The 72,089-nt window shown below is 43.4% G+C and overlaps 1 protein-coding gene and 1 long non-coding RNA gene across 2 annotated transcripts; both read right to left on the bottom strand.

The window, feature by feature from the left end:
* Positions 1-24,000: 24,000 nt before the first annotated feature.
* Positions 24,001-26,729, bottom strand: LOC123743548 (uncharacterized). Its single transcript, XR_006770404.2, has 2 exons — positions 26,399-26,729; positions 24,001-26,308 (listed from the first exon to the last, which is right to left on the bottom strand). It is a non-coding gene; the product is annotated as an uncharacterized LOC123743548 (long non-coding RNA).
* Positions 26,730-31,393: 4,664 nt separating this feature from the next.
* Positions 31,394-61,550, bottom strand: LOC106607018 (acyl-coenzyme A thioesterase 1). The gene is made up of 4 exons (XM_014203546.3): positions 60,984-61,550; positions 56,726-56,931; positions 43,635-44,027; positions 31,394-38,472 (listed from the first exon to the last, which is right to left on the bottom strand). Exons 1-4 carry the CDS (start codon positions 61,516-61,518, stop codon positions 38,248-38,250), a joined length of 1,359 nt encoding a protein of 452 aa, XP_014059021.3. The 5' UTR covers positions 61,519-61,550; the 3' UTR covers positions 31,394-38,247.
* Positions 61,551-72,089: the final 10,539 nt, after the last annotated feature.

The raw sequence follows: 72,089 nt of genomic DNA, 5'->3' as shown, positions 1-72,089 counted from the left end.
TAATATGAACAAATGAGCACAAATGGCTACATGCAGCTCTCACTTTGATCTCAAAACAAGCACATCTACTTGCGACCACTCATTCTGTAAAAACAGTCCCGTTCAAAATGAATGGCACAGATCCATATATGGCAATGGTCGCACTGGTCTGTAGAGTTGTGCCTGTCAATGTAATAGAATCCTAGTCGGGTGTGTTCTGCCTACAAGAAAATCTCTTGCATAGTTTGTTTTGCATACTAAGTCTTGCATAGTTCGTTTTGTTTCGGTATGTATTGGTATGCATTGAAAGTGGCTAATACTGGCAATTCCCACAATAGAGGGAAAAGTTGATAGTGTTAACTAAAGGGGAAAACCAGAAAGTTGAGAGAAGAATCTCGTGCTTCTCTGCATGGGCTGATATTTATTCTGCCCGGCAGTCCCAGGGGAGCTGCGCGCCCACGCACAGCTTAGAGGGAACATTGGTGTGAACCATGTTCATTCTTTAGTGAAGTGGACACAGAGGAACTTGAAGCTCTTAACCCGCTCCACTACAAACCGGTCGATGTGGATGGGGGCATGCTCGGCCATCCATTTTCTGTTGTCCACGATCAGCTCCTTTGTCTTGCTGACTTTGAGGGAAAGGTTGTTGTCCTGGCGCCACACTGCCAGGTCACTGACATCCTGAGATAATGGCGTTGATGAGTCATGACCAGCCTTTCAAAGAATTTCATGGCTACAGATGTGAGTGCTACGGGGCGATAGTCATTTAGACAGGTTACCTTGGCGTTCAGGGACTATGGTGGTCTGGCTGAAACATATAGGTATTAAAGACATGGTCAGGGAGAGGTTGAAAATGTCAGTGAAGACATTTGACAGCTGCTCTGAGTATGCGTTCCTGGTAATCCATCTGGCACTGCTGCCTTGTGAATGTTAACCTGTTTAAAGGTCTTACTCACATCGGCTACGGAGAGCGAAATCACACAGTCGTCCGGAACAGCTGGTACACTCATGCATGGTTCAGTGTTGCTTCCCTTACAGTAGTATCTAACAATTTACACAAATCTAAAAGTAAAAGAATGGAATTAAGAAATATATAAATATTAGGACCAGAACACTCCATACACTGGAGTTTGTGACTGCAGTGACTACATTCGTGAACAGAACAGAGGCTAATGGCAATCAATTTGTTTGGCGACGTAATCTCGTTAGGAGGCTGCCTCACCTGCCTCTTTTTCTCCGCCACTTCCTCCTTTGAGTCCCGGGGATTAGTACCTGGTAAGCAGAATGTTTAGAGCTGCCGACTCATTGAAGTAGAAATCTTCATCCAAATCGAGGTTAGTGACCGCTGTGCTGATGTCCAGAAGCCGTTTTCGGTCATAGGAAAGGATGGCAGAGAAAGTTAAGATCAGCATAAAAAAAAACACAAAAAACAGAATTGGTCTGGCATGTAAAACGGCTGCTATCCACTGTAACGCCATCACAAATACATTACTGTTTTAATTTTACGCAAATGTTTTATAGATATCAACTCGCAGACATAAAATAAGACTGGCTAGTCTTGTCTCCTTGATGAACTTCTGCACACCAGGACACGTACACATACAGTAACATGGTTAAGATGCTGCGACACACAGTGCCCTGGCCTCCAATTCTACAATATAGTAATACGAGTCTATTCACCAGTCAATAGTTTAGAAATAATACACATACACAACCTTTCCGGTTTCTATTTTCCAGGCCCTCTTCCATCCCTCAATCGTTCACACCCTTCATTCAGAGTGAGGCTTAAGCATGGGAGAATGGGACTCCGTGAAACAGAGAACGAAGCACCTTAATGGAGTCTAAATCGAGGGAGGCCTCAAAGAAGCACTTGATGTCATCCCTCACACACACAAACACACACACGCACACACACATAGCCTCTTGGATTCCAAACGTGTTACACCCTCAGCATTTCACACTAACACCCTCAGACCCCCCTTCACTCACTTAATCACTCTCTCCCCATCTCCCTCTCTATTTCTCTCTTTCTTTCAACGCCTATGGTTCAAAAGCTGTATTTCTGGCTTACTAGATTGGAGCACAAAGGCTTTTCTTATGCATCTTGGAGAAGCCCCACTAGAGGCCTACATTCCTGCCTGGGTACCCAAGAGCACATAGAGAGGGTTGGTTTTCTTTCTTCTCATGACCATTTCCATACAGGATTAAGCCACTTGGCTTTTGGATGGTGTATACAATATTTTTCAGCCACCCCCTCACGATTCTCAGAGGCCTGAGGTGAATTATGGGTAAGACAATCAGCTCATAAACTAGCTCTTTTAATGTCTATTCACACACACTGTCAGGGCCAAAGTAGGTATGAGTGGAATAACATCTCAATGGTGGTGAAAGGATCTGCTCAACTAGGAAAGCCTTTCAGCTGCCTCACAGTAAACCGCTGTTCTCATCTTCCACCGTTTAAATAGACTATCCAAGAGGAGACCAAACAAAGCTAGGAAGAAACAATCAACAATTTTTTGCCCCTATTTCAAGATACCTGATTGACGTGAAAATTACATTCAGACTTTTCTAAACTTTTCGGTTGTGAGCATTCCGAAATAAAACAGGGAAGAGGGTCAGAAAATATTGGGTGAAATTGGAATGTTCCTGGCCCAGAATTCCCCTCTTTCCCCCTCTCTTCATCAGAATACATTAATATCCGCAAGTGTTGGCTCAGGCGAAAAATACTCATGGACTAAACAAAGTGCACTGTGACTTTGGGGTCTGGGATCTTCAAATAAACCCTCACTTGGTGTCATGGGGACCAGGAAGTGGAATTAACTGCTATATTAGCTGACCTTCATCTTGTTGTTTCTCCAGACCTGCCTGGCTGGGTCCCAGGGTGGCCTGTAACCACGGTCTCCAGGCCCAACAATGTGGGCATTTCCCTCAGCAAAACACAGGGCTGTGGTTTACTGAGCAAACAAGCCGAGCCCTGCCAAATACACTCGCTCCCACATTTCACAATCACTTTTTCCCTTGCCTTTTTTCCCTTTTGCTGTTGCACCACCGAGGAGCCAAAAGAAACCACTGTACAACTCTGGGTACATAGGGTGTGAAAGGCCTGAAGATGATATTGAGGTTGATTCATGGCGTACATTTAATGAGAGCAAGGTAGACAACCTTATATTCTCATGATGACTTGGTATGTTCAGCGCTTCTAGCATGCTTGTAAGCCTCCAAAAGTGCTGCCCTACGATTTCCATAAAGTAAATGTGTCACAATACATATTGTTGAGACACTGCTGAAGATATCAGTCTCAGCATCTGGAAAGATGGTCTGTCTGGAGAATTACCTTGTACACATTGAATCAATATGCAATGAAAATGTTAGAAACTGTACCAAGAAAACTCTTACCATGCTGCAGTATGTTTTAGGGGCAAGGGTCTGGTGTTGCCATTACTGTCTGCCTGTAGTTCCTTCCTACTAAAAGCACAGTCAAAGCAAAGTGCTCATAGGATGCTAATAAATCAGGCCTTTTGGTTGTCGGATTAATACAGGAAGACATCAAACAGTCACAAAGGAACATAACTGTAACTGCAGAACCGGTGGAGAACTAGGAAATCAGTCTCCTTTACTACTTGACTACCTCATGGTCCCTGTAACGAATAGAGCATCAGGTACTTCATTAATTGTTCATGTAAGGGAGAGATTTATCTTAGAAATAGAGTAAAGAGTGCAGAGCTCTGTGGTGACGGTAGGCCTTAAACGTTTTAGCTGAAGAGTCAGCTTGGTGACACATCAGCAGTCAGGATCAAAGAGGAACAGACACCTCCACTTTGGACATCAGCTCTAATGCAGCTACTCCAAAAATATGGGGTGATGTTCGAATACAAGTTCAGCATCGGCATCAAAGCAGCATTGACATCAAAAGCCAAGCATCAATACAACATCAAACACCTCTGATGGCAATCTTCCACGGGGTCAGAGAAGGAAGGCTTGGGTCAGATAGGAGGCTTAGCCACGGGGAAGGCCAATTCCAGCCCCCTGCCTTTACTGAGAGCACAACAAACACGTCTCTGGAAAATGACCTTAGACTACCAGGGCATCAGAAACTTTGATCTGCCTGGTTGCCAGATTTGTGAATTCATTTTTAAAAAGTTGATACTGTATGTGTGCACTTTAAGAGATCTATTTTTGCTGCCGTTAAGGCAGCGCTTGTGTCAAATGCACATTAGTTTGTAATTTTGTCATGTAAAAACTGGCGCACTGGCATTTTCCAGCCCGAACACCAGGTTCGGCAATTTACTTGTCTTATATCAGCTCTCTTGTGCTCAGTTAGGTGGGGTGGAAATATGGTCCCTGAAACATGATCCACAGTAAAATATCAGGTAGCGCTGATGTGAATATTTAAGACCAACCAAAAGCTGTTTTAAAAAAATAAATAATAATAATAATATAATAATAATAATGTCATTTAACCTTTATTTAACTTACTAGTTTTAGCGGTAACGCAGTTGATTATGGCATGAATTTTGACAGCGAAAACGCAGCCTATCCAGCCGTGATGCACACTGCCCATATGCACATGGAACAACAACAGTTCAATGTGCTTTTGGTGCCTGTATATTCCCCATTTTGTTTTATTTGATTAAAACCAAGCATAGCCTCCCCTCCTTTCAATTAATGCTTGTTTTGTGCAATTAATGCAATAGCAAAATAGTCAAGACTGTCAATAAATGGTTTGGCTCCTGAGACAGCTTGGAAATACGTATTTATCACCAAAGCTTTATTAAAATATCAAGTTTGAGAGGAGTAAAAGAGTGAGCTGACATTCCCTTTATATCTATGCACAGTAGGCAGGCCCACATTATTTTAGCCATGCAGGTCCTGTTTTGGACGTGCGTAAAACCCCCTCCATGATGTAGGCTACGTGTCCATGCCCATCATAAAATGAGAGATGAGAACCTGGTGCGACAAGTAGCTTAGTGGTTAGAGCATTGGCCCAGTAACTGAAAAGTTGCTGGATCGAATCCCCGAGCTGACAAGATATAATTCTGTGTTCTGAACAAGGCCGTTAACCCACTGTTTCCCCGGTAGGCCGTCATTGTAAATAAGAATCTGTTCTTAACTGATTTGCCTAGTTTAATGAAGGTTACGTTCACCGGTGAACCTGGTATTAAGAATTTATCTGTAACCTGTTACAATTGTCTTGTTTTCCGTTTCATATGTTCAAAACCCAAGACGTCCCTTAGACCTACTATAGGCTGGTTCAACAGCAATGCGTGTCTTTTCTAAACTGGCGATTTTATGATATCATTACATTTTATTCACCTTACTGGTATTATGGTGACAATATCCGTGGCTCGCTTGCAATGCAACTTCTGGAGATGTGTGAATGCGATCTGATCTGCAAAATGGTTCTGATTATGTTCATAAAACATAGGCCTATTTGGGAGCAGTATAACGGTGAGTGGACATTCTCCCTTTCTATTTATATTGGATCTGTGTCCAGCTACTGTGAAAAGTTTGGATGTGCGTAAACCATCCATAGTTTGCAATGTTTTAACATTATATGCCCATGGGGAGAGATTATGGTGCCTGTAAGTGTGACATAGCCTATTTAAAACAAGTTGTTGATGTCACGGATCCCCCGTCCTGCTGCTCATTCCGTTCACCAGCTTCGGAGGTCTAAGTCACTGGTCTTCTAGGAGTCACTGAACTGGATTCATTACCACCAACCCCGGACTGTCTTGTCTCATTAAGCACACCTGGTTCCCATTCCCCCTGATTAGTATGTGTATATATGTCCCCTCTGTTCCCCATTGTCTTTGACGATAATTGTCCCATGTCCGTTGGTCTTGTGAGTACCTATGCTCTGTTGTGTCGGCTTTCGTGCGACTTGTTATTACGGGTCTCGTCACGTGTATTATTTGGAGGTTTACACCTCGCTCTTTTGTTTGGGTTACATCCCTGTTTTATATATATATATATACACTGCTCAAAAAAATAAAGGGAACACTTAAACAACACAATGTAACTCCAAGTCAATCACACTTCTGTGAAATCAAACTGTCCACTTAGGAAGCAACACTGATTGACAATAAATTTCACATGCTGTTGTGCAAATGGAATAGACAACAGGTGGAAATTCTAGGCAATTAGCAAGACACCCCCAATAAAGGAGTGGTTCTGCAGGTGGTAACCACAGACCACTTCTCAGTTCCTATGCTTCCTGGCTGATGTTTTGGTCACTTTTGAATGCTGGCGGTGCTTTCACTCTAGTGGTAGCATGAGACGGAGTCTACAACCCACACAAGTGGCTCAGGTAGTGCAGCTCATCCAGGATGGCACATCAATGCGAGCTGTGGCAAGAAGGTTTGCTGTGTCTATTAGGGTAGTGTCCAGAGCATGGAGGCGCTACCAGGAGACAGGTCAGTACATCAGGAGACATGAAGGAGGCCGTAGGAGGGCAACAACCTAGCAGCAGGACTGTTACCTCCGCCTTTGTGCAAGGAGGAGCAGGAGGAGCACTGCCAGAGCCCTGCAAAATGACCTCCAGCAGGCCACAAATGTGCATGTGTCTGCTCAAACGGTCAGAAACAGACTCCATGAGGTTGGTATGAGGGCCCGACGTCCACAGGTGGGGGTTGTGCTTACAGCCCAACACCGTGCAGGACGTTTGGCATTTGCCAGAGAACACCAAGATTGGCAAATTCGCCACTGGTGCCCTGTGCTCTTCACAGATGAAAGCAGGTTCACACTGAGCACATGTGACAGTCTGGAGACGCCGTGGAGAACGTTCTGCTGCCTGCAACATCCTCCAGCATGACTGGTTTGGCGGTGGGTCTGTCATGGTGTGGGGTGGCATTTCTTTGGGGGGCCACACAGCCCTCCATGTGCTCGCCAGAGGTAGCCTGACTGCCATTAGGTACCGAGATGAGATCCTCAGACCCCTTGTGAGACCATATGCTGGTGTGGTTGGCCCTGGGTTCCTCCTAATGCAAGACAATGCTAGACCTCATGTGGCTGGAGTGTGTCAGCAGTTCCTGCAAGAGGAAGGCATTGATGCTATGGACTGGCCCGCCCGTTCCCCAGACCTGAATCCAATTGAGCACATCTGGGACATCATGTCTCGCTCCATCCACCAACGCCACGTTGCACCACAGACTGTCCAGGAGTTGGCGGATGCTTTAGTCCAGGTCTGGGAGGAGATCCCTCAGGAGACCATCCGCCACCTCATCAGGAGCATGCCCAGGCGTTGTAGGGAGGTCATACAGGCACGTGGAGGCCACACACACTACTGAGCCTCATTTTGACTTGTTTTAAGGACATTACATCAAAGTTGGATCAGACTATAGTGTGGTTTTCCACTTTAATTTTGAGTGGGACTCCAAATCCAGACCTCCATGGGTGGATAAATTGGATTTCCATTGATTATTTTAGTGTGATTTTGTTGTCAGCACATTCAACTATGTAAAGAAAAAAGTATTTCATAAGATTATTACATTCATTCAGATCTAGGATGTGTTATTTTAGTGTTCCCTTTATTTTTTTGAGCAGTATATATATATATATATACACCCACACACAAAGTTGAAGTTTACATACACTTAGTTTGGAGTCATTAACTCGTTTTTCAACCACTCCACAGATTTCTTGTTAACAAACTATAGTTTAGCATGTCGGTTAGGACATCTACTTTGTTCATGACACACAACTGATGGCGGGATTGTGCGTTCCTGGTGTAACTCGGGCAGTTGTTGTTGCCATCCTGTACCTGTCCCGCAGGTGTGATGTTCGGATGTACCGATCCTGTGCAGGTGTTGCTACATGTGGTCTGCACTGAGAGGACGATCAGCTGTCCGCCCTGTCTTAGGCGTCTCACAGTACGGACATTGCAATTTATTGCCCTGGCCACATCTGCTGTCCTCATGCCTCCTTGCAGCATGCCCAAGGCACGTTCACGCAGATAAGCAGGGACCCTGAGCATCTTTCTTTTGTTGTTTTTCAGAGTCAGTAGAAAGGCTTCTTTCGTGTCCTAAGTTTTCATAACTGTGAACTTAATTGTCTACCGTCTATAAGCTGTTAGTGTCTTAATGACCGTTCCACAGGTGCATGTTAATTAATTGTTTATGGTTCATTGAACAAGCATGAACAATGAAGATCTGAAGTTTTTTATTATTTTTATGAATTATCTTTGAAAGACAGGGTCCTGAAATAGGGATGTTTCTTTTTTTGCTGAGTTTACAATAGTTAAAGGTTATGGAATCTTTACAAATGGCTCAAATGCCTATTGCCTTGCTCCAATGATCGCAAGCATCCCTTCTCATGCAGGGAAATGCCTGTGGTGCCAGCTGTGGTCAGAGCAATCCCTGTCATTACAATGCCATGGGAGGGTCAGGAAACCAACACAATGATTCCTGGTCCCACCCAGTGCTGGACATGTCATGTTTGAGATGCCTGACAGAGAGCGGGATGTAGACTGATGGCTCCCATCTGAACACAGCTCCTTCTTTCCATTGTGATGGAGGACAGAGTGTGATAAACATGCCTGGGAAATGGCCGCCTTTGTCGCCTCAAAGATCCCAGCCCGTCCATTCTCGTGAAAGACCACAGCTCTGAAACCCTTTCAGTTCAATGGTTCTGCATGGGGTGACACTGTGCGACACCTGCCACATGCGCATGCCAGCCCGCACACAAACACAAACGATGGAGAAAGCCATGCAGTATATTTTCTGTTTACTGTACACTGCACGTAAATCAACAGGTATTCTATTTGTTTTGTTGAGAAAATAACAAGCACTCAACATCCAGAACATTTGAATTTAGAGGCAAGCTGATGAACTGAATCTCTCTGATGGCACGGCTCCACTAACGGAGTGTGGCAGTGCATCTCAGCCCAATATACTGCTAATCACACAGAGGGTGGCGTGAATCTTTCAGCATCTTAATAAGCTGTGTCTAGTTGTCTCCACCTGAGTCACTGCATCATATTATTACCTTGTCTGGTAAAACAACTCCCGCTAAATGGGAAAACTACTTTTGATCATAACATTGAGATTGAAATGCAGAAACTCAGTCTAAAGGGAAAGTTCACCCATTTTTACATGTGGCCTTATTTATGTTAAATAGACAATTGTCACATTTTGCTGACTTGCCATTCATTACAATGGAATATGTAAATATGTCTGACACATTAGAAAACACTCCACACCAACTCATATTACACTCTTAAAGGTTTCCAAAAGGGTTCTTCAGCTGTCCCCATAGGAGAACCCTTTTTGGTTCCAGTTAAAACCCTTCTGGGTTCCATGTAGAACCCTCTGTAGAAAGGGTTCTACATGGAACCAAAAGGGTTATTCAATGGGTTCTCCTCGTAGGACAGCTGAAGAACCCGTTAAGGTTTTACAATGCACCTTTTTTCTAAGAGTGTACATCAGAATCCCATTCTGAATAAAGACTCTGCACAAACTTTTTGAAAACATTTTCCACTGTGCCTTAAATCCATGTTTGAATGATACTGTTAACAACAACAAAAAGATGCAAATAAGGACATTTTAAAAAAAAAATACTTTAGTGCAGAGACATGATTCAGAATGGGATTGTGATGTCATAGGAGTTGGTGTGGAGTGTTTGAGTGTTTTCTAACATGCTTTAGACACATTTTCATACTGCATTATAGTGAGGGCAAGTGATGACTCAGCCAAGTGTGTTTTGCTGGGTTGCATGCAGAGGCTGTGTTTCAGGGTCAGTCTCCTGGGCTGTTCCTGACTCATTCTCACCTCATTGTTAGTAACTAAGTGATAACCATTAAAGCCTAGTTTTGCTCTTTTGATCACTTACATTCTTTTTCCCTTTAAGTCTGTGATTACATCCAGCAGCCAGCTATCCTTTATGACTCAGAGAATTCATTAGTGCTCACCAGTGGAGGCTCCTCAGAGGAGGAAGGGGAGGACCATCTTCCTCAGTGAAATTTCATAAAAATAGAAATTGTGAAACATTAAAAAAGTTAACATTTTTAGATAAAACTATACTCAATATATTCATGTCACCAAATACTTGATTAAAACAAACTGCTTTGCAATGAAGGTCTATTGTAACTTCAACAGCACTCTCTGGGGTAGCATCATGGTGTAGCCGGAGGACAGCTAGCTTCTGTCCTCCTCTGGGTACATTGACTTCAATACAAAATCTAGGAGGCTCGTAGGCCTCACGCCCTTCCACAGACCTACATGGTAATTATGACGACCTCCAACCAATCAAAGCTTTTGCAATATGAACTCACATGTCAATCCAATCATAGGATTAGGATCAGAGAATTAACCTAGTATGTTGTATTGGGGTTGTGTTGCAGAGCATTATGGGGTGGGGTTCTATGTGTGAGAAGCTTGGAGAGTTGGGGAAATTATTGGATAGAGATTGAAAAGTGATAGTTGAGCATTTTTGGGATATTATTCAATTCAAATTAGTTTCTTGAAATTACAGGAGATGGAGGAGGTAGGTCATAAATTGTTTTCTTGATTTTAGAACTTTATTTTTGTGCCCAGTTAGTGAAATTTATTTCAATTTGCCTTGCTAACTTCAGTAGCAAGTATCAGAAGCTACCAGCTCGAGTGTGCAGTTTTAGCCGCCAACACTACCGACAATTTTGTTGACATACCCCTTTCATTCTCTGGGGTACACGGAAAAGGTGCGAATTAAAACCAAGGGTCGACCTCTGCCTGCGATCAGTTTCATGAAGAACGATGAAAAGGTGAGGGCGTTCAATACCAATTGGTAACAAAAGTATAGCTGGTTAACAGGGAGACTTTCATAAAGCAGCCTGTATTGCTGGCCTTGCCTGTTTATGGAAAGTCTGATCCTTGTGCGAAAGGGCGGTACAGTCGTCTCCAGAACATCTATCGTTCAGCTAAACGGCTAAACAAAAGCAGGGAGCACACAAAAGCCCACATCAGATTTTAGCTTCTGGGAAAAAGCCGCATTGATCTTGACGAAGGTCTGCGTATTCAAACAGCGCAACACACCGAGAAAGTAAGAAGAAACAGGGATGTTCTCAAGCGGCTTATCAACACCGCTGCGTTTTTGGGCATGCAAGTATAGGCTTTTAGAGGATACGACGAGAAGGAAAGTTCCGCTAACAACGGCAACTACAAGGAGCTTGCAGCGGTAATTGCACGTTACGATGCTTTACTTGCTGAACATATGGAACTTTCGACTGTCTTTTCTGGGATGTCGAAATGTATTCAGAATGATTTGATAGCTTCCATTGTATCATCCATTAAAAGTTTGATTAAAGAGAGGTTGACGCAGCGCATTTTTTTCGCGCGCGCTCAAGTAGGCTTTCCACTTTCCTCCGGTATTTAGCAAAGATGATAACACATAATCACTCCAGACAGACACAAGCAAAAACGACTTCCATAAATGTTGCAGCAGCCTAGGCAACACCTAAACATGCGAGATCTGACATGCTGTATGGGATGAAAACGAGACAATTTTTCAGTCTGATCAACTTTAGGCTACTAGTAAGAACAGCTGCCTACAGTATGTGCACTGTCCATTTGGTCAGGGTAAAATAATTGGTAACATTATGTATTTATAGTCCCATTTAAGGGCTTGTAAGTAAGCATTTCACTGTAAGGTCTATACCTGTTGTATTCGGAGCATGTGACAAATAATATTTATTTGAACTCATTCTTAGCATTTTTGTCTGTGTAGTGTGTTGTGTTATTGTTTTTTGTCTTCCCAGTCAAATCCTGTCCTGCACTGAAGTCAAGCCTCTGAACACCTCAACTCATGCCTCATACTCTCATTCAATCGCTGCTGTGTACCGTTTCCAACACTGTATGTAGCCCTCTCATTCCCATTACCCCTAATATTGTACTATAAATGTCTTTATTAAATGCTTTAGGTTAAAATAATTAGTCTTTGACGATTTTTGAAACACTCTTTGTCGTCTCCGTGCGTTCCGCGCCTATACCGTGGGTCTCGGATTCTCCTCAATTTTCAAGTCACCAGCCTCCACTGGTGCTCACCCCCTTCCTACATCTTGGAGGTGGCCAGGCTCCAATGAGAATCACCCTCTTGGGCTGAGTGAGGATGTATGTGATACCTCTCCTCTTTGATCCTTTCAGAACCAGGATGTAATACAGAGAAAAGGAAAGGGTGGTGTCACTATCTGTGTTCTCTGGCCTCTGCCAGCCTTCCGGTCTGGTTTGGAGTAACATGGGGATTAGTGACAGTCACATTCCAACTCTGTGTGCTGTGGTCACTCACAGGGGCATTCTCACAACATCACCACATACTGCATCACTGCTGAATGCCTATCAGGAAGCAATTGTCTCAAAAGGAAGAGGTTGGACTCCTTCATTGGCCCTCCAGTCACGACACCTTGTTTTCCTCCATCATTTATATTTTACAGTGTCTGTAACAGTGTGACCAAACCCAGTGCTTAAAGACAGTGTTATTCACGCTTCTGTTTAGAGTTTACAAGGTTTCTATTAACACGTATTTCTCGTAAGCCGCCGCTTATTGGACCCAAGCCCCAAATAACAACATTCAACTAAAGGCTAATATGTGAAAAACTGGCCTCGTTTGAAATTAATAGGCAATGTATTTTGTGGACAAAGAACTGCATGAAAGCAGAATTAATACTTCACACCCAATAAATACATCACAGTGCTGTGAGACCCAGTATTGGCCTCCTATCTGGTTTGGGCATTCATTTAAGCTGCATGTTTCATATTATATCTAAGCCATCACAACACCTCACAAGCACACAGCCCAGGTATTATGATATTTCCAACAGCCAAAGACCAAACTGAGTAGATCATTGAGTCACTGTTTACTCCTATATCAAGGAGAAGTTATGCACTATTTTGATAATATTGACCACTTTCAATGGACTTTCCTCAAGAGAATCATAGGTCAAAGTGTCCAGACATTGACTTCCCTTGGAGCGATCCTTCCAATGGGGGATTACCGGTATGACAGCTGTAACACACTGAAAGATGGGAATCATTAACCACTTTAAATAAGATGTCAGATCCTTGAGGTCAGGACAGCATCAATAAGACTGCAGACCATGAGCACCGGAACCTGTACGTGACTTTTACTGGGACAGGCAGATCATATCGACTAGATAGATGTGGGCCAGAATCCTATTTATTAGAGTATGTTCCACATCAATGAAAAACTGTCTGGAAACAGTGGAAACATTCTCCTCATAGACGCAACAAAGGATCGGTGTCTCTGAATGTGTGCGTGAGAGTGTGTCCATGGGGGTGTGTGTGTGTATACACAGATTTGTATGTGACTACAGTATGTGCATGTCAGAGGCCTGACCACGCCCCCCTCTCCTCTCTGGGGGACGTGGTGTGAAAACTCCAGGGTGTCCCCCCCCCCAGCATCTGGCTCTCTGAAGTGTCTGTGAACACATGAAGTCATTAGTTCCACCTCCGGCTGGACCCCTGCCTGCTTGATCCACACTGATGTGATCTCACAAAGGCCAGGGCGGCAGGGCGAGCCCTCCCTGGAGACCCATAACCACATGGGCACCAGAACAAATAGCTCAGTGCTTACTCATGTCTCTGGACCTCTTTATGGCAGGTGATTTCTACCCTTTTCAGAGAACGCCGAACTTCAAAGTACCGCCAGTCACCCCATTCCTTCTCTCGCCTTTCTCTCTCTTCCCTCCTCACGGCGCCACGTAGCTGATTCCTACTCATAACCGAGTAGTGAGACAAAAACAATAACAGTAGGAATCACTGAGCTATGTGTTAGTATGGCCACTTTGAATCTGAAGGGGGTCTTCAGCATTGGACCACAAGGTGAATTGGGACACCTGGAGAATGCTGTATGGTGTTGGTCTTAGATATACTCCCAGTCTTATTCATATGAGAGACATATAGCATATTCTATTGTCAATGCAAACAAAAGTCAATCAGTTTTGATCCATTTGATCAGTTGATCAAGGCGTTTTGAGGAAAACTGTGATAATTAAGCTGTCATTCTTGTCAGCCTTGGAACATGGAGCCAGGAGTTGATCAGTGACCTGATACTATTGAAGTAGGATAAAGGCTGAGAGATTACTGTACTGATACAGATATCCCATTGAATAGTCAGCTCCCATTCAGTTGGAGTAAATCAACATCTAGCTGCCTACATGATAGGCTGTCAGAGGTGGGTGGTAAATAAACCTGCTGTACAGATGTGAGCCACTCTATCGTTAGCAGTAAAGAACACATGACCTCAACCCTCTAAGTTCAGACCTGTCTTTAACTGTTCGCCACAGGACAAATCCAACATTCTAAGCCCATACTATATACACGTTAGGTGACTGTTGGTTGATCCTGTTCAATATGCCACATACTGCATCTATTAAAGTGGATCTATTTTTAAAAAATATAATATGCATTAAAGAAATTACTGGTACCTAATTTGTCCTTAACTCCACTATTTGTTGATATGTAACAAATGCATACATATAATTGGAGGCTGCTGTTGACGGTACTATACCCTAAGCTCTGCATGTCTTAATGTAATCTAGCACTTGCTGGATCAAAGTTAAAATATCAATTTGCTTGATGTGCTTGATTAGGTAGGAATGCCTTTAATTTCATATTCATTTAATTTCCTTCAGCCTGAGATCATGGAACAGAGCGAGCCAGCGTATAGGCTAACATGTTGGCCATCTTTTCAAGTGTTGAAATGGGGGAAAGGAGGAGATGGAGAGCGGGAAATGGATGGCAGAGAAGAGATGCGTGAGGCATTGGAGGTTATCCACCAGCTGAGGAAACACTGAGGCTGGCTAGGAGAGGTTGTTTGTGGTGAACACAAGCTCTGCAGCCAATGAAAATGTTTTGGTAGAAAGGGCTTGAAACAACTTCCCATCAGCACAGGAAGAGAGATCCCTCTTCGGTGATAGGAAACACTCGTACTTACACACACAGACAGACATAACTGACATAACTCATGTCATCTTCTTGGCTTGGTGGGTATGATTCATTTGGACCAGAAATAATCTGCACCATATGAAAATAGCTCACTACTCAAGAATTGCACTATGGAGCAACGTTTTGTGCACATTCCTCCAGTAACTTCCCCACTATGTCTGAACAATCCCATAGATCACAGGTTAATAATCCCCATTGCTCCTGGGGGATAAAGGGAGGTCCTGTGGTGCCATTGGATAGTGTTTAATAGGCTCCCTGCTGTGACCTACTGCCTCAGCCTCTCCTCCCTCTTCCCAGTCAAACAGGGGAGCACGCTTCCTTCAATCTGCCGTGAAATCAGGGACACTGTCCCCTCGCTGAGCCAGCACACAGCCTGCTGCGAGCAATGCCAACAACTGCCTTACGCTGAGTTACTATTTGCCACTGGCACCCACAGGAAGACACACCAGTGGCTGCTTGGCTTATCTCTTCTCCTCTTAAAGTTTTAAGGGTGCAAATGTATTCAGATGGAAAGGTATTTCAAGGCAGGACATACATATAGTGCATATTTTACTATTCATATTTTAAACTTCTTAATCTATCTCTGAAAACTGTGAAAATGACTCAATGGCTAAACCAGTCACACAATTCATAACTTAGCAATTCTTTACTTTAAATGAATGGGCATTTAAAAAGTACTGAAAATGAATTCATTGTCGTCACTTGATTATTGAAATGCCCCTGCCTTACAATGGTCCAAACCTTGCACCCTATGACAACCAGCAGATGTTCTGGCAGTGGTAGGGAGAGGGCATTGAAACCTCCAACAGACACACTGGACATGCTCTGTCTCCCAGAATGATAGATGGACCGATGATCCCTTTTCCGTGTCCATCTCTTTTCCAACAACTCTTTTGCCGCCTAACCTCCGTAACCTCTGACCTCAGCCGCTGTGATGGAGACCCTGGTCCATTCACCATCTGGGCCACAGCCCTCCCAGAGCCCCTGGCTACTACTGAAGGCTCCTCCACTGAGCCTAACCTGCCAATAATGGATGTAACCAAGAAGAGGAGCGAGAGGAGGTGACAGCCTGGTGGTGCACACATCTGCTATACGCAGTGGCTGACATTTAACTTGGGGAAAGTTTCAAAATCTTCATCCATCAGACCTGTCTATGACTGATCAGGATAGAGGTATGATTCAATCTCCAACTAGTAAAACATCATCATCCTATCTGATCATTGCTTATAGTTTGAGGAAAAACCAAAGAGACTGTTTTCAGTGACAGAGGAACAGTTGGACAAGGAGCAAGAGAAAAAGAGCCAAAGGACTAGCCCAAATCTGTTCTGTTGAAACTCCACACAATGGAGGTGAGAAAGACAGAGACTGTGGACCTGTGGATGACATCACTGATCCAGGCTCTTTGCCAGACAATCAGTACAGGAGAGATTTCTGCCAAAGCTTGGCAAGAGGGATATGTACACACAAGCCTTTTTCATTGCTATTTACCTCTCTGCCAAACCTTGTCGAAAGCACATAGTTGGAGAAGATGGATAAATGTGAAACCGAAACGAGACTCCCAGTACAGTACTCTTGCCTCTACAATCACTCAGCCCTCTCTCTCTGTTTAATCATGAAAAATGTCTCTGTCTTGCTGACAGGGACCCAGAGTTGATCATGTAGATACTGTATTTCCCTCCTAAGAGACCACAGAGAGTTATGCTGTTACAGTACAGTAGTATCTCATCATGCTGCCAGTAGAGGTGCTGAGGGACTGCAACATCCCACCACTGAGTCTGACCCACAACCCGACACTGTTCCGCCACCCCACACTTTTCTAAATATGTACACGAGTGCCGTGGAGATGGAAGCGGGCCTGGAGGAGATTGGGCCGCCGCTCACCGCTCCACCCGCAGGTCATAAATCCATTGTCAGACAGGCAGGCTGAAGCTGGAACATGTAGGCACTGTTAGTCAGGTGATTTATGGATCGATATAACCTCTGGAGTTTAAAAATAATGAGAGCAAATCTCACAGAGAATGAAGCACTTCTGAACTGATATAAGCACTTTGGAGAGTTTATCCACTGTAGAGTTGAGTTATGTGAGACAGATAGTGATGTTTTAAAATGGCTTCAAGCTTACATTACAATGAAATGGTGGTGTGGAAGCAGAATAGCACAGTTGACTTACTCTTGGACTCAGCTAGACACAGAGGCAGTTAATAAAAGCCAGATAACAGAATAATTGGACCTTACAGTTAACAGCTCTGTTGCTCACCAGTTCAGCCAAACCAATTTCCTTAGATATCTTCAGTACCTCCAGTCCAACATCACTCATTCCTACCAAGACCACCTTCCCACTCTGAAGGCAGGACCTGCAGGACATGGGGACTGAGTGTAGCTCATGTTGTGGCAGGTCCCAGGGTCTGGCTGTGTGAAGACCTTCTCCTGCCCAGCATTTATTCTACATGACATATCCTGTTCTTCCCTGTGTCCTGCTCTTCAGGGGCCCAGCCTCCCCTCCATATTTCTCCAGGCCAAATGCAGCTAAACCTACAGCCTGAGCCCAGAGGTCTTATTTCACCAACAGAACTTCTAAATGCTTCTCTAAAAGCTACTGTAGAAAAGTTGTCTGGTATTCACAGACTAGGTAGACAATCAAATAGTGTAAATCCAAAAAATGATTTAATGATGACCAGCCTAAGTATTCCAGAGTATAATGGTCCACTTGTAGGATGACGTATGGTTTTGGAAACTCGTTTTAAATCCCTGTCCCTACTAGTGCAACACACAGATGTATTTGGATTGTGTTATGTTCACCCTGCAGCTTCTTTTTTTATAACGACATTCTCTATTCTCAGTAACAGCCTGTTCATCGTCTATGGTAAATTCCTAGTATTCCTGGAACAGCCTGTTTTCTTTCCTTATGTAAAAAAAAAAAGGAAGAAAAACATGAAGCAATGTTGAAATGATCCTCTTTCTATGAAAGGTAAGAGAAGTGCAAACAACAGTAAAGTGAACAATGCCAGATGCTGTTATCACAGCCTAGTCATACCAGGATTACACATTTTATTTTTGGTATCCTGAGGCTTTGTAAATCAGGAATGTAATATGAAAGAATAGGCCTACAAGACTAAAGAAATACAGAGCGCCGTTGTTCTACTCATCACTCAAATAGCACACTGCGGTAGGTGGTGTGTACCCATTATGTTAAAACTTACAGAAAAGCCCTGTTCCATTTTCATTGGAAAAGTCTAGATCAGCAGAAAAACACTACTCATGTCATTACCGTAACACATAGGGAAGAAAGGCCCTATTTAGTGTCATAGCAGCTAATTACTCTGTCGGCAGGGAGCTGATGAACCTGGGACTTACAACTTAAATCCTTTCAGCATGCTCTACCACACCAGGCTCCTGTCGTGTCCTGAATGATGCTCTACTACTCCAGGCTCCTGTCGTGTCCTGAATGATGCTCTACTACTCCAGGCTGCTGTCATGTCCTAATTGATGCTTTACTACTCCAGGCTCCTGTCGTGTCCTGAATGATGCTCTACTACTCCAGGCTCCTGTCGTGTCCTGAATGATGCTCTACCACACCAGGCTACTGTCGTGTCCTGAATGATGCTCTACTACTCCAGGCTGCTGTCATGTCCTAATTGATGCTTTACTACATCAGGCTCCTGTCGTGTCCTGAATGATGCTCTACTACTCCAGGCTGCTGTCATGTCCTAAATGATGCTCTACCACACCAGGCTGCTGTCGTGTCCTGAATGATGCTCTACTATTCCAGGCTCCTGTCGTGTCCTAAATGATGCTCTACTACTCCAGGCTGCTGTCATGTCCTAAATGATGCTCTACTACTCCAGGCTCCTGTCGTGTCCTAAATGATGCTCTACTACTCCAGGCTGCTGTCGTGTCCTAAATGATGCTCTACTACTCCAGGCTGCTGTCGTGTCCTAAATGATGCTCTACTACTCCAGGTTGCTGTCGTGTCCTAAATGATGCTCTACTACTCCAGGCTCCTGTTGTGTCCTAAATGATGCTCTACTACTCCAGGCTGCTGTCGTGTCCTAAATGATGCTCTACTACTCCAGGTTGCTGTCGTGTCCTAAATGATAGTCTCTGGTGATGCACACTGTTGACAAGATGATGGTCGTACAACAGAGGACCTCTAGACACACACTAACTCATTCAGACGCACACAGACACACACACATTCACAAGGACATCTCCACCATCTGGAGAAGTTGAAAATGTCGTTCAAACACCTGGCATAAACCACCACCCCAACAGGAACCCACAGATACCCCCTGTGTCCTCTTCCCTGGTATATGCCATGCCTTAGCCAACATGTTCAGCCACCACCGTGTAACATTGATATTATAACATTTATCAGTAATGCATGGTTGTATGCTGTGTGTGAATGGACTCCAGATTCATATGGAAACATCTGTACAACTTATGGCTATAGTAACTGGAGATTACCGCTTGCTCCCGGATGAGTGGAGTGATCAATTACTCTATTTTGGCCTGTCTGGGTATGTCTGCCTGTGTGGGTATACTTTATAAACACTTCTGTGCTGTGTCAGAGAAGACTGCTGGAATGACACTCTACAGGCAGTGCAGGGACATTGAGGCCAGATGAGTTTATTTGTGGTTTGGTAATAACAACTGTATGCCACAGTATGTGGACTTTATATAAATTGAGGCAATCCAAGTACCATAACAGTGCTTCCAACACTTGTCTACATTGTCCTTTCAGATTTTTTGTTGTTGTTTAAATCTCTTAATTTGATGTTATTTGAATTATGTCTGATTCCATTTCCACAGTCCCCAAATCAGATTATATCATTGTTATCATCTGAATGCATCCTGTTAGTTATCTTTAGTGAGTCATGTTTCTGTTGTCCATAAGGATATTGTGAATATTACACCCCTGAAATGTTTACTAAGTATTTTACCAAAGGACTGATCTCTGCCTCCCTGTGCCTCTGATCCAGCAGGGCGGCGATAGTGTGAAGATTAAAAGCTTATCCAATTAGCCACCTGCCGAGACCTGCTGAGACAATCAGGCCCATCTAAAGCCTGTGGTCACACTGGAGTGCTGCCGGACAGGCCCAGATCAGCAGGGTCAAACAGAGGAGAATGTCTCAGGGCTGCCCATGCAAGGGGAACTATAATGTCTTAGAATGGGGGAGCCCTGTCTCCTCTCTTTCCTGGCTAACCTTCAATGAACATGCTGTTCCTCAAATAGTTCTTGAACAACGATATCAGAGGGGGAAAAAGCTTGGATTACTCGAGCGTGAGTAACGTCACCACTGCACACAGAGACCCCACACTGTGCTTTTTAGACCACTGTTTAGGCTGACTTAAAACTGAGGGGTTCTGTGTGACGGATTTGTCTGTTCACTTTCTATTATATGTGGATCAGTTTAAGATCTGGCTATGTTTTGTTGATCTAGATATTTCAGTTCCGACATGGTGTCCTATTGTCCTACAGCTCTTCTGTCTTTTTACACATCCATCTGCAGGAATTGCTGTGTTCTGACTGTCCTCAGGTTTTATCTTCTGGACTGAAATGTCATTGTTGCTTCCAACAATGACTCAACAATTGACTGATGTCCTCTCATAAATATGAGAGGACATGAGTCAATGGGCACTAAAATTGACACTCAAAATCACAGTGAGACCATTGTGAGAAGGTCCCTGACACACTACCAATCATGTGTCTTTACCTAGTCCTTTTCGTCCTGGGTGGGACATAAAGCCGCAACAATCTTCTTCCACTGAGGTCTGTCTTTGGCCACAGTCCCATGTCAGTCATAACTAGCAGGGAGCTCATTCATCAGGATTTGTGCTGACACTGTTCATAAAATCTGCAGAATGAAAAAAAATTCTGTGAACCCATCGTTTCCTTCAAAACACTGCCCTCTGCAGTAAATGGGTGGTAAACAGAAATCATGACGGTTTGGCATTTGGAAGAAAAGGTCTTTCAGGCTATTATGCATAAAGAGGTCCGTATTAGGCTATACCAAATACTTAATCTTTGGTGTGAGACATTCTAAAGAGGGAGTGATTCTTGTAGCTTCGATGTTCTTCGTATTTCTCCTGACGATGCGAGTCTAGAGGTCAAATGCAGCTTTTCACTAAATACGCTCTTTCATTAGGGTGCCAAAGGTCATAGGATTATGACTTTTTTCCCCATTTGTCATCATGGAAAAGACAAGCCTGCGCTCCAGCTCACATGGTCATGAATGGGTGTCTTCCACAAAGCTGGGTGGTCTGAGCCGGATGTGACCCCAATAAAGACCCCTACACTGAACGGTGGCTGCCCTTGCATGACCCTCACTTTTGTTGAGGCTTCAAGGGGCACTGAGTCACAACACATTATGCAAAAAAGGACAGCTATGAAGTCAGCCAATGTACCCACCTGCGTCATTCTTGTTCTTGGAGGAGCAATGGAAGCAGAGGAGTGTGCTTGCCTGGATGGTGGAGTGTAATCTAAAGCACTATAGAAATTAAATATAATATTATTAGAGGTTCTGTCAAAACACAATTCACGTTGCACCATGAGTCATTGGACAAAATCATGAGAGAAAATTGAGTCCATTGAAAGGTTTGAAACATTGTAATCTCTCCCTCAACGGGGTCAAATATGAGTCAAACATTTTGTCTGCGCATGCACAGAGGTGCTCCTGGGCCAACCGTTGCTACCCCGATGGCAATGAAAAAAGTTTAGTTGGCAATCGGTGTCGAGGCTAAAAAGTGAGAGTGTTCGTAAATGTTTACCAGTAGGCTGGAGACACACAAGACGTTTCACTTCTTGAGCTTGATGCTGTTGATATTGGTACGTCCTTGCTAGCTAGACTTTAGTCATCTCTTCTGAACTGATTACTGTGTTCAGTCGATCAGAAAAAAATCCAGAATAATATCACATAGCTAGTGGAACCTACAAAAACTCCATTCATTTTCCCATAGGCTTTGTTCAACGAACCATGGTGGAGGTTGTGCCAACAACAAGACGCCATTATTGCCCTATATTGCTTTAAGTACAATTTTCTAAACCCAGAGGTCCAACATAACAAGACTTCCGGGAACACTTGCCAAGCAGACTCGGCAGACCAGACCGGGGTTTGAGAAGTCAATGAGAGAAGTGAAAATATATTCCTAGTTGTTAATTTTTTAAGTCTAAAGGCACAACCTAGACTTAAGGCCAATGTCTTAAAGGAAAATTCCACCCCAAACTAACTTCTTGCATTTGTTTCATTAGTCCATTGCTGATATACAGTGGCAAGAGAAAGAATGTGAACCCTTTGGAATTACCTGGACTTCTGCACAAATTGTTTATAGATGAAGATCAGAGCAAATTTTAAGTCACAACAATAGACAAACAGTCTGCTTAAACTAATAACACACAAACAATTATAAATGTTCATGTCTTTATTGAACACACTGTGTAAACATTCACAGTGCAGGGTGGGAAAAGTATGTGAACCCTTGGATTTAATAACTGGTTAACCCTCCTTTGGCAGCAATAACCTCAACCAAACGTTTTCTGTAATTGCAGATCAGACCTTCACAACGGTCAGGAGGAATTTTGGACCCATCTCTACTTAGCCGTTTCAGTTCAGCAATATTCTTGGGATGTCTGGTGTGAACCGCTCTCGAGGTCATGCCACAACATCTCAATCAGGTTGAGGTCAGGACTCTGACTGGGCCACACCAGAAGGCGTATTTTCTTCTGTTGAAGCCATTCTGTTGTTGATTTGTGTTTTGGGTCGTTGTCCTGTTGCATCACCCAACTTCTGTTGAGCTTCAATTGGCGGACAGATATGAAGACATTTTGCAGGAGAATGTAAGGCTAAACTTGGGAATTCATTTTCCCGTTGATGATAGCAAGCTGTCCAGGCCCCGAGGCAGCATAGCAGCTCCAAACCATGATGCTCCCTTCAACATACTTTTCATTTAGGATGAAGTTTTGATGTTGGTGTTCTCTGCCTTTTTTTCTCCAGTGTTGTGTGTTCCTTCTAAATAACTCAACTTTAGTTTCATCTGAATATTTTTCCAGTTGCGCTGTGGAACATCCAGATGCTCTTTTGCGAACTTCAGATGTGCAGCAATTTTTTTTTTTTGGACAGCAGAGGCTTCTTCCGTGGTGTTCTCCCATGAACACCATTCTTGTTTAGTGTTTTACGTATCTTAGACTCGTCAGCAGAGATGTTAGCATGTTCCAGAGATTTCTGTAAGTCTTTAGCTGACACTCTAGGATTCTTCTTAACCTCATTGTGCATTCTGCGCTGTGCTCTTGCAGTCATCTTTGCAGGATGGCCACTCCTAGGGAGAGTAGCAACAGTGCTGAACTTTCTCCATTTATAGACAATTTGTCTTACCATGGACTGATGAACATCAAGGCTTTTAGAGATACTTTTGTAACCCTTTTCAGCTGTATACAAGTCAACAATTCTTAATCGTAGGTCTTCTGAGATCTCTTTTGTTCGAGGCATGGTTCACATCAGGCAATGCTTCTTGTGAATAGCAAACTTAAATGTTGTGAGTGTTTTTATAGGGCAAGACAGCTCTAACCAACATCTCCAATCTCTTCTCATTGATTGGACTCCAGGTTAGCCGACTCCTGACTCCAATTAGCTTTTGGAGAAGTCATTAGCCTAGGGGTTCACATACTTTTTCCAACCTACACTGTGAATGTTTAAATGATGTATACAATATAGACAAGAAAAATATAATACTTTGGGTGTTAATAGTTTAAGCAGACTGTGTTTGTCTATTGTTGTGACTTAGATGAAGATCAGATGTAATTTTATGACCAATTTATGCAGAAATCCAGATAATTCCAAAGGGTTCACATACTTTTTCTTGCCACTGTAGTCCCAAAATTTTGGCTTGCAAAACCAGCATCATATGGGCCAGATTTCTGTATTTTGAAAGCTACATATTTTGAAACCTTGATAGCTGACAAGCAAAACATTTGGGACTAAATCAACAACAGACTAATGAAACAAATACCAAAAGACAGTTTTCGGGTGGAGTTTTTCTTTAAGTAGCTCAACATATTATTACTCCATCCTCGTGAAAGTAACAAACTGACACGTTTTCATTTTCGACAAAAACAACTTTATATCAAAGGAGTGCCTTTTATTTGACGGATGCACATTCGCAGTTCGGCGCGAGATGACTGTTAGACCCAATGATGTGTATATAACCCTGGAATGCTGATGCTATGTATTGCCCATTGAGAGGCTTTGAAGCCACCGGTCGGCCACAATGAGCTCCACAGTGGATGCGTCATAATACCCATAAAACCTAGCGGTCAAACACGAAAATGTTTCCAATCGTTTTTCCACCATTCATTATTCGCATAGGAGATTTTAGAAACACTTCAAATTAAGTATGTGTTTGGTGTAGGCTTATCTTGGCGTGACGTTTTGATAACCGGATAGGCCGTCATTGTAAATAAGAATTTGTTCTTAACTGACTTGCCTAGTTAAATAAAGGTTAAATAAATCAAAATAATAATAAAAAACATGTAATTCTGTCTCAGACAAGGTGAGTTTTATCAATATTTGCCTCAATTTACTCTCTAAAATTCAAAATGCTAATTAGCAACAAAGACCTTATGCAAGACTTCCTGCAGGAAGCTCCTGCATGTCATCTCTAGCCGACACTGTCAGCTACCATTCACCAGCCCGGTCAGAGGCCTTCTGTGCCCAATCCATGTGGAATCCATGTGCTATATTGAGATTAATTGAATAAAGTGTGGAACTTCTTGTCCCCTTTCTCTCTGTCTTAGCTAGCCACTGACTACACTTTAGCTAGCTAGCTAGTTAGCAGAGCAGTAGATAAACAATACATTTTGTTTTACTTAGCCTAGATAATTGTTTGTACAGTATGTCAACTATTTCAGACCTTATGGTATTTTTCAAGGATGAGCATGAGCATTAAAAGGGGAGAAGACCACTATAAATCTGGCCATGTGGAGGAGTGCAGTTATAATGAGGGGCAACTTACCGGTTTGGTCAGGGCCAGAATGAGGAATAAAGTGTTTCCTGTGTAGCTATTAAGTAAAGATTGCGCATCTTAGCAATACAATGTGTTCTACAGAACTGTCAACATTCTACAAGGAAAGAGCCACATAATCAACATTACATAATCATTAACCAGATTACCCTGGATACCAGACACAGATGAGTCATAACTCAGTTCTAGAATGTTGTCATTGACGAGAATTAATATATAAAAACACATTTTTATTGTAACCCTGGACAAGCACACCCGATTCAATTTGTCAACTAATCATCAAACCCTCAATGAGCTGAATGAGGTGTGTTTGCCCAGGGCTACAATAAAAATGTGTACTGTTGGGGGTACTGGAGGACCAGCGTTGGGAAACACTGACCTAGAAACACATGGAGGAGAGATGTACAGGAAAAAATGACTGAGAATAGCATCAACTGGCCTATGCTACTCATAGGAGCCATGGGCTTAAGTAAAGTCAGTCAGTCATTTGATTAGTCAGGCTCAACAGGTGCAGTCATTGGAACAAAACCGTTTTTGTTGTTCGTGTGGCAAAAATGTTAAGCAATCCCCAACAGCCTGAAGAAACACCTGGAGGGAATAATAAGGACCTTCTAGTGGAAGTGAACCACAACTAGGCTACTAACTAAACACTATGCAGCCAACCCTCACTCACTGGACAACGACTTGACTCACTCCATGTTCTTACAACACAGAGAACACCACTTGTGGAAAATGTTTCCCTAAGAATGCTGAGCTGAAAAATCATATGAGTATTTAGCACTATGTGGAAGGGACATTCCTGCTGGGATGGAGGATTTATCTGGAATGCTCAACTAGATGATCAGGACAGTCTAGGGTACTATTTGCCCGAAAGAAGTGAAATCTTGCGCCGACTGTACTTCTGATTCTGTTTCTCAAGCCGAAAGTTAAAACCCTCTGAGCTGTGAGATCACTGAGGAGGACCAACAGTGGTTGAGGGATCATCTGAAAGAGACTGACCTGTCTGACTTCACAGGTCATTTGATTAGTCATGTACAACAGATGCATTCATGGAACAAAACAGTTTCTGTGGTTTGTATGGTAAAAACATTGAGCCCACAAGAGTCACCTCAGTGAGAATATTCTGTAACTGTGTCATGGTGGAGGTGCCTGAAAAGTCAATGATTACATTGAGCTCCAAATAAGAATAGATTTCGATAGGACTAACCCTAAGAAAATCCTCTGGACTGCTTAACTAGAGAGACAGCGAGAGAGAGAGAGTACATCTAAGGATCGGAGAGCCATAACTTCCGGCAGACCTCCTTGCCGAGGGTGGCGTTGAACATCATGCACTGTTTCTCATAGGGGACGCCTGAAGATGTTCTGCATGTCACGCCTTATGTCTAAAACATGGGGAAAAGGGGAGACAATAGTAAAAATCTCAAAATTCAATGTTTTATACAATGTTGTATCACATTTGATGAGTTACTAACTTGTCCGTCCACATTCTCGATCTGCTGTAGTCCCTACACCTGTACTCTCGCACTCGGATCACACTGGCACAGGAGATCCATGCACCGGATGGCCTCAGGGATGCACTCCTGTTGGACTGGAAAACAAAAACATTTGGTCAGTGGTGGGTCTTTTTCAAAGCTGTATCACTATCTTTATCTGGACAGAAAATGCATTGTTTACCATAACACAAACACACCTTGGACAATGTGACAAGTGGTCCCTCAACACCCAATCCTAAATCATGAGAACCATACACAAACATACTGTGCAGATATATATTCCAGCCACACCCGTTGCTGACAGGTGTAGAAAATCGATCACAAAGCCATGCAATCTCCATAGACAAACATTGACAGTAGAATGGCCTTACTGAAGAGCTCAGTGACTTTCAACGTGGCACCATCACAGGATACCACCTTTCCAACAAGTCAGTTCATCACATTTCTGCCCTGCTAGAGCTGCTCCGGTCACCTATAAGTGCTGTTATTTTGAAGTGAAAAGATCTAGGAGCAACAACAGCTCAGCCACAAAGTGGTAGGCCACACAAGCTCACAGAACGGGACTGCCAAATGTTGAAGCATGTAGCCCATAAAAATAGTCTGTCCTCGGTTGCAACACTCACTACAGAGTTCCAAACTGCCTCTGAAAGCAACAATCAGCATGACAATGCCTCTGTGCACAAAGCGAGGTTCATATAGAAATGGTTTGTCGAGATCGGAAGAACTTGACTGGCCTTAAATTTAACTGACCTCAAAATGATCATTATTTTTAAAGGATTAATGACCTTAGATCTCAGCATTTGTGGCCTCCATTTCAGAAAATCCTAATTTACCTAAAATGTCTCATTGCTCTTACCATCATTGGTGTTACTACTCCTACTGGTTCCACAAAGTTAAAATAATGGTAAAAAAAGATTTAAAGTCATAAAGCTACCATATTAGTTGATTTAGAATGGGAAGATCTCATCTAAAAAAAAAAAGAAGTTCTCCCAAAACGACATGCCCAAATGCCAACATAAAATAAGTCAGCAGCTAGCCATCAACACAATTTTCAGTTAATGCAATACTTTTTTACCCAAAATACACTGTGTGTCTTTTGTTTACCAGGTCATGTAATCTTTGGAGTAAAAGTCAACCCTAACAGAGAGCACCTTATATATCCACTGGGCTGAAATATCATCCTCAAAAGCCTGACAAAAAAGAAACAGGAGTTTATGCATGGCCACACCAACAATGTCTCCTGTCTCACTGTGTCCAAACGTGGAAAGTATGTTGCCTCATGGTCCGGTCACTTTCATGTTCTTCAAGGTAATGGACTAATGCAAAAATGAAAGAAAAATGGATGGGCAGAAAACTGTGATAAAAGATAATTAGCTGGTCTTTATCATTCTTTGAACAGGATGATGTTATAATATGGGACTTTGCCAAGAGATGAATATATGCTCACCTGCAGCTCCACAAAGCCTAAGTGGAAGGATTGGCCTTCTCCCCTCAATGTCAAGTATCTGGTGACCCTTGGGGGTCACGATGATGGCAGGTACTAGCCATAGCAATAGTGTGTCAAACTTTGTGAAATACTGACATTTGACTCAGATCCTCTGTTATAATATAATAGTTACAAATAGTCATATTCATACATTTTAACTGAATAACTGTGTGTGTCTGTAATGTCCATATAGTGGTGTGGAATATAGAAAACAGAATCCATTTGTGAAAGCCCAGCCACAGCCCACAGTGGTGGTCACTGCCTTACTCTGCAATACTCCAACACAAGTGACATTTACATTTTAGTCATTTAGCAGACGCTCTTATCCAGAGCGACTTACAGTAGTGAATGCATACATTTCATACATTTTTTTTTCTTCTGTGTTGCCCCCCCGTGGGAATCGAACCCACAACCCTGGCGTTGCAAACACCATGCTCTACCAACGGTATAGGCAGAACAGTATGTATATCTAAATAGAGCTATTTTTGTATAATTTTGGCTTGGCACACCTTCTAATGAAATGTCACAGCTAAAGGCCTATAAGGATATGGATCATCTTCTTGTAGCGACACTCTCCGCGTTTGGGAACTTGATCTTCCCCACAAGATCACACACACTGAATGTCAGACAGGGCAGCTGAAAACAATTGTGAAATGCATTTGGGTAATTACAATATCAGAACACATGGCTATACACAGGGCTCTGTGCTGACCTTTCATACAAGGAGTCTGTGTGCACCTATGTTGAAAAATGTAGGCACACACAAAAAAAAGAAGACGCACTAATACATGATACATTAAAACATGTGAATAGTATGACCCTTCCTTTGTGAGAGCGTAATTTCCTCAACATACGTAAGTCTTGCAGCAGTTTGCAGCCTGAATAACTTGTTACTTCTTGGTACAGATCCCTGAAGAAGGCAGCTATTTCTACTGTGGCAGCAGTGGAGATATCCTGAAAGTCAATCTCAAGACGAAGCTTCTTAATGGGCCGTGGCCCAGTGAAACAGAAGTTCAACAAGGTGGCTTCAAAAACGGAACACGGTAAGAGGACTTTAATATCTGGCTTAGTTAGATAGACTGCAGTATAAAACTCAGAACTCAGCATGCATTTCCCCTTGTTGTCTACATTGGGTGAACACAATCTGTGATGAAGACAGGCAACATATTGTCGGCTCAGGAGATGGCACGTTCCCTCTGTTCAGGATCCTCATCCAACTTCAAACACATCAAGTGAGTCAAGTGTCTGGAATGGAGGTCTATTCACTTTTATAGTTATTCTCTCACTTCAGTAATCCTGTGTGCATCTTCCAAAAGCATCTAATACACCACTGTACTACATAATGAATACTACCTGTATGTGTATTCTTTGGTTTCTACTCTTTGGCAGGAAGGTTCAGCTGGAGAAGGTGTGGCATCCATAGCGCCCTGTGGTGATGGTCACCAGTTCTTTGTGGTCACAGAAGTGACACAGATCTACTGTTTCAACAATACTGACTTCAAAGAGGAGTTCATCACCTGATCACCACCAGCCATAACAGCGCCGTGAACGATGTGAGTGACACAACAGGCTAAAAGGTCACATCATATACGCCATCACATTCCATTTGTGTGCAGGGTCAGTCCCCTACTGAATGCAAATACTGAATGCGCTTCCTACATTTGGAGTAGCTTACTGAAGGCGCAAACAACAAGGAGATATTTGGACATAAATTATGGACTTTATCGAACAAAACAACATTTATTGTGGACCTAGGATCCTGGGAGTGCATTCTGATGAAGATCATCAAAGGTAAGTGAATATTTATAATGCCATTTATGATTTTAGATGACTCCAAAATGGTGGGTATCTGTATTGCCTGCTGTTGTTTTCTGAGCGCCGTACTCAGATTATTGCAAAGTGTGCTTTCCCCGTGAACCTTTTTTGAAATCTGTCACAGCGGTTGCATTAAGGAGTGTTTATCTATAATTCTTAGAATAACAGTTTAATATTTTATCAACGTTTATGATGAGTATTTCTATAAATTGATGTGCTCATTCACCGGAAGTTTTTGAAGGAAAAACATTTCTGAACATTACGGGCCAATGTAAAATGGGGTTTTTGGATATAAATATGACCTTTATCGAGCAAAACATACATGTATTGTGTAACATGAAGTCCTATGAGTGCCATCTGATGAAGATCAAAGGTTAGTGCTTCATTTTAGCTGTATTTCTGGTTTTTTGTGACGCCTCTTCTTGCTTGGAAAATGGCTGTGTGGCTTTTCTTGTTTAGGTGGTGTGTCCTAACATAATCGAATGTTTTGCTTTCGCCGTAAAGCCTTTTTGAAATCGGACAATGTGGTTTGATTGACGAGTCTTATCTATAAAATGGTGTATAATACTTGTATGTGTGAGAAATTTGAATTATGAGATTTTGGTTGTTTTGAATTTGCCGCCCTGCTATTTCACTGGCTGTTGAATAGTGTGTCCCACAGGTGGGATGGTCACGTCCCACATACCCAAGAGAGGTTAAGCATGATATTTATCATAGTCAATAGCTAGATCAATTCATTATGGACTGATCAGTGCTTTAACTTAACATGTATATCTTGATGTATATCTCACAGTGGCTCATCTGAGCTCTTTGCCACGTTCTGAGAATGTCATCTGGATGTGGCATAGGGAAACCTCTAAAGAAGTGCTACATATCACTGTGCCCAACATGACCTGGCTGCAACGCTGTGCAATTCATGATTGACGGCAGGAGCATCATCAGTGGTGGATTTCCCATTCCATTTCTTAGCAGCAGAAACTCAGGGGCTTTCTATTATAAGCCGTGTCTGCTGTCTGGAAATGCAAATGCATTCTTCTGGTGGTGATTTAGTTGGGCAACAACAGTTGTGCCATTTTTAACTCGGATGAAAGAAAAACAATACTTTCTGTCACGCATTCATGTTTGTATTTCTCCCAGTCATTGACTTTTTGTGTTGTTTTCTTTCAGCCTGGAATGATGGTAAGATCTGTGGCTTCACTCCTGAGACTGGCAGGCTGATGATGACTGTGCACAACGCCCACAGCATGGGTGTGAGTGACAGCCATCGCCACCACCAGAGGCTGCAAGAGGATTGCCAGCGGGGAGGGGCGGGACAGGTAAAGATCAAGAAGATAAAGCACCATGGAGATAAAGATAAACAACAATGATGGAGATAAAGAACCATGAGCATTACAAAGTACAAATAGGGTCGCCGCTGATAATGGCAGACTCTGGCCGTGACCCCACTTTCCGAGGGTGTCTCAAGGAGAGTTGGGATATGCAAAAATACACATTTCCAATTCACATGCATATTAATACACACTTGTACATGCATGAAATATGACAAATATAGGCACCCACCAAATAATTGTATTATAAATACCTTTATGCCTTAGAAGGTCATTAGTGGGCATGAAACCACTGAACTGTGTTAGGGACTACCAGTTAAACAACGTTTTCAAAAACCACAAGCATTGCACACCTTGGCTCATGTTTATTCATATCATAATCTGGTTACAATGCTATTGATATGAAGAAAGGACTAATAGTTTAACAAATAGAATATTTTTTTTACATTTTAGTCATTTTAGCAGACGCTCTTATCCAGAGCGACTTACAGTAGTGAATGCATACATTTCATTTCATACATTTTTTTTCTGTGCTGGCCCCCCGTGGGAATCGAACCCACAACCCTGGCGTTGCAAACACCATGCTCTACCAACTGAGCTACAGGAAAGGCCCAAATCAAATACTAACAGTGAAATAGTGAAACAAATAGAAGCAGCAGATAGTGTATATTCTGGTTAGAAGTGTCTGCTACCACCCTGAGGAGTACCAGATCATCACTAGTGACACAGACAGAAAGGTACCACCACCACAGTAGGATATAGAAGAGCATTTACTGAGGTCAGACTCATTTGTGCCACAGACTAAAGTATTGAGGGAGAATTCAACTCTGATTGGGTTAATGACTACCATAGTTTTTATTTACAGTTATTACCATGGGTTTTGAAACACAATTGATCGTTGATCGTACAGTGAGTCGTGTGTGAGCGCCATCTCCTTGCCACTGGTCATATTTTAGCGCCAGATGTCATAGTAGCGTAATGCAGTGACAATGACAGTGCATTGTATTCTCTGCTAAGGGATTGTTTGTTCCTAAAGCAGACGGCATAGCTGTGACTCAGGCAACCAGATGGTCTATGTCACCCACTTTATCTAGGATGATGTTTACTTCTTCACAGAGAAAACCTCATTGGAAAATGATCTCTCCATGTTTAGCTTCAAAAAAATATATTTCACTGCTTTACCAGAGCAAGCCATAGAGTAGCTAACTTCATCTATTTTTGTTATTTGAGGTATTCCACAGAGATTATTTCCCTTGGGGGTTGAGTCCTTCATGAATACTGTCCATAATGTATCGATGACATTGGGTACATAATGCTGGTTTAGCAGAAACCTATATTTTTTTATTTATTTAACTAGGCAAGTCAGTTAAGAACAAATTCTTATTTGGAACAGTGGGTTAATTGCCTTGATCAGGGACAGAACAACAGATTTTTACATTGTCAGCTCGGGGATTCGAACTTGAAACCTTTCGGTTACTAGTCCAACGCTCTAACCACTAGGCTACGCTGCCGCCCCATATTAAAAGTATCAAAGCTGACCTTACAGTACCAGTAAATCAAACTGCAACACTTTTAAAGAAACACTTTGCCCTTTCTTTTTAACTGAGGGGGGAGTGTTCTGTGTATACATAGAATGTACTTTTTGCTGGCATCATTTCTTTACATCAAAGGACTAGGTATCTCTAAACTATACAGTACTGGAGCATGTGTTTTTTCATGAAAAGTTGAGGCACATAGGAAACAATCTAAACTTTTCCCCCTCTTCCTGAGCACATTCTGTGTAACTTTGCAATGACAGAATAAATAGAAAGGCACCTGCGTTTTAAAAGGGACATGTGGTATTTGTGGTCTAAATCCAACTTAAAGTAACAATTGCAACGGGAAGCCGAAGCTGGAAGGAGACAGCTGCCAACCCCAGAGATGATTATTGCTTACTCACACACACAAATATATGTTTTAACTGCATGTTACTATGTGATAGACGGTAGTGGCGACCATTTGCATACTGTGAAGGACTCATTAGGGTAAAGTCAAGGCCTTTGGTAAATTATTTTGGTGGGATTTTGACCTGACAAATTCTAGTGTGCACGATACATCTGCATATAATGTTAAAAACAGAAGGAGAGATTGACACAAATTTGTATTAATTACAAAGTTTGAATAATGAATACTGGTCATTGTCAAAGACTCTGTTGGATGGAAACTGTTGGATGGATTATTATGAAATCTTATTTCATAGTTTCACTTTTCTATATAAATGTTACCATATTTTATTTCATAATGACGCATTGTATTTCCCAATGGATTTTTTCATTATAACATTTGCGCTTCATTAATGGTGCTGTATCACATGATCCATTTCCGAATTTCATGGCCTTTTTCATAATAAAAGGGATATGTCAATCAGTGCAAGTGGGTGGTCTTTAGCCACTGATTGGCTAATCCTTTACAATCAATTACTTTACCCTGTGAATTTAACCTAAAATTATAACGGAAAGCACAAGACATTCATTTACATTGTAGTAGCATAAACAACTAATGATAGCATTTCAGTGAACAACTATCCCAGAATAGAAATATTTCACACAAGTAACAGAATCTATCTCCTCAGTACCTGTTAGTATTTGTGTATTAAGATGACACCTACCTAGGGTTGCAAAGGGTCGGGAATTCTCCATGGGAAGTTAAGCCCGAGAATTTGGGGAATTTTGCTTAAATTAATCAAAAACAAGTTAGCTTATAACAGTCAATCTTTTTTTGTGGGACACACAAGGCAATTGTAGGTCTTGTGGCATATTTTGGTTAAACTATCCCCAATTCAATGGAATTGCAACCCTCTGCATGCACAGTGCATTCTGCCATTACATGTACAGCTGATTCTCAAGATCTTGCACACTTTTAAACAGCCTTCTGTACATTTGCAAATACTGTGCCAAATCATATGTGAAGAATGCAGCAAAGATGCAGAATCATCTGGCCAAGTGCATGAAGTTGCCTCAGCGCTCACAACAAGCAACCTCTGACAAAAGTACCTCTAATTCTATTCGAGGTGAAAATTATGAATCAGACACCTTATCGATAGCAACAGCTCATGGTCCTCCTGGAATCAGAAGTTTGACTCAAAGTATGAACGTAGTCAGAGAAATGCTGATGAATGTCTTGCTCGAGCTGTGTATGCAACTGGTTCACCTCTGATGCTCACAGGCAATGTGTATTGGAAGAGATTTCTGAATGTTCTTCACCCAGCATACACCCCTCCAACCAGACATGCTTTATCTACTCATTTGCTGGATGCAGAGTTCAACAGAGTTCAAGTGAAGGTCAAGCAAATCATAGAGAAAGCAGACTGTATTGCAATCATCTTTGATGGGTGGTTGAATGTTTGTGGGAAAGGAATAATTAACTACATCTCCACCCCTCAACCAGTATCCTACAAGAGCACAGGCACAAGGGACAACAGACACACCGGTCTGTGTTTAACTACATTGCAGATGTGCTGAAGGCAGTCATCAATAACCTTGGACCACAGGAGGTATTTCCACTAGTGACAGACAATGCTGGGAACATGAAGGCTGCTTGGTCTAAAGTGGAGGAGTCCTACCCTCACATCACACCCATTGGCTGTGCTGCTCATGCACTGAATCTGCTCCTCAAGGACATCATGGCACTGAAAACAATGTATACACTCTACAAGAGAGCCAAGGAAATGGTTAGGTATGTGAAGGGTCATCAAGTTATAGCAGCAATCTATCTCACCAAGCAAAGTGAGAAGAATAAGAGCACCACATTGAAGCTGCCCAGCAACACCCGTTGGGGTGGTGTTGTCATCATGTTTGACAGTCTCCTGGAGGGGAAGGAATCTCTCCAAGAAATGACCATATCACAGTCTGCCGATATGGACAGCCCCATCAAGAGAATCCTCCTGGATGATGTATTTTGGGAGAGAGTGTTAATCAGCCTGAAACCTATAGCAGTAGCCATTGCACGGATTGAGGGAGACAATGCCATCCTGTCTGATGTTCAGACTGCTTGCAGATGTAAGAGAAGATATCCATACTGCCCTTCCCACTTCACTGTTGCTCCAAGCAGAGGAAATTGCAGTTCTGCCTGAAGCCCACACATGCCGCAGCATACATGTTGGACCCCAAGTATGCTGGCAAGAGCATCCTGTCTGGTGCAGAGATCAACAAGGCCCATGGTGTCATCACTATCGTGTCTCGCCACCTTGGCCTGGATGAGGGCAAGGTTCTTGGCAGTCTGGCGAAGTACACATCCAAGCAAGGGATTTGGCATGGAGATGCAATATGGCAGTTGTGCCAACATATCTCATCAGCCACCTGGTGGAAGGGACTTTGTGGATCTGAGGCTCTTTCCCCTGTTGCCGCCATCATCCTCCAAATCCCACCAACATTAGCCGCCTCAGAGCGCAACTGGTCCTTGTTTGGGAACACACACACCAAAGCACTCTACAGGCTGACCAACGCAAGGTTTGAAAAATCGGTGGCCATCTGGGCAAATTTGAGGCTTTTTGAGCCTGACATCGAGCCATCCTCAACATGATTGGAAAGTGACAGTGAAGATGAGCCCTCAGAGTCTGATGTTCAAGAGGTGGACATTGAGGAGGTCCAGCGAGAAGACATGGAAGCATGAGAGGAAGACAACCAAAGCTTAGTTTCTAGACTATCATTTTACAGATGTATGTTGAAAACATTTTTGGGAGATGCTATGGATCATTGGGGATCATTCAATATTCCCTTTCTTTTGTTGTTCAGTGAAATCATTCCATGTGAAGAGTCAACTCATTTAATTAAACTTCAATTCGTAACTAAATAGTTTTAAAATTTCTATTGGATTTAATAATTTGCAATTATGTCTACTTATAAAAGGTTTGTTTCTGTCTTCATATGATATGGTAAATATAATCCAATGCAAAAAATATCTACATTTAAAATGGTATTAATATTAATTTGCATATATTTCCGTTATTCCCATATATTCCCGTTAATTCCCACGGAATGTTTCCAACTCTGAATATTCCCCAAAATATTCCCCTACTACAATAATTATCTTATGTGGGGTCCTCCTCTCGCATTATTGCTTGGGGTTAGTGCCATCCGGGTTCCTTGGGACGTTCGTACCCTTACCTAACCCTAACCTTTAAGGCGCCCGCATACTAGGTTTGGTTTGTTCCTAGCAGAACTCGGCTAAGCAAAGCGAACGTTTGTGCCTCGCATACTCCCTTAAAATAAACTAGAAAAAACTGCAATATTACTGCAATATTACTGTTTGTCCCTCTTGAGAAGCGGTAGCATAAACATCTGTAATTAATTTTGATGCCCACGGATCAATTTACAAAACATATTCCCAGAATCAGGAGAGAATAAGCAGGAAATCCGGAATCCTCCAACCAGGATGTCTGTAAAACCATGGATTTTTTTTTTTTAAGTTCCCAGAATTTTGCAACCCTCAGTAAAATACACAAGGTGCAATTTTGAAATTTGGTTGTGCATCAGCAGTTTTAATTTTGATATGTCAGTCATTCAATTAGCCATGTTAGCTAACAATTTTTTGATTTTTAAGTTAGTCTTGCCAGCTATGTAAACTAGTAGTAATCATGGCTGAATACCACATTGATTTTGTTAGTCACTAGCAGGGACAGATTATTGAACGGGCATAGCATATATGATAGCAATTTGTGTAGAATTGCAGGAAATTAGCATTAAAACTGCAACATTTTCCTTTAGCCTCCTAACAAAATGTGTAGAATAGCATTATAAAGAACTGCACATTTTACTCTCAGCACCATGGCAAAATGTTGTGCCCCTGGGCCCCAAATGCGGAAGTCCGGCCATGCTCAATAGTGCTGAGCGATTAACCAATTGTTTTCTATCCTTCTTCGGTTATTAAGTAAAATGAAAGTTAGAGGGGGAAAAAGTATGTCTACAGTGAAAAGCCTACAAGGGGAATTTCCTCTGTGACCAAGTTTTAATACTGTAGTAGACAAAGATTAGAAGAACGTTGGCACGTCCAAATGCAGGCTCCTGTGCAACTCGCTATTTTGGAAGTTGCATTTATAATAATTTGTTTTATCATTACCCTATTATTGTATATGGCTATTAGTGTAGGTCTATTTATTAATCTAAACCAGTTCTTGAAATATGTAAAACGTGTTTGTATAATTCTGTTGAGACATTTTTGTTTTAAGTCTGATCTGTGTGTGCTTCGTATTTAGTTTAAAATAGGTTAAAAAGTGGGCCTGTTGTAAAATAAAATATTATTATACTATTGCTGTCATTTGTTGGATACGGTAGGCACCAGCGTGTTGGTAATTGCTTCACAAGTGTGTTTAAATTCTGTTAAATGTTTTATTAAATGTTTTTAATGGCCAAATGATATAATGTATAATGGTGTGTTTACCGCAATATAATAGCCTGCTCATATTTTCTCTACAAACAATGACTTGACTTTTGATATTTCCCTTTTGTGAAAGTTTGGTGTGGCTATTAAACTTTGACTGCTGCAGGACTATGAAAGCAGTGCGCACCAACGCTCCAACCGACAGTTGAAGTTAATGTGAGGAAGAACATTTTAGGCCTACCAGAGTTAATCATTATATTGTTTATAGGAGTATCTTTATAAAAAATATTATCATTGAAAATGAATGTAACCATCTGACAAGTGCATGGAGGTGTCGTAGCATGCCACTGGCATATCTCCTCTCTCCGTCTCTGGGGCAACGAATACGTTTCTCTTATTTTACATGTCTTTTTTAAATATGAATATCATATGGTGGACGTCTAAGCCTATAGGCATAGGCATGCAATGCCCTGATGCATTTAGTGCTCAAATCTCCGACAGCTGAACCGTGAGGTGGACAATTGTTTTAGGAAAGTCAAAATCAATAAAACAATAGGCCATACATGTTTGCTTATGCTACACATCTAAAACACTGAAGTAAGTGTTTTTGTAATTTGTTATAGGCTGTTAAGGACAACTAAAATGTGGCTCATTTGGCCAATAGGCTATCCCTTGTTTATCGATGGCACTGGCCTCGCCAGGTTGGCAGTTTCTTTCCCTCTCTCTTTTTAGTCGGATCTGAATGCATATGGATGTCCGGTAAATTTCTCAAATGTCTGGTAAATTAAAATCTTCCCGGTTATGTTGTCCCGTGCCAAATGTTCCTGACGGAAACCCTTGTCTTACCCACTAGTATATAACATAGCTTTTTGGGCAGTGTTGTTCCCATCCAGGTGTTTCCTGAAGAACTCCTGGACCCTCCTCCACAGGTCCAGCTGAGCCTGATGGTGGGCTTTAGCCTCTCCCCCAAACACCACTACTTGACCAACCGCGGTGTGGAAGCCTGACGGGCAGTGGGGCATGTAGGGTACTTCCAGAAAATGCCCCGCCCTGGGGTACATCACCACCTGGTGGTGAAATGACAAGAGGACAGAACATCAACCAACGCCAAGTCAAGGTGCAGTCAAAAGCATTTAAGAAAAGACACAATGATCTGTTCCTGAAACAGCACAGTTTAAAAATATACGGCAAATAGAAAAAACTGGAAGCCCTAGAAAGATCAATGGGAGGGGTTGAGGGTAGCTGAAGGATGGGTCTAAAAACAAACAAAAGATAACTATTGTAAAAATATACTGTGTCTGTAAAATGTATATAGTACAGAACCAGTCAGAAGTTTGGACTGTGAGAGCAAAATTGCAAGATTGTTATAATGCTGTACCTGCATCAAATGGTTGTTTTATGTAAGAGAATAGAGGGTTCTTATAACTGTATTGTGTCTGTGTGAACTGAAAGTGGGCCTCTGGGAGATTTAACACTGACAGGAGATGTACGATGTCTTTGGGTGATACTGCATTCCAGAGCATGAGTTAATGTTTCTGTACTGGGGCACCAGCGGGAAATGGCTCCAGTATGGAGTTGGAGGGCCAGACCCTGGTCTCTACACAATGAGGACAGTTTTTACAGCAGATACTGTCATTTGTGAATTATAAGTGTCTTTCATACAAATCTTAACCTTGTGATCCATTCCACACATCTGTTGTTTGTCATGTAGACTGAAGGAGGATGGGCTTTGCTATAAAATGCTGTGGCTCAAACCAGCTCGTTGAGTTCCTAATGATCACCTCCAGGGATGATTACCAACCAGCTCCATTACTGCAGTAATTAAATAAAGTTTGATTGTTTTGAAGAAATCTAAAAGTCTCTTTTTGATTACAATAATTCCACCACAGTACACCTACTCATTCAAGGGTTTCTTTATTTTTACTATTTGTTACATTGTAGAATAGTGAAAACATCAAAACTATGAAATAACACATATGGGATCATGTAGTAACCAAAAGTGTGAAACAAATCTAAATATATTTGATATTCTTCAAAGCAGCTACCCTTTGCCTTGATGACAGCTTTGCACACTCCAGGCACAGTCAACCAGCTTCATGAGGTAGTCACCTGGAATGCATTTCAATTAACAGGTGTGCCTTGATAAAAGTTAATTTGTGGCATTTCTTTCCTTCTTAATGCGTTTGAGCCAATCAGTTGTGTTGTGACAAGGTAGGCGTGGTATACAGAAGAGGGCCCTATTTGGTAAAAGACCAAGTCCATATTATGGCAAGAACAGCTCAAAAAAGCAAAGAGAAATGACAGTCCATCATTACTTTAAGATGTGAAGGTCAGTCAATGCGGAGAATTTCAAGAACTTTGAACATTTCTTCAAGGGCAGTCACAAAAACCATCAAGCACTATGAGGAAACTGGCTCTCATGAGCACCGCCACAGGAAAGGAAGACCCAGAGTTAGTTCTGCTGCAGAGGATAAGTTCATTAGGAGTTACCAGCCTCAGAAATTGCAGCCCAAATAAATGCTTCACAGAGTTCAAGTAACAGACATCAACAGTTCAGAGACTGCGTGAATCAGGCCTTGATGGTCGAATTGCTGCAAAGAAAACACTAACAAAGGACTCCAATAAGAAGAAGAAGCTTGGACCAAGAAACACAAGCAATGAACATTTGACCGGTGGAAATCTGTCCTTTGGTCTGATGAGTCCAAATTTTGAGATTTTTGGTTCCAACCGCCGTGTCTTTGTGGAACGCAGAGTAGGTGAATGGATGATCTCTGCACGTGTAGTTCCCACCGTGAAACATGGAGGAGGTGTGAAATTTCTTTGCTGGTGACACTGTCAGTGATTTATTAAGAATTCAAGGCACACTTAACCAGCATGGCTACCACAGCATTCTGCAGCATTACGCCATCCCAACGGTGAAGCCTGGTGGTGGCAGCATCATGCTGTGGGGATGTTTTTCAGCGGCAGAGACTGGGAGACTAGTCAGGATCGAGGGAAAGATGAATGGAGCAAAGTACAGCGAGATCCTTGATGAAAAACGTAGGATTTTTCAACGCCGATACCGATTATTATTTTTTGTTTATTTGTAATAATGACAATTACAACAATACTGAAGGAACACTTATTTTAACTTAATATAATACATCAAAATCAATTTAGCCTCAAATAAATAATGAAACATATTCAATTTGGTTTAAATGATGCAGAAACAAAGTGTTGGAGAAGAAAGTAAAAGTGCAATATGTGCCATGTAAAAAAGCTAACGTTTAAGTTCCTTGCTCAGAACATGAGAACATATGAAAGCTGGTGGTTCGTTTTAACATGAGTCTTCAATATTCCCAGGTAAGAAGTTTGAGGTTGTAGTTATTATAGGAATTATAGGACTATTTCTCTCTATACGATTTGCATTTCATATACCTTTGACTATTGAATGTTCTTATAGGCACTTCAGTATTGCCAGTGTAACAGTATAGCTTCCGTCCCTCTCCTCCCTCCTACCTGGGCTCGAACCAGGAACACATCGACAACAGCCACCCTCGAAGCAGTGGTACCCATGCAGAGCAAGGGAAACAACTACTCAAAGTCTCAGAGCGAGTGACGTTTGAAACGCTATTAGCGCGCACCCCGCTAACTAGCTAGCCATTTCACATCGGTTACACCAGCCTAATCTTGGGAGTTGAAGTCATAAACATCGCAATGCATTGCGAAGGGCTGCTGGCAAACGCACAAAAGTGCTGTTTGAATGAACGCTTACGAGCCTGCTGCTGCCAACCATCGCTCAGTCAGAATGCTCTATCAAATCATAGACTTAATTATAACATAATAACACACAGAAATACGAGCCAAGGGTCATTAATATGGTTGAATCCGGAAACTATCATCTCAAAAACAAAACGTTTTTCCTGTCAGTGAAATACGGAACCGTTCCATATTTTATCTAACGGGTGGCATCCCTAAGTCTAAATATTCCTGTTACATTGCACAGCCTTCAATGTCATGTCATAATTACGTAAAATTCTGGCAAATTAGTTTGCAACGAGCCAGGCGGCACAAACTGTTGCATATACCCTGACTCTGCGTGCAATGAACGCAAAATGACACAAATTCACCTGGTTAATATTGCCTGCTAACCTGGATTTCTTTTAGCTAAATATGCAGGTTTAAAAATATATACTTGTGTATTGATTTTAAGAAAGGCATTCATGTTTATGGTTGGAGTAATGTGTACCTAGCGATTATATGCAATGCAGGACAGGCTAGATAAACTAGTAATATCATCAACCATGTGTAGTTAACTAGTGATTATGATTGATTGATTGTTTTTATAAGATAAGTTTAATGTTAGCTAGCAACTTACCTTCGCTTCTTACTGCATTCGCGTAACAGGCAGGCTCCTCGTGGAGTGCAATGTAAAGCAGGTGGTTAGAGCATTGGACTAGTTAACCGTAAGGTTGCAAGGTTGAATCCCCGAGCTGACAAGGTAATAATCTGTCTTCTGCCCCTGAACAAGGCAGTTAACCCACCGTTCCTAGGCCGTCATTGAAAATAAGAACGTGCTCTTAACTGACTTGCCTAGTTAAATAAAGGTCTAAAAAAAAAAATGTAAATATTAAATTACTTTTATTTTAAAATCGGCCAAATCGGCGTCCAAAAATACGATTTGTTATGAAAACTTGAAATCGGCCCCAATTAATCGGCCATTCCGATTAATCGGTCGACCTCTACCTCAGACTGGGGCGAAGGTTCACCTTCCAACAAGACAATGACCCTAAGCACAGAGCCAAGAATTTTTTTTTTTTTTACAACTTTTACTTCACTACGTTCCTAAAGAAAATATACTTTTTACTCCATACATTTTCCCCTGACACCCAAAATTATATATTTTGAATGCTTAGCAGGCAGGAAAATTGTCAAATTCACACCCTTATCGAGAAAACATCCCTGGTCATCCCTACTGCCTCTGATCTGGCAGACTCAATATGCTTAATTTGTAAATGATATCCGAGTGTGCCCCTGGCTATTCATAAATAAAAAAACAAGTGTGCCGTCTGGTTTGCTTAATATAAGAAATTAGAAATGATTTATACTTTTACTTTTGATTCTTAAGTATATTTTGGTAATTGATTAACTTTTGATACTCAATTATATTTAAAACCAAATAACTTTACTGAAGTTGTATTTTACTGGGTGACTTTCACTTGAGTCATTTTCTATTAAGGTATCTTTACTTTTACTCAAGTATGACAATTGGGTACTTTTTCCACCACTGCGTTTCCATTTTGAACCATTTCAAGTGTCTGAAGGTACAAACTGGAGAGTAAATCAAGTGCACCTATAGGCCTACCGCTAGCCAATCGGATTGCTCAGATCACCGTGTCTGCTGCTTCCTCGAGTGCACAGCAAAGTGATAATGTATTGGGCCTATAGCATACTGCAAAAATTACTGCTTTTAATAGGTTAATGTTGCATAGGCTTATGTTTAAGTCATGATTTAAAAAAACATGAACGGTAGAACTCGGCTCAAAAAAGGTTGGTGACGACTGTTCTAACAGGTATTGACTCAGAGGTGTGAATAATTATGTAAATGAGATATCTGTATCTCATTTTCAAAACATTTGCAAAAGTTTTTTTTTTTTTTTAAGTGTGTAAATGGGTGAGGGAAAAAAATACATTTAATCCATGTTGAATTCAGGCTCTGACAAAGGCTTTGAGGCTGATAAGCTAGATAAAGAGCAGTGATACTAGCAGGAGTAGTGTGCAGGTTTCTTCTTTTTCTCAGGCTTTAACACAACAAAATGTGGAATAAGACAAGGGGTATAAATACTTTCTGAAGGCATTGTATGTATGGAAGGTTGCATTCAAATCAAAAGTGTGTCTCTGCCTTTCAGTGTCTGCCTGCCAGCTAGTTTAGGCTAGTTAAGAATACTATAGTTATCACGTCATTGAGACAACTCTGACGCTCAAAGTTCCTCCATATTAGCAGCTCCTCCATAAGCATCTAGCTAGTATATAATTCAGTGAACTAACTTTACTATGCTGGTCAGAACAATGGAACGGAATAAAATAAATAGAGGTTCTGTTCAGAACGAAACTATTGGAAGTATAATTTCAGTTTCAACCCCTGCTATTCAGTAAAGGCAGTTTAGGCTGAAACCTCATGTGTTTATCTAGTAGTACTTGATTAAACTTTTTGCTATCAAAATGTTTGTGGTCAGGTTTATTTCCTTACCTCAAAGTTCTCTTTCCCATGATGCCTCAGCCGGGCGGCGGCCTGTTGGGCGAAGAGACAGCTGTTCCAGTTCCTGTCGTCCTCAGAGGCGGCGAAGAGGAACCTAGAACTGGAACGTTCTATTGGGATCACGGAACCGCGGTTCCCCTCAGTCTCTGGGTCCGGTAAGGCGTCTCGGATGTCAAGGATGCCGGACGGTGAGAAGGTGACGTTCTCAACGATAGGCGTGATGGAAGGGATGATGAGGTCTTTGTAGTGCAGTGGCACCACCGTATTAGCGTTGCTGCCGTTGATGCAGGCTGTGGCTGAGATGCCAGAGAGAAAAGAGGCCATGGACAGAGCCAGATCCCCACTCTTCGAGATGGACAGGATTCCTATTCCTGGACCCTGTACCTATAAAAACAACAAAATAAAATCTGTTTTATTATCACAGGGGTTAAAGCAAAACAAACATACCAGATCGATTGTCTGGGGTCAAGTTAACCTCCCCATTAATGTAGAAAGTGATGACCAAGGTTTTATGAATGAGGATCATTTTGTTAATGATAGAGTATGATGGCGCCGACAGACATGGCAGCTCTGCTTCTAGCTCCTTAGCAACTTTGCAGTATTTTGTTTGTGTGTTATTTCTTACATTAGCCAATAATTGTTTTGGTGTTATTACATACAGCCAGAAATAACTTTTGGATATCAGAGCGGCGCTAACTCACCAGCATTACGACTTCCCAAATTGGAGCCTTTGTTCTTACCCCCCAGGGCAATTGAACTTATCCCAGAGGCTGCTCCAAGTGTACTTCTAGTCCGACTCAGGCGGCGACCACACCATCCACCACTTCCGAGTATATTACTCGCTAATGTTCAGTCTCTGGACAATAAAGTAGACGAGCTCAGGGCGAGGATCTCCTTCCAGAGAGACATCAGGGACTGTAACATACTCTGTTTCACTGAATCATGGCTCTCTCAGGATATAATGTCCCCATTCATACAGCTAGCTGGGTTCTCAGTTCATCACACAGACAAGAATAAAGAACTCTCCGGGAAGAAGAAAGGCGGTGGTTTAGGTTTCATGATAAACAACTCATTGTGTGATTGTGATAACATACAGAAACTCAAATATTTTTGTACACCTGACTAGAACACTTCAATCAAATGCCGAGCGTATTACCTCCCAAGAGAATTCTCTTTGGTTATGGTCACAGTCGTGTATATTCCGCCTCAAGCCGATACCACGACAGCCCTAAAGGAACTACACTGGACTATATGCAAACTGGCAACCACATACCCTGAGGCCGCATTTATTGTAGCTGGGGATTTTAACAAAGCAAATGAGGAAAACACTACCTAAGTTCTATCAACACATTGACTGTAGTACTCGCTCTTGAAAAACACTAGACCACTGCTACTCCCCCTTTCAAGATGCCTGCAACGCCCTCCCTTCTGCAAAATCTGATCACAACTCCATTTGCTCCTCCCTTACTATAGGCAGAAACTCAAACAGGAAGTACCAGTGCTAAGGTCTATTCAATGTTGGTCTGACCAATCGGAATCCATGCTTCAACATTGTTTTGATCATGAGGACTGGGCTGTGTTCCATGTAGCCTCAGAGTAACATTAACGTATACAAAGACACGGTGACAGAGTTAATCAGGAAGTGTATAGGGGATGATGTTCCCATGGTGACTTAAAACCTACCAAAACCAGAAACTGTGGATAGATGGCAACATTCGCGCAAAACTGAAAGTGCAAACCGCAATTAACCATGGAAAGGTGACTGGGAATATGGTTGAATACAAACAGTGTAGTTATTCCCTCCACAAGACAATCAAACAGGAAAAACATCAGTACAGAGACAAAGAGGAGTCACAATTCAACAGCTCAGACAAGACGTATGTGGCAGGGTCTACAGACAATTACAATGGGAAAACCAGCCACGAAGCGAAAACCAACGTCTGGCTCCCAGACAAGCTAAACACCTTCTTCGCCCGCTTTGAGGATAACACAGTGCCACTGACGCGGACCGCTCCCAAGGCCTGTGGGCTCTCGTTCTCCGTGGCCGATATCAGTAAGACATTTAAGCGTGTTAACACTCGCACGGCTGCCGGACCAGACGGCATCCCTAGCCGCGTCCTCAGAACATGCGCAAACCAGCTGGCTGGAGTGTTTACGGATATATTCAATCTCTCCCTATCCCAGTCTGCTGTCCCCACTTGCTTCAAGATGTTCACCATTGTTCCTGTACCCAAGAAAGCAAAGGTAACTGAACTAAATGACTATCACCCGTAGCACTCATTTCTGTCATCATGAAGAGCTTTGAGAGGCTAGTTAAGGATCATATCACCTCTACCTTCGCTGACACCCTCGACCCACTTCAATTTGCTTACCGCCCCAATAGATCCACAGAAGATGCAATCGCCATCGCACTGCCCTTTCCCATCTGGACAAGAGGAATACCTATGTAAGAATGCTGTTCATTGACTACAGCTCAGCTTTCAACACCATAGTACCCTCCAAGCTCATCATTAAGCTCGGGGCCCTGGGTCTGAACCCCGCCCTGTACAATTGGGTCCTGGACTTCCTGACGGGCTGCCCCCAGGTGGTGAAGGTAGGAAACAACATCTCCACTTCACCGTTCCTCAACACTGGGGCCCCACAAGGGTGCGTGCTCAGCTCCCTCCTGTACTCCCTGTTTACCCATGACTGAGTGGCCATGCACGCCTCTAACTCAATCATCAAGTTCCTCAGCGTACACATCACTGACAATCTGAAATGATCCACCCACAAACACTGTGTTGAAGGCACAACAGCACCTCCTCAACCTCAGGAGGCTAAAGAAATTTGTCTGGGCCCCTATAACCCTCACAAACATTTACAGATGCACAATTGAGAGCATCCTGTCGGGCTATATCACCGCCTGGTACAGCAACTGCACCGCCCGCAACCGCAGGGCTCTCCAGAGGGTGGTGCAGTCTGCACAACGCATCACCGGGGGCACACTGCCTACCCTCCAGGACACCTACAGCACCCAATGTCACAGGAAGGCCAAAAAGATCATCAAGGACATCAACCACCTGAGCCACGGCCTGTTCACCCCGCTAACATCCAGAAAGCGAGGTCATTGCAGTTGCATCAAAGCTGGAGCCGAGAGACTGAAAAACAGCTTCTATCACAAGGCCATCAGACTGTTAAATAGCCATCATTAGCTGGCAACCACCCGGTTACTCAACACCGCACCTTAGAGACTGCTGCCCTATCTACACTGTTCAAAAAAAGAAAGGGAACACTAAAATAACACATCCTAGATCTGAATGAATGAAATAATCTTATTTAATACTTTTTTCTTTACATAGTTGAATGTGCTGACAACAAAATCACACAAAAATAATCAATGGAAATCAAATTTATCAACCCATGGAGGTCTGGATTTGGAGTCACACTCAAAATTAAAGTGGAAACCCACACTACAGGCTGATCCAACTTTGATGTAATGTCCTTAAAACATGTCAAAATGAGGCTCAGTAGTGTGTGTGGCCTCCACGTGCCTGTATGACCTCCCTACAACGCCTGGCCATGCTCCTGATGAGGTGGCGGATGGTCTCCTGAGGGATCTCCTCCCAGACTTGGACTAAAGCATCTGTCAACTCCTGGACAGTCTGTGGTGCAACGTGGCGTTGGTGGATGGAGCGAGACATGATGTCCCAGATGTGCTCAATTGGATTCAGGTCTGGGGAACGGGTGGGCCAGTCCATAGCATCAATGCCTTCCTCTTGCAAGAACTGCTGACACACTCCAGCCACATGAGGTCTAGCATTGTCTTGCATTAGGAGGAACCCAGGGCCAACCGCACCAGCATATGGTCTCACAAGGGGTCTGAGGATCTCATCTCGATACCTAATGGCAGTCAGGCTACCTCTGGCGAGCACATGGAGGGCTGTGCGGCCACCCAAAAGAAATGCCACCCCACACCATGACTGACCCACCGCCAAACCGGTCATGCTGGAGGATGTTGCAGGCAGCAGAACGTTCTCCACGGCGTCTCCAGACTCTGTCACGTCTGTCACATGTGCTCAGTGTGAACCTGCTTACATCTGTGAAAAGCACAGGGCGCCAGTGGCGAATTTGCCAATCTTGGTGTTCTCTGGCAAATGCCAAACGTCCTGCACGGTGTTGGGCTGTAAGCACAACCCCCACCTGTGGACGTCGGGCCCTCATACCACCCTCATGGAGTCTGTTTCTGACCGTTTGAGCAGACACATGCACATTTGTGGCCAGCTGGAGGTCATTTTGCAGGGCTCTGGCAGTGCTCCTCCTGCTCCTCCTTGCACAAAGGCGGAGGTAGCGGTCCTGCTGCTGGGTTGTTGCCCTCCTACGGCCTCCTCCACGTCTCCTGATGTACTGGCCTGTCTCCTGGTAGCGCCTCCATGCTCTGGACACTACGCTGACAGACACAGCAAACCTTCTTGCCACAGCTCGCATTGATGTGCCATCCTGGATGAGCTGCACTACCTGAGCCACTTGTGTGGGTTGTAGACTCCATCTCATGCTACCACTAGAGAGAAAGCACCACCAGCATTCAAAAGTGACCAAAACATCAGCCAGGAAGCATAGGAACTGAGAAGTGGTCTGTGGTCACCACCTGCAGAACCACTCCTTTATTGGGGGTGTCTTGCTAATTGTTTATAATTTCCACCTGTTGTCTATTCCATTTTCACAACAGCATGTGAAATTTATTGTCAATCAGTGTTGCTTCCTAAGTGGACAGTTTGATTTCACAGAAGTGTGATTGACTTGGAGTTACATTGTGTTGTTTAAGTGTTCCCTTTTTTTTTTGAGCAGTGTATATACATAGCATTGGAATCATCGGTCACTTTAATAATGTTTACATACTGCTTTACTCATCTCATACTGTATTCTATTTCACTGTATTTTAGTCAATACCACTCTGATATGGCTCATCCCAATATTTAGATATTCCATTGTTTTACTTTTAGATTTGTGAATTATTAGATAATACTGCACTGTTGGAGCTAGGAACAAGCATTTCACTACACCCGCAATAACATCTGCTAAATATGTGTATGTGGCCAATAAAATGTGACAATTTTATTTTGATTTGATTAAAAGTATTAAACTGCGGGTTTGACCAATTCTAGTCCCCTTAGGGTCTGGGATTCTCCTCGGGGGAATTTCTATGTATAAGGACTGAGAAGCTCAGTTACGGTGACTTTAACGTATATTCTACACCAAAATGAATGAAAATAAAAATGCTGACAAAATCTCAAAACTAATATCCACCTCCAGAAATAAGCCAAATAAATGTTTAGAAAAAATCCACACCATCCCACAATGAGGTTTAGACATTTTTGCAAAAGTGTTAAAAATAAACTGAAATATCACATTTACATAAGTATTCAGACCCTTTACTCAGTACGTTGTTGAAGCACCTTTGGCAGCAATTACAGCCTCGAGTCTTCTTGGGTATGACGCTACAAGCTTGGCACACCGGTATTTGGTGAGTTTCTCCCATTCTTCTCTGCAGATGCTCTCAAGTTCTGTCAGGTTGGATGGGGAGCGTCGCTGCACAGCTAATGTTCAAGTCTCTCCAGAGATTTTCCATGGGGTTCAAGTCCGGGCTCTGGCTGGGCCACTTAAAGACATTCAAAGACTTGCCCCGAAGTCAGTCCTGAGTTGTCTTGGCTGTGTGCTTAGGGTCGTTGTCCTGTTGGAAGGTGAACCTTCACCGCAATCTGAGGTCCGGAGTGCTCTGTAGCAGGTTTTCATTAAGGATCTCTGCTCCGTTCATTTTTCCCCTCGATCCTGACTAGTCACCCAGTCCCTGCCGTTGAAAAACATCCCCACCATGCTTCACCGTAGGGATGGTGCCAGGTTTCCTCCAGATGTGACGTTTGGCATTCAGGCCAAAGAGTTCAATCTTGGTTTCATCAAACCAGAGAATCTTGTTTCTCATAATCAGAGTCTTTAGGTGCCTTTTGGCAAACTTCAAGCGGGCTGTCAGGTGCCTTTTACTGAGGAGTGGTTTCTGTCTGGCCACTACCATAAAGACCTGATTGGTGGAGTGCTGCAGAGATGGTTGTCCTTCTGGAAGGTTCTCCCATCTCCATAAAGGAACACTGGAGCTAACCAAGGCCCTTCTCCCCCGATTGATCAGTTTGGCAGGCCGCCAGCTCTAGGAAGAGTCTTGGTGTTTCCAAACTTCTTCCATTTAAGAATGATGGAGGCCACTGTGTTCTTCGGAAACTTCAATGCTGCAGACATTTTTTGTTACCCTTCCCCAGATCTGTGCCTCGACACAATCCTGTCTCGGAGCTCTACGGACAATTACTTCAACCTCATGGCTTGGTTTTTGCTCTGACATGCACTGTCAACTGTGGGACCTAATATAGATAGGTGTGTGCCTTTCCAAATCATGTCCAATCAATTGAATTTACCACAGGTGGAACCCAATCAAGTTGTAGAAACATCAAGGATGATCAATGGAAGGAGGATATACCGGAGCTCAATTTCGAGTATCATAGCAAAGGGTCTGAATACTTACAGTTGAAGTCGGAAGTTTACATACACTCAGGTTGGAGTCATTAAAACTCGTTTTTCAACCACTCCACAAATCTCGTTAAATAAAATAACATTTTATTGGTCACATACACATGGTTAGCAGATAATGCGAGTGTAGCGAAATGCTTGTGCTTCTATTTCTGACCATGCAGTAATATCTAACAAGTAATCTAACAATTTCACAACAACTACATTGTGTGTGTATAAGTGTAAAGGAATGAATAAGAAGATGTACATAAAAATATATACGGATGAGCGATGGCCGAACGGAATAGGCAAGATGCAGTAGATGGTATAGAGTACAGTATATACATATGAGATTAGTAATGTAGGGGATGTAAACATTATATAAAGTGGCATAGTTTAAAGTGACTAGTAATACATTTATTACATCCAATTTTTTATTATTAAAGTGGCTAGAGGTTTGAGTCAGTATGTTGGCAGCAGCCACTCAATGTTAGTGATAGCTGTTTAACAGTCTGATGGCCTTGATAGCTGTTTTTCAGTCCCAGCTTTGATGCACCTGTACTGACCTCGCCTTCTGGATGATAGCGGGGTGAACAGGCAGTGGCTCGGGTGGTTGTTGTCCTTGATGATCTTTTTGGCCTTCCTGTGACATCGGGTAGTGTAGGTGTCCTGGAAAGCAGGTAGTTTGCCCCCGGTGATGCGTTGTGCAGACCTCACTACCCTCTGGAGAGCCTTACGGTTGTGGGCGGAGCAGCTGCCGTACCAGGCGGTGATACAGCCTGACAGGATGCTCTCGATTGTGCATCTATAAAAGTCTGTGAGTGTTTTTGGTGACAAGCCAAATTGCTTCAGCCTCCTGAGGTTGAAGAGGTGCTGTTGCGCCTTCTTCACCACGCTATCTGTGTGGGTGGACCATTTCAGTTTGTCTTTGATGTGTACGCCGAAGAACTTAAAAAACTTTCCACCTTCTCCACTTGTTAACCAACTATAGTTCTGGGAAATCAGTTCGGAAATCTACTTTGTGCATGACACAGGTAATTTTTCCAACAATTGTTTACAGACAGATTATTTCACTTATAATTCACTGTATCACAATTCCAGTGGGTCAGAAGTTTACATACACTATGTTGACTGTGCCTTTAAACAGCTTGGAACATTTCAGAAAATTATGTCATGGCTTTAGAAGCTTCTGATAGGCTAATTGACATCATTTGAGTTAATTGGAGGTGTACCTGTGGATGTATTTCAAGTCCTAAACTCAGTGCCTCTGCTTAACATCATGGGAAAATCTAAAGAAATCAGCCAAGACCGCAGAAAGAATATTGTAGACCTCCACAAGTCTTGTTCATCCTTGGGAGTAATTTCCAAACTCCTGAAGATAGCACGTTCATCTGTACAAACAATAGAACGCAAGTATAAACACCATGGGACCACGCAGCCGTTATACCGCTCAGGAAGGAGACGTGTTCTGTCTCCTAGAGATGAACGTACTTTGGTGCGAAAAGTGCAAATCAATCCCAGAACAACAGCAAAGGACCTTGTGAAGATGCTGGAGGAAACGGGTACAAAAGTATCTATATCCACAGTAAAACAAGTCCTATATCGAAGTAACCAGAAAGGTCGCTCAGCAAGGAAGAAGCCACTGCTCTAAAACCGCCATAAAAAAGCCAGACTACGGTTTGCAACTGCACATTGGGACAAAGATCGTACTTTTTGGAGAAATGTCCTCTGGTTTGATGAAACAAAAATAGAACTATTTGGCAATAATGACCATCGTTATGTTTGGAGGAAAAAGGGGAAGGCTTGCAAGCCAAAGAACACCATCCCAACCGTGAAGCACGGGGGTGGCAGCATCATGTTGTGGGGGTGCTTTGCTGCAGGAGGGACTGGTGCACTTCACAAAATACATGGCATCATGAAGAAGGAAAATTATGTGGATATATTGAAGCAACATCTCAAGACATCAGTCAGGAAGTTACAGCTTGGTCGCAAATGGGTCTTCCAAATGGACAAATGACCCCAAGCATACTTCCAAAGTCAAGGACAACAAAGTCAAGGTATTGGAGTGGCCATCACAAAGCCCTGACCTCAATCCTATAGAAGATTTGTGGGCAGAACTGAAAAAGCGTGTGCGAGCAAGGAGGCCTACAAACCTGACCCAGTTACACCAGCTCTGTCAGGAGGAATGGGCCAAAATTCACCCAACTTATTGTAGGAAGCTTGTGGAAGGCTACCCAAAACGTTTGACCCAAGTTAAACAATTTAAAGGCAATGCTACCAAATACTAATTGAGTGTATGTAAACTTCTGACCCACTGGGAATGTGATGAAAGAAATAAAAGCTGAAATAAATTCTTCTCTCTACTATTATTCTGACATTTCACATTCTTAAAATAAAGTGGTGATCCTAACTGACCTAAAACAGGGAATTCTTACTAGGATTAAATGTCAGGAATTGTGAAAAACTGAGTTTAAATGTATTTGGCTAAGGTGTATGTAAACTTTAACACTATGTAAATAAGGTATGTTTTTTATTTTTAATACATTTGCAAAAATGTCTAAAAACCTGTTTTCTCTTTGTTATTATGGGGTATTGTGTGTAGATTGATGAAGGATTTAAAAAAAAATATCCATTTCAGAATAAGGCTGTAACGTGACAAGTGGGAAAAGTCAAGGGGTCTGAATACTTTCCGAATTTACTGTAAATGCCTTTTTACAACTACTAAAGAAAAATCACTGTCAGACCATACATCAAACTTGGTCCTCGGGACCCCAAGGGGTGCACGTTTTCGTTTTGGCCCTAGCACTACACAGCTGATTCAAGTAATCAACTCATCATCAGGATTGATCTTTTGAATCAGCTGTGCACCTTTTGGGGTCCGGAGGACCGAGTTTGGAAAACACTGCCCTATAGGTTCCTGATTTATACCTGGTTAAGATGGTGCCGGAGAAGAAGGCAGACGTTTTACCGATTGTGTTTTTTTGTTTGTTTGTTTATAACTTATTTTTTTACTTATTTTGTACATAACGTTGCCGCTACAGTCTCTTATGACTGAAAATAACTTCTAGACACCCGGACTGCGATTACTCACCACGGACTAGCAGAATCCTTTTTTTCCTTTCATGACTCTGACGAGCCCGACGCAAAGGATATACTGCTTCCTCTGGAACAGGCCCCGATCCCTGTGATCTGCGTTTAGAGGCGGCGGAGAAAAAGGGGCCGAAGGTCGGGCTGCCTTCTGAGAATTCGTAGGCGATGGAATAAACCCCCACTTCCCTCCATTCTGCTAGCAAACGTGCAATCTTTGGACAATAAAATCGACAAGTTACGCGGAAGATTAAACTACCAACGGGACATAAAAAAATCTAACATCTTATGCTTCACGGAGTTGTGGCTGAACGACGACAAAATCAACATACAGCTGGCTGGTTATACGATGTACCGGCAGGACAGAACAGCGGCATCTGGTAAGACAAGGGGCGGCGGTCTATGTATTTTTGTAAACAACAGCTGGTGCACGATATCTAAGGGAGTCTCGAGCTATTGCTCCCCTGAGGTAGAGGATCTCATGATAAGCTGTAGACCACACTACCGACTGAGAGAGTTTTCATCTGTATTCTTTGTAGTTGTTTACATACCACCACAGTCAGAGGCTGGCACTAATATAGCATTGAATGAGCTGTATTCCGCCATAAGCAAACAAGATAACCCTCACCCAGAGGCGGCGCTCCAACTAGCCGGGGACTTTAATGCAGGGAAACTTAAATCCATTTTACCAAATTTCTATCAGCATGTATTATGTGCAACCAGAGGAAAAAGAACCACCTATACTCCACACACAGAGACGCATACAAAGCTCTCCCTCGCCCTCCATTTGGCAAATCTGACCATAATAATATCCTCCTGATTCCTGCTTACAAGCAAAAATTAAAGCAGGAAGCACCAGTGACTAGATCCAATAAAAAAAGTAGTCAGAGGAAGCAGATGCTCAGCTACAGGACTGTTTTGCTAGCACAGACTGGAATATGTTCCGGGATTCCGCCGATGGCATTGAGGTGTACGCCACATCAGTCATTGGCATCATCAATAAGTGCATCTATGAAGTCGTCCCCACAGTGACCGTACGTACATACCCCAACCAGAAGCCATGGATTACAGGCAGCATCCACACCGAGCTAAAGGCTAGAGCTTCCGCTTTCATGGAGCGGGACTCTAACCCAGAGGCTAATAAGAAATCCCGCTATGCCCTCCAACGAACCATCACAGGCAAAGTGTTGATACAGGACTAAGATTGAATCGTACTACACCGGCTCTGACGCTCGTCGGATGTGGCAGGGCTTGCAAACCATTACAGACTACAAAGGGAAGCACTGCCGAGAGCTGCCCAGTGACAGAAGCCTAGCAGACGAGCTAAACTACTTCTATGCTCGCTCCGAGGGAAATAACACTGAAACATGCATGAGAGCACCAGCTGTTCCGGAAGACTGTGATCACACTCTCCGCAGCCGATGTGAGTAAGACCTTTAAACAGGTCAACATTCACAAGGCCGCAGGGCCAGACAGATTACCAGGACATGTACTGTGAGCATGCGCTGACCAACTGGCATTTTCAACCTCACCCTGTCCGAGTCTGTAATACCAACATGTTTTAAGCAGACCACCATAGTCCCTGTGCCCAAGAACACTAAGGTAACCTGCCTAAATGACTACCGACCTGTAGCACTCACGTCTGTAGCCATGAAGTGCTTTGAAAGGCTGGTCATGGCTCACATCAACACTATTGTCCCAGAAAGCCTGGATCCTGGACTTCCTGACGGGCAGCCCCAGGCGGTAAGGGTAGGTAACAACACATCCGCCACGCTGATCCTCAACACAGGGGCCTCTCAGGGGTGCGTGCTCAGTCCCCTCCTGTACTCCCTGTTCACTCATGACTGCACGGCCAGGGACTACAACACCATCATTACATTTGCTGATGACACAACTGTGATCACCGACAATGACGAGAAAGCCTATAGCGAGGAGGTCATAGACCTGGCTGTGTGGTGCCAGGACAACAACCTCTCAACGTGATCAAGACAAACGAGATGATTGTGGACTACAGGAAAAAGAGGACCAAGCACGCACTCATTCTCGTCGACGGGGCTGCAGTGGACCAAGTTCCTTGGTATCCACATCACCAACAAACTAACATGGTCCAAGCACACCAAAACAGTCGTGAAAAGGGCACGACAAAACCTATTCCCCCTAAGGAGACTGAAAAGATTTGGCAAGGGTCCTCAGATCCTCAAAAGGTTCTACAGCTGCACCATCGAGAGCATCCTGACTGGTTTCATCACTGCCTGGTATGGCAACTGCTCGGCCTCTGACCGCAAGGCACTACATTGGGTGGTGTGTACGGCCCAGTACATCACCGGGGCCAAGCTTCCTGCCATCCAGGACCTCTATACCAGGCGGTGTCAGAGGAAGGCCCTAAAAATTGTAAAAGACTCCAGTCACCCTAGTCATAGACTGTTCTCTCTGCTACGGCACAGCAAGCAGTACCGGAGCGCCAAGTCTAGGTCCAAGAGGCTTCTAAACAGCTTCTACCCCCAAGCCATAAGACTCCTGAACATCTAGTTAAACGGCTACCCAGACTATTTGCAGTGCCCTCCCACTGCTACTCTCTGTTGTCATCGATGCATGGTCACTTTAATAACTCTACATGTACATACTACCTCAACTAACCGGTGACCCCGCACATTGACTCTGTATCGGTACCCCCTGTAAATAGTCTCTCTAGTGTTATTTCACTGCAGCTCTTTAATTACTTTTCTCTCTTCTTGTCTATATTTTTTTGAAACTGCATTGTTGGTTAGGGGCTCATAAGTAAGCATTTCACTGTAAGGTCTACTACACCTGCTGTAGTCGGCGAATATGACTAATAAAATTTGATTTGATTACCAGATTAGGAAAAGCCCCAGGGGAAACAATTTGCCCCACCACTCTGGAACCTGTGGTGTCACCTCCGCATCATCGGTCCCAAAAATATCATTATTGTAGTGGGGCGCAGATGCAGTTTGTCAAACATGTGGGTCAAAAATCACTGATGTATTGCAATGAAATTGGCATAAAACACAACCATTTACTTAAGGACTCGAAACCCAAAATTAGGGACTTATGACTTGACCCGAGCTATTGAATTTGGAACTTTACGAGACTTGCCCATTATTACTTGGGACTTGACTCGAGACTCGAATGTTAAGACTTGCTTAGGGCTTTCAAAATTGTGACTTGGTCTCACCTCTGTTAGGTGGTCCCTGATGAATTTGCTAACACAAATGGGGTCCCGCCCCCAAAAAGTTGGAGAGCCCCTGGTGTAGAGCAAACAGAAGCCACTAGATAGTAGCATTTACACAGCTAACAAAATATTGAAGCATAGTGAGAGGAACCTCAAGGTGACATTTTCTTCTCATGGAACAAATGGCCTATATTCACAATGTGTCTGAGTTAAGAGTGCTGGACACTACACTCAGATGTTTTATGAGTACAGGCAGTGATTTTCTTCCTCCACTAACCTGTGGCTGTCGCCTCAGGAAAGTGATTGCCTCTTCAAAGTACTCCAGGTCAAAGTATTTGGGCACGGTTCTGGGCATGTCCTGGAAGCCATAGTAGGCCAGAGCCAGAACCACAATGCCTTTGTTAGCCAGCAGACTGGCCCGGACCTCTGATATACCTCCACCCAGAGTATACACATCCAGTACACCGGGGAATGGACCCTGCCCTGTGAGGTTTGGGGAATAAAAGAGAGTGAATAACAGAGAAATGTAGGACTGTTTTGTTACTCACTGCAGGTGGAGATGCTTTCTGGCCTACCTATATAAAACCTATGCAATGCAAAGTAGGCTTTGTTATCTAATGCCTTGATCATACAGACAGTGTCAATTCTTCCCTGTGGCTCACTGTCTTCCCTGTGGCTCAGTTGGTAGAGCATGGTGTTTGCAACGCCAGCATGGTGTGTGCAACGCTAGGGTTGTGGGTTCGATTCCCACGGGGGGCCAGTACAATAAAAAAATGTATGAAATGTATGCATTCACTACTGTAAGTCTCTCTGGATAAGAGCGTCTGCTAAATTACTAAAATGTAAATGTCATTGGATTTTGGTACACATGAAGTTTGCCTTGCAGCGTTGCAGTTTTTTATTTATTTATTTATTTAACCAGGTAGGCAAGTTGAGAACAAGTTCTCATTTACAATTGCGACCTGGCCAAGATAAAGCAAAGCAGTTCGACAACATACAAAAACACAGAGTTACACATGGAGTAAAACAACATACAATCAATGATACAGTAGACAAAAATAAGACTATATACAATGTGAGCAAATGATGTGAGATAAGGGAGGTAAAGGCAAAAAAAGGCCATGGTGGCAAAGTAAATAAAGTATAGCAAGTAAAACACTGGAATGGTAGAATTATAATTTGAAGAAAGTTCAAAGTTCAAATATAAATAATATGGTGCAAAGGAGCAAAATAATAAATTAAATAAATACAGTAGGGGAAGAGGTAGTAGTTTGGGCTAAATTATAGATGGGCTATGTACAGGTGCAGTGATCTGGGAGCTGCTCTGATAGCTGGTGCTTAAAGCTAGTGAGGGAGATAAGTGTTTCCAGTTTCAGAGATTTTTGTAGTTCGTTCCAGTCATTGGCAGCAGAGAACTGGAAGGAGAGACGACCAAAGGAGGAGTTGGCTTTAGGGGTGACCAGAGAGATATACCTGCTGGAGCGCGTGCTACAGGTGGGTGCTGCTATGGTGACCAGTGAGCGGAGATAAGGGGGGACTTTACCTAGCAGGGTCTTGTAGATGACCTGGAGCCAATGTGTTTGGCGACGATTATGAAGCGAAGGCCAGCCAACGAGAGCGTACAGGTCGCAGTGGTGGGTAGTATATGGGGCTTTGGTGACAAAACGGATGGCACTGTGATAGACTGCATCCAGCTTGTTGAGTAGGGTATTGGAGGCTATTTTGTAAATGACATCGCCGAAGTCGAGGATTGGTAGGATGGTCAGTTTTACAAGGGTATGTTTGGCAACATGAGTGAAGGATGCTTTGTTGCGAAATAGGAAGCCAATTCTAGATTTAACTTTGGATTGGAGATGATTGATGTGAGTCTGGAAGGAGAGTTTACAGTCTAACCAGACACCTAGGTATTTGTAGTTGTCCACAAATTCTAAGTCAGAACCATCCAGAGAAGTGATGCTGGACAGGCAGGCAGACAGGTGCAGGCAGCGATCGGTTGAAGAGCATGCATTTAGTTTTACTTGTATTTAGGAGCAGTTGGAGACCACGGAAGGAGAGTTGTATGGCATTGAAGCTCGTCTGGAGGGTTGTTAACACAGTGTCCAAAGAAGGGCCAGAAGTATACAGAATGGTGTCGTCTGCGTAGAGGTGGATCAGAGATTCACCAGCAGCAAGAGCGACATCATTGATGTATACAGAGAAAAGAGTTGGCCCAAGAATTGAACCCTGTGGTACCCCCATAGAGACTGCCAGAGGTCCGGACAGCAGGCCCTCCGATTTGACACACTGAACTCTATCAGAGAAGTAGTTGGTGAACCAGGCGACGCAATCGTTTGAGAAACCAAGGCTACTGAGTCTGCCGATGAGGATGTGGTGATTAACAGAGTCAAAAGCTTTGGCCAGGTCAATGAATAAGGCAGCACAGTATTGTTTCTTATCGATGGCGGTTACGATGTCGTTTAGGACCTTGAGCGTGGCTGAGGTGCACCCATGACCAGCTCTGAAACCAGATTGCATAGCGGAGAGGGTGCGGTGGGATTCGAAATGGTCGGTAATCTGTTTGTTGACTTGGCTTTCGAAGACCTTAGAAAGGCAGGGTAGGATGGATATAGGTCTGTAGCAATTTGGATCAAGAGTGTCACCTCCTTTGAAGAGGGAGATGACAGCAGCTGCTTTCCAATCTATGGGAATCTCAGACGACACGAAAGAGAGGTTGAACAGGCTAGTAATAGGGGTTGCAATAATTTCGGCAGATAATTTTAGAAAGAAAGGGTCCAGATTGTCAAGCCCAGCTGATTTGTAGGGGTCCAGATTTTGCAGCTCTTTCAGAACATCAGCTGAATGGATTTGGGAGAAGGAGAAATGGGGGAGGCTTGGGCGAGTAGCTGTGGGGGGTGCAGTGCTGTTGAATGCAGTAGGGGTAGTTAGGTGGAAAGCATGGCCAGCCGTAGAAAAATGCTTATTGAAATTCTCAATTATAGTGGGCTTATCGGTGGTGACAAAGTTTCCTATCCTCAGTGCAGTGGGCAGTTGGGAGGAGGTGTTCTTATTCTCCATGGACTTTACAGTGTCCCAGAACTTTTTAGAGTTTAAGTTGCAGGAAGCTAATTTCTGTTTTAAAAAGCTAGCCTTGGCGTTTCTAACTGCCTGTGTGTATTGGTTTCTAACTTCTCTGAAAAGTTGCATATCGCGGGGGCAGTTCGATGCTAATGCAGAACGCCACAGGATATTTTTGTGTTGGTTAAGGGCGGTCAGGTCTGGGGAGAACCAAGGGCTATATCTGTTCCTGGTTCTACATTTCTTGAAAGGGGCATGCTTATATAAGATGGTGAGGAAGGCATTTAAAAAAAAAATAACCAGACATCCTCTACTGACGGGATGAGGTCAATATCTTTCCAGGATACAAGGGCCAGGTCGATTAGAAAGGCTTGCTCGTTGAAATGTTTCAGGGAGCGTTTGACAGTGATGAGTGGAGGTCGTTTGACCTCTGAACCATTACGGGTGCAGGCAATGAGGCAGTGATCGCTGAGATCTTGGTTGAAAACAGCAGAGGTGTATTTAGAGGGCACGTTGGTTAGGATGATATCTATGAGGGTGCCAGTGTTTGCGGCTTTGGGGTTGTACCTGGTGGGTTCATTAATAATTTGTGTGAGATTGAGGGCATCAAGCTTGGATTGTAGGATGGCTGGGGTGTTAAGCATGTCCCAGTTTAGGTCACCTAGTAGCACGAGCTCTGAAGATAGATGGGGGGCAAACAGTTCACATATGGTGTCCAGAGCACAGCTAGGGGCCGAGGGGGGTCTATAGCAGGCGGCGACGGTGAGAGACTTGTTTTTGGAGAGGTGGATTTTTAAAAGTAGAAGTTCAAATTGTTTGGGTACAGACCTGGATAGCAGGACAGAGCTCTGCAGGCTAACTCTGCAGTAGATAGCAACACCGCCCCCTTTGGTCGTTCTATCTTGTCTGAAAACGTTGTAGTTAGGGATGAAGATTTCAGAGTTTTTGGTGGACTTCCTAAGCCAAGATTCAGACACAGCTTGGCCATCCGGGTTGGCAGAGTGTGCTAAAGCAGTGAATAAAACAAACTTAGGGAGGAGGCTTCTAATGTTAACATGCATGAAACCAAGGCTATTACGGTTACAGAAGTTGTGGTGCATACGTTGGATTTATTGAACGTAAGCATCAAACTGTATGCGTAGAGGGCTTGACAGAAATGGTAGCAGAAGGTGAATGTTTAACTTTTGTTGCACACACATCCAGATGATGCTGCGTACCATTTTGCACAATGCAATGACGCTGTCCGTGTGATCAAGGCATAAGTTTATAGGCCTTCTAAACTGTAATTTGTGTTTTTCTTAGGAGAGCTCACAACAAAATATTCAGACACTTTTCAATCATAATATAGGCCCCTTCGTTAAACAGGTATGAATACAGTACATAACAATCTATGGATTTCTATTTCCTTAGAACTTAATCCTGGTCCCATAACCACAAAAATATAATTTCCCACTTCAGGGCATTTTGAATTGCCTACTAACCGGGTGGTAGAAAGAGGACTCCCCGAATTCTCCCTTCTTTCATGCCCAACGGTATTCTCCTTACCCCTTCCGTCATGAACCGCCTCTCGTTGGTCTCTGTGGCCAAGAGCTCACCTGTGTCCCCATGCAGCACTTCTATGTCAACCATCATTGAAGCCAAAACATTTTTTTTTAACAGTTTGCTGTGTGGAGTCTCGGCCGCCATGGCCCAAAACAAGCCCATGGATTCAACTCCCGTGTAGCTGCCGCCCAGAGAGGGAGCGCGACACAGGTCCACCTGTCCGCTAGCATCTGCAGCGACCAGAGCGGAAGCTCTGAAGATGACCCCTTTATCGTCCTTGAGTTTGGACCTCAACTCTACTTTCTGGTGGGGAGAAAGTCCATCTACCTTCACGTGCACCGGTTCGTCGAAGAAACAGCGAGGGCTGGGGAGAAGCCGGACGCAAACCTGTTGCGAATTCGACCTCAGTGATGTTTGAAACCGTATAAACCATATTTTTGCGATAACTTCACGGCAAGCCCGTTGATGCAACATGGCCACAGATAGAACAAGTAGCCAGATGTTTCACCGGATGTATAAATCTGAAGCATCCGGTTGAAACGTCCCCTCGGTTTTCACTAGATGGATACAGCTTTTGTCATAGTTCACTTTTCGTAAATTAGGAGAATTAACATAGCAGGTTAGGAATAGAGTTAAGGGTTAGCTAATATGCACTTTTGACGTTAATTTGACAAAAGCTGTAGCCACAGCATACTGTCTTCGCTATATCCCTTCTAGCCATGACCTTTCCACTAACCACCAAATATGGCGAGGTATCATTGGCCGTGTTCGAGAGCATCAAAATGACAGCAGATTGACTGCCGGATCTACAAATCACCTTGCGTCATACAGTACATAAGAACTCACTACAATTTGTAGGTCAGTCAATCACAATGGTACGTTGCGGTTTTGATCCTCTCGAACACGGTCATAGTCTTACGTCAATTCGGTTCACCCTTACGCGACGCTCGTCCGTCAACCGATCTTGGAGTCATGGCTAGAAGGAATCCAGCTATTGTCAAATTGACGTCAGATGTAACTTTTCGTAGCGGTTTATGAGAATTTACGCAGCAGGTTAGGAAAATGTACGTCGCAGGTTAGGTTAATTACTTTAATGTTAGGAAACGAGTTGGGGTTAGCTAAAATGCTAAAAAAAAAAAAATCGACTTTTGACGTTAACTTGCCAAAAGCTGTATCTCTTCTAGCTATGATCAGATCTTGGTATGTTTGCAGACATGGCTAGGAGTCAAGCTTTTGGAAAAATTGCATTTTAGTTAACCCTAACCCTTTTCCTAACCATAACCGAATGATCCTAACCGGCTACGTTAATTATTTTTTGTTGTTGCCAGCACTGAAGACATCTATATCGTCAGCTAATACAGCACTAGTAAAGGCCCAGTGCACTACTTTTGTGAACAGATTTAAACTAAATGTATTGGAGTGTTTACCAGCATTTGTAACTTGAGTCTGATAATTGTCTGTACGAAACAGTTCATCTGATAATACTTGTTGGAATATAAAAATGCTTGATATGTTTTTCAGTTTCTTGAAATACTTTGAAAATGCAACTTATTTCTATGTGAAAAATGAAATGCTTTATTCATTCCTTTTTCTAGACACTCTTATCCAGAGAAACTTACAGTAGTGCGTGCATACATTTTCATACTTTTTCGTACTGATCCCCCTTGGGAATCAAACCCTAGCATTGCAAGCACCATGCTCTACCAACTGAGCCTCATCATCACATCACAAACCACTTGATGTCTCAATGTACTCAATTACTGTGTTGAGCATTGTTTTTATTCAAGGTTGATGGAAAGTCTAACGGTACAAACCTAGATGACCAGCCTATATTCAATACAGTAATGTACATTTACAAGGATGATAAATTAATACTGCACAAAAAGTGGTTGTTTTCCATGTTATTTGATCAAGAAAAATATTTAATTTGATGTGGATGTTTTGTGTCTTTTCACCCTTTCACCTTTTGATGTAAATGTTTGAATGTTTGGTTTTGTCCTTTCTGGATTCCATTAGAATGACAATCACAGCGAAAGGGACAGTGAAAAATAAGGGTAGGTTTTTAAAGAATCGAAGGACCATGAATGTAATAAGAAACCTTAGGTGCTGGCTTAAGGCAGGTTTCAACCACTACAGAATGTCCGGTCAGAACAGGGATGAGGCGGATGTCCAGGTTAAGGGGAGTTTAATGGAAGAAGATGTCCACATTCACACACACATATCTGACCACTCATGGTTCAGATAACTGAGAATCATGTCCAGTGAGAACTGACATTAATTATGTGGTTGTTCAGATGCACGCACAATTAAACATCAGACACACAGGGATTCAGTCCACAGGAGGGGAAACTGTGGAAGTGCTCATCAAGATGGGGAAAGCACATTTCTGACCACACAGCGTGCTGGTGTCATAGACTAATTCAAACTGAAGTTCTGGGAATCAAGACCACTGATAGGCTGAAGGAGATGTGGTGATAAATATTTGGCATGACCTTGACCAATAAGACACTAACAAAAGTGGTGGGTCTCTGAATGGGAGACTAAGCTGCCCGACTAGAACTAACCAGAAGGGATGGCTAGAATCAGCTGACTGAAGCTGGCCGTTTTAACAGCCACCCTCAAATGTGTTGTACAGATTTTAAAGGGCAGCAAGAGCAGACAGTCACTGAGAGGAATGACGTGAATACTTGTGGTCATCCAGAGAGGTAGAAATGTAGACCAGATGGGAGACTGGTCCAACAGAAGGCTTGACTTTTGTTGCACCTGGCCGGCCCGTCACGAAGGTGCTTGAGTTCACCAGACCAGGGAGAGTGATACTGTGGGGGCCAGTGCAGGCTGTAAAGCAGTTCTGGAAGAGGGGAGCCAACAAGATGCAGTGGTGGATCTGGTGACAGCTGCCCCCTCTGCCCAGGAACAGGCAACAAGAGTACCTCAATGGTGAGGGCTTGTAAGACCCCCAGGGGAGGAGCAGAAGTCATATTGACCCCTGGCACAGTGTCAGCTGAGGACACCAGGACGGGAGACCGCAGGGCCACAGTGGCAGAGCTTGATGAGGGTGTCAGGACTGGAGACCTCAGGGCTGCAGCAGCAGAGCTCGATGAGGACCCTGGAACTGGATACATAGGCATCTGGAGCCACGAAGCAGCAATGGGCGGTGGCCACCGGACAGGCCGGACCTAGGCAGAGAGACCAGGTGAGGGCCCCGGATCAGGAGTTTGGGCCACAGCAGCAGAGCTCGATGATGGTCTCAGTACGGCAGGCGGCGAAGGTTTGGCCGCAGGTCTCGATGAAGTTCTCAGGACTAGAGATCACAGGTCCACAGCAGCAGAGTTCGATAAGGGTCTCCAGACTGCAGATGGTGAGCCCACCCCATCGGCGAAAGGAAAGGCCCAAGGGACAGGAGTTGGGGTCGGCTGGATCTCCACAGCAGCGACGGGTGGAGATCTCAGGACAATAGACAGCTGGACCACCATGTCAGCGAATGGAGAGGGCTCTGGGACCGGAGCTAAGATCAGCTGGATCCTCACAGCAACAACAGGTTAAGATCTCAGGAGAGGAGAAAGCTGCACACCTGAAAGAGAGGGAGAAAAAGTAGCAAAGGTGGACCCTGGGTCCAGGAGAAACTTGGGGCCTGACAGAGCTAGTGACTTTGGGCTTGACTGGACTACAGACTGTGAGCTAGGGGATGTTAGATCTATCAGGACAGAAAGCCCTGATCCTACTGGGATAGGAAACTGGGGACCCAGCTTTGCAGGAAACTGTGAAGCAACTAGGTGATCAGAGAACTGAGGGCTAAGATACTATGGACCTACATGGCTATAGACTGAGGACCTAGTAGGGCAGAAGGTAAGGTGTCTCCTACGATCGGACACTGAACACGTCGGTCAGGAGGGTCTCCCACGGGCACGTCAGGAACGTTCCCCAAGGCTGGAACTAGCGGGAAACAGTTTGTAAGGGCTAGCAAGAACCCCAGGGCTGAGACCGGCAGGTTCCACCAGACCGGGACTGACAGGGGTTGGACAGCAGACACGGACCGAGCCACTGCAGCAGAGACTGGAGGGGGCTCCATAGGAGGAGCAGGGAGACGTCTTTGGACAGCAGTAGGCTGGAGGTCGAAGGTAGGACTAGGCAGATCCCACCAGACAGGGATCAGAGATTTATGAGTGGCAGGGCTGGACATGGCCTTCAGCACGAATATCCTACCAACGGGACATCAAAAACTGTAATATCCTATGTTTCACAGAATCGTGGCTGAGTGACGACGGATATTCAGCTAGCGGGATATACGCTGCACCAGTAAGATAGAACAGCACACTCCAGTAAGACGAGGGGGGTGGTCTGTGCATATTTGTAAACAACAGCAGGTGCACGAAATCTAAGGTCTCTAGATTTTGTTTGCCTGAAATAGAGTATATTGTGATAAATTGCAGGGCCACACTACTTGCCTAGAGAGTTTTCAGCTATACTTTTCGTGGCTGTTTATTTACCACCACAGACAGATGCTGGCACTAAGACCGCACTCAGTCAGCTGTATAAGGAAATAATCAAACAGGAAACCACTCACCCAAAGGCGGCGCTCCTAGTGACCGGAGACTTTAATGCAGGGAAGCTTAAATCAGTTCTACCAAATTTCCATCAACATGTTAAATGTGCAACCAGAGGGAAAAAAATTCTAGATCACCTGTACTCCATCCACAGAGACAGACGCGTACAAAGCTCTCCCTCGCCCTCCATTTGGTAAATCTGACCACAATTCTATCCGCCTGATTCCTGCTTACAAGCAAAAATTAAAGCAGGATGCACCAGTGACTCGGTCTATAAAAAAGTGGTCAGATGAAGCAGATGCTAAACTACAGGACTGTTTTGCTATCACAGACTGGAACATGTTTCGGGATTCTTCCGATGCCATTGAGGAGTACACCACAGCAGTCACTGGCTTTATCAATAAGTGCGTCGAGGACATCGTCCCCACAGTGACTGTACGTACATACCCCAACCAGAAGCCATGGATTACAGGCAACATACGCACTGAGATAAAGGGTAGAGCTGCTGCTTTCAAGGTGCGAGACTCTAACCTGGAAGCTTACAAGAAATCCTGCTATGCCCTGCGATGAACCATCAAACAGACAAAGCGTCAATACAGGGCTAAGATTGAATCTAACTACACCAGCTCCGACGATCCTCGTCTTATGTGGCAGGGTTTGCAAACTATTACAGACTACAAAGGGAAGCATAGCCGCAAGCTGCCCAGTGACACGAGCCTACCAGACGAGCTAAATCACTTCTATGCTCGCTTTGAAGCAAGCAACACTGAGGCATGCATGAGAGCATCAGCTGTTCCGGACGACTGTGTGATCACGCTATCCGTAGCCGACGTGAGTAAGACCTTTAAACAGGTCAACATACACAAGGCTGCGGGGCCAGATGGATTACCAGGACGTGTGCTCCAGGCATGTGCTGACCAACTGGCAGGTGTCTTCACTGACAGTTTCAACATGTCCCTGATTGAGTCTGTAATACCAACATGTTTCAAGCAGACCACCATAGTCCCTGTGCCCAAGAACACAAAGGCAACCTGCCTAAATGACTACAGACCCGTAGCACTCACGTCCGTAGGCATGAAGTGCTTTGAAAGGTTGGTAATGGCTCACATCAACACCATTATCCCAGAAACCCCAGACCCACTCCAATTTGCATACCGCCCAAACAGATCCACAGATGATGCAATCTCTATTGCACTCCACACTGCCCTTTCCCACCTGGACAAAAGGAACACTTATGTGAGAATGCTAATCATTGAAAACAGCTCAGTGTTCAACACCGTAGTACCCTCAAAGCTCATCACTAAGCTAAGGATCCTGGGACTAAACACCTCCCTCTGCAACTGGATCCTGGACTTCTTGACAGGCCACCCCCAGGTGGTGAGGGTAGGTAGCAACACATCTGCCACACTGATCCTCAACACTGGAGCTCCCCAGGGGTGTGTGCTCAGTCCCCTCCTGTACTCCCTGTTCACCCATGACTGCATGGCCAGGCACGACTCCAACACCATCATTAAGTTTGCAGACGATACAACAGTGGTAGGCCTGATCACCGACAATGACAAGACAGCCTATAGGAAGGAGGTTAGAGACCTGGCCAGGTGATGCCAGAATAACAACCTATCCCTCAACGTAACCAAGACTACATTTTTTTTAAAACATTTTAGTCATTTAGCAGACACCCTTATCCAGAGCGACTTACAGTAGTGAATGCATAGATTTCATACATTTTTCCCCCCGTACTGGTCCCCCGTGGGAATCGAACCCACAACCCTGGCGTTGCAAACACCATGCTCTAGCAACTGAGCCACACGGAGATGATTGTGGACTACAGGAAAAGGATGACCGAGCACACCCCCATTCTCATCGACGGGGCTGTAGTGGAGCAGGTTGAGAGCTTCAAGTTCCTTGGTGTCCACATCAACAACAAACTACAATGGTCCAAACACACCAAGACAGTCGTGAAGAGGGCACGTCAAAGCCTATTCCCTCTCAGGAAACTAAAAAGATTTGGCATGGGTCCTGAGATCCTCCAGAGGTTCTACAGCTGCAACATCGAGAGCATCCTGACTGGTTGCATCACAGCCTGGTACGGCAATTGCTCAGCCTCCGACCTCAAGGCACTACAGAGGGTAATGCATACGGTCCAGTACATCACTGGGGTTAAGCTGCCTGCCATCCAGGACCTCTACACCAGGCGGTGTCAGAGGAAGGCCCTAAAAATTGTCAAAGATCCCAGCCACCCCAGTCATAGACTGTTCTCTATACTACCGCATGGCAACAGTTTTTACCTCCAAGCCATAAGACTCCTGAACAGGTAATCAAATGGCTACCCGGACTATTTGCATTGTGTGCCCCCCCAACCCCCCAACCCCTCTTTTTACGCTGCTGCTACTCTCTGTATATCATATATGCATAGTCACTTTAACTATACATTCATGTACATACTACCTCAATTGGGCCGACCAACCAGTGCTCCCGCACATTGGCTTAGCGGGCTATCTGCATTGTGTCCCACCCACCACCCGCCAACCCCTCTTTTACGCTACTGCTACTCTCTGTTTATCATATATGCATAGTCACTTTAACCATATCTACATGTACATACTACCTCAATCAGCCTGACTAACCGGTGTCTGTATGTAGCCTCGCTAATTTTATAGCCTCGCTACTGTATATAGCCTGTCTTTTTACTGTTGTTTTATTTCTTTACCTGCCTATTGTTCACCTAATACCTTTTTTGCACTATTGGTTAGAGCCTGTAAGTAAGCATTTCACTGTAAAGTCTACACCTGTTGTATTCGGCGCACGTGACAAATAAACTTTGATTGGATTTGACAGGGCCCAGACAATTTGTAAGTCGCTCTGGATAAGAGCGTCTGCTAAATGACGTAAATGTAAATTATGGACCAACTGACATCCAGAGGTGTCAGCTGTAGTAGGAGTAGGGTTCTCCCTCAGGGTGAACTCTGGTATCTCCTCCGTTACTGGAGAAGGCTGTAGGTCTTCCTGCTCGCAAGCAGGCAGGTAGGTAAGGATTAATCTTAGGTCCAGAACAGGGGTCAATGGAGATGGCGATGGCACAACTGTGAGAACCAATTGAGACTCTGCGACAGGAGCTGGTTGAAACACATCTGTGTGAGTGGCGAGCTGAAGCTCTAAGCAGGAGCCGGTGTAGTAGAACCTACTACTAACTTGAGCTCCATTGTCGAAACAGGCTGGATCTGCAGGGCTGGGGTTGGCTGGAGCACAGTGGTAGGGTGCTCCGCCAGGGTGAGCTCTGGTAGCTCATCTGGCCCTGGAGAAAGCTGTAGCACCACTGTGTGAGACTCCACAGCAGGGGTCGGATCCGAGATCGGGGCTAATGGTGAAGCTGATGTGGATTGGCACTGCGTCTCAAGCATCTTCTGACGTCTGGTGTCAATGAGTTGGTCGCGCTGGTCGCGCTGGCACCGCAGAACCTCATTCTGGCGCTTCTGGTGTAGTATCTGTTGCATGACGATCTCTGAGATGATGTCATCAACTTCTTGGTCAGCTTGGTGGCACAGGTCTCTGTTCTCCCCCTTTAACCTCTATGGGCTAGGTGGGACGCTAGCGTCCCCCCCGTGGTGCACTCCATCAACAGCAGGTGCATTTCAAGAGCGGCAAATTTGAAACTAAATAAATGTCAAAATTCAAATTTTTCAAACATACAACTATCTTACACCCTTTGAAAGATAAACATCTCCTTAATCTAACCACGTTGTCCGATTTCAAAAAGGTTTTACGGCGAAAGCATAAAGTTAGATTATGTTAGGAGAGTACATTGACAATAGCTGTGTGTAATGTTTTGTCAATTCAAAGACAGGGTCACCAAAACCATAAAACCAGCTAAAATGATGCACTAACCTTTTACAATCTCCATCAGATGACACTCCTAGGACATTATGTTAGACAATGCATGCATTTTTAGTTCTATCAAGTTCATATTTATATCCAAAAACAGCGTTTTACTATGGCATTGATGTTGAGGAAATCGTTTCCCTCCAATAACCGGCAGTCAAGTCAGCACCACAAATTAAATAATTAAAATTAGAAAACATTGGTAAAATATTATATTGTCATTTAAAGAATTATAGATTTACATCTCTTGAACGCAATCAACTTGCCAGATTTAAAAATAACCTTACTGGGAAATCACACTTTGCAATAATCTGAGCACTGCGCCCAGAAAAATACGCGTTGCGATACAGACTAGCCGCCATGTTGGGGAGATCTAAAATCGAAAATACTATGTAAATAATCCATTACCTTTGATTCTCTTCATCAGATGTCACTTCCAGGTATCACAGGTCCATAACGAATGTAGTTTTGTTCAAAAAAGCTCATCATTTATGTCCAAAAATCTCCGTCTTGTTAGCACATGATCTAAGCCCCCCGGACTTCACTTCATGAACGAGGGGAAAAAATATATTTACGTTCGTTCAAACATGTCAAACGTTGTATAGCATAAATCATTAGGGCCTTTTTTAACCAGAACATGAATAATATTCAAGGTGGACGAATGCATTCTCTTTTATAACGTATTGGAACGAGGGTACCCAACATGAACTCGCGCGCCAGAGTCTAATCGGCCATCACCGTTCCATGGCTCTTGTTCGGTCAGATCTCACAGTAAAAGACTCAAAACACTTTGTAAAGGCTGGTGACATCTAGTGGAAGCAATAGGAAGTGCCCAAACATTAATCAACCCCTGTGTGTTTCAATGGCATAGGCTTAAAGGTAATTCAACACATCAGGTATCCACTTCCTGTCAGAAAATGTCTCAGGGTTTTGCCTGCCAAATGAGTTCTGTTATACTCACAGACACCATTCAAACAGTTTTAGAAACTTTAGGGTGTTTTCTATCCATATATAATAAGTATATGCATATTCTAGTTACTGGGTAGGATTAGTAACCAGATTAAATCGGGTACGTTTTTTTATCCAGCCGTGAAAATACTGCCCCCTAGCCCCAACAGGTTTTAAGACGTCTTCAGTTGTAAGAGGAGAGAACTGTTGAAGGACTGGCTGAGAAAGTCAGGTGACAACTGTGGCAGTGTCCATCAGTTAGTACTGGCGACGGTGGTCGGGTGAACTGTGTGAACCTTCCATCTTCCAGACTGCTTCCATGAGCTTATCAATCTCGTCACACTGGCTGGGTGAATCCTGCATGATACTGTTCTTTATTATACAACTTCCTTTTTTTGACAAAGCGGAGACACTGATATTTTTTTGCCCAGTGCTACAGACATCTATATCTGTCCGCTAATACTAGTGCACTACTTTTGTGAGAAAAATATATACATATTTACAGTACCAGTCAAAAGTTTGGACACACCTACAGTACTCATTCAAGGGTTTTTCTTTATTTTAACTATGTTCTACATTGTAGAATAATAGTTAAGAAATCAAAACTATGAAATAACCCACATGGAATCATGTAGTAACCAAAAAAGGGTTAAACAACTGAAAATATATTTTCTATTTTAGATTCTTCAAAGTAGCCACGCTTTGCCTTGATGACAGCTTTTGCACACTCTCGGCATTCTCTTAAGAAAACCAGACGGTACAATGACCAGGGATGTTCTCTTGATAAGTGTGTGAATTGGACCATTTTCCTGTCAAAATGTAACAAGTACTTTTGGGTGTCCGGGAAAATATATGAAGATAACAGTACATAATTTTCTTTAGGAATGTAGTGAAGTAAAAGTTGGCAAAAATATAAATAGTACAGTAAAGTACAGATACCCCAAAATCTACATAAGTAGTACTTTAAAGTATTTTTACTTAAGTACTTTACACCACTGTGGAAACCAAGCCAGGACAAAATTGCCATATTATAACCTACTGTATGTGTTGTGATAATTGTGTTGTTTGCTCTATACCCTGCTTGTTCATATGCCTTGCCACTGTAATATATAGGTCTAAGGCTGAGACAATAAGAAGACATAGTGGCAGAACAAATTCAACCACACCAGTGTTTCATCACAAAACTGCAGAGCAGGGAGCAACATCTGTCCGATGAAGTCCACAAAGCATATTGCATGTAGGCTAACAAACAGTTCTATGACCTACAGCATGGTCAAGCAAGTTCATGTTTCCGACATTTTTGGACTACTAAACAACTATTGATTTTGAACCACAGATAGTTACCGCAAGTCGCAAAGAAAAACAGGAGCTGCTTACACTATTCCAGCACCATTTCAACTTTAACATTTCAAAATCATCAAATCCCCTATGCTTAGTCTAGTACAGTGACAACCAAAATATACCTAAAACAATTTAGTCCAATCAACGTCAGCTAAATATGATGTGGCTGTCCATGGTACTGATGTCTGTCTGTGTGTCCGTGCGTGCGTCCGTGCGTGCATGCTTGCAAGTAGCAAAACATGTTGACTCACCCTAGTTGTAGAGAAATGCCAATGCCATCCTCCTCTCTTGAATATGTGTGAAGGAAAGTTTTATGTTTGTACTTTTCTAATA

This window comes from Salmo salar, chromosome 06 (genome assembly GCF_965601325.2).
Source record: "Salmo salar chromosome 06, fSalSal1, whole genome shotgun sequence".
Classification (NCBI taxonomy): Eukaryota; Metazoa; Chordata; class Actinopteri; order Salmoniformes; family Salmonidae; genus Salmo; species Salmo salar.
The sequence above is the reverse complement of the archived record's forward strand: the minus strand, read 5'-3'. Positions and strand labels throughout refer to the sequence as shown.

Coding starts and splice junctions, on each gene's coding strand:
- LOC106607018 (XM_014203546.3), bottom strand. CDS start 61,518: ATGTTGCATCAACGGGCTTGCCGTGAAGTTATCGCAAAAATATGGTTT. Junction 56,932..60,983: donor AGTCCTCTTTCTACCACCCG/GTTAGTAGGCAA, acceptor CAAACCTCACAG/GGCAGGGTCCATTCCCCGGT. Junction 38,473..43,634: donor ATGGGAAAGAGAACTTTGAG/GTAAGGAAATAA, acceptor TTTCACCACCAG/GTGGTGATGTACCCCAGGGC.